Raw genomic sequence first — 72,089 nt, forward strand, 5'->3', positions numbered from 1 at the left:
TAATCCAAAACCTCAAGAAAAGGTTGACTGACGCCAAAGGGGAAATGGAGAGAGATCCTGCCCGAAGTTCTTTAGGCGTATCGCACAACTTCAAAGTCTAGTACCGGGGCCACCCCATTCTCATTGGTTTATGGCACTAAAGCTTTAATACAAGTCAAATTCTAGGAGCCGAGTATCAGATTACGATATGCAACGAAGGAATCAAATGACGAGGCCATGAATACGAGCCTGGAGCTATTGGATGAACGGTGTGAAGTTGCCCTTGTTCGATTGGCTGCCCAAAAGCAATAGATTGAAAGGTATTACAATTGAAGGGCCAACCTTCGATATTTCAATGTCGGGGAGTTAGTGCTGAGGAATGTCACATTAAATGCCCGGAATCCAAACGAAGGGAAATTGGGTTCGAATTGGGAAGGGCCATACCAAATTCTCGAAATCACAGGTAAAATGTCATATAAGCTCAGAACGATGGACGGAGAACAACTATTGAACAATTGGAACGTAACTCATCTTAAACGATATTACTGCTAAGGTATGATCCCATTTCAATTCTTTCTATTTTTTTACTAACACTTGTAGGTGATCAACAAGGAGCGACATGAAGCATTTAGGTATGAAAGCACACATTGCACTATTTTTCCCTTGAACTGTTTTTGTCCCAAGTGGGTTTTTTGGCAAGGTTTTTAATGAGGCAACAGTGGATATAGCTAACTTGGAATCGAAGGCCAATCATGAATCGGTGTCAAAGATAGAACTAATAGTATCCGAGGTTCCTCTACAATCAACCTCGAATACTGGGGGGCATTGCCCTAGGATGTCAACTTTTTGTGAGGAAATTACTTCATAATAGTAAGGTCTCGATAGGTTAGATTTGTTGTAAGGGCCAAACGGTCAAACGAACCGTGCCTAAATAGGTTGATCGAGCCCTGGCATAAAACATGTACGCGTGCGTAACCATTTTTTACAAGAATAAAGAGAAGTATTTCCCTTACAATTACCTTATGTCTTAGAAATGTTTTTTCTACTTTACAATTTCGTACTTTCGATCTCTTATGGAAATGAGCTCAAGGGCCGATTATAACTAGAGTTCGAATAATCACCCCCACACTCGGGGATTGCCGTCCGAAAAACAAACTCGAACAGATCGAACTATTGAGCATTGAGGGCATAAGACCTCTAAGGCAACCCCCAAATTTTAAAGGCCACGACCATACTCACTCGGGGACTATTATCTTAGGCAAGCCTGGATAACTCGGGAAAGCAAGCTCACTGGGTTACACCCGAATTAAAAGGCTACGACCACATTAACACGGCTCGGAGACGTCCGAGAACCGTAACAAAAAATAGGCCTTCGAAATTTTCATAACCTTTTAAAGGCTACCCTCGGCAAACTATGGTTTGAGTTACTTACTTTGGATAAGGTTCTAGATAACCCCGAACATCCAAGATGACTGAAAAACAAAAATAATGTAAAGGTAAGGTTTTTCAAACTTACACACCCCAAGCTATTTTATGCTAAGGCATCCCAACCTTTGTGAATTCAAGTAATAAAGCAAAGGAAAAATTCGAAAGCCAAAAGGGAAAAAAGCCTTGTATACTTTTACACAATGATTTTTACAAAAGCCAAAATGGTTTAATTCAAAAAAATTTACATTGGCCGAAATGTCCTAAAAAAGATGCAAAGGGAAAGCAAAAAATACAAAGGCCTAAATGGCTTGATCTTCATCGGAGGCAACATCTCTACCCTCGGGATCTTCCCCGCCTTCAGACTTACTTAAGCTATCTGAGTCTTCCTCAGGAAAGGCTACCTTTCGAGCCCTGTCTTCCTCTGCTTTGGCGTTCTCGAGCTCAGCCAATATATCAAAGCCCTGAGCATGGACTCCCTCGAGGGCTTCCCTTCAAGCTTGCCACTTTGCATGATCCACCATGATTTTGGCATGCGCTTGGATGGCCTATACGCCGACCTTGTATTGGGTAACATTAGCTTGAGCCTTGGTGTTGGCCGTAGCCACATCATATTTAGCCGCCTCGAGCTCATTGGCCAAGTTTTCTAATTGGGACTGAAGCTCCTCGACTTTCTTGGCTTGCACTGAGGCCTTTTCTCTTGTAGCTCGAAGTTGGATCTCAACCGACTCCAGTTGTGTTTGGGCAGCTTCCCTTTTTGAGGCTAAGATGTCCATATTTTTCTTGAACTCCTCAGCCTCAGCTCGAATTGTCTCTACTTGTTTATGAAGCTCCCCGATTTGTTCGAGCCTCTGCCGGACCTGTAGAATCAGATCGTTAGTTATTATCTCCAATTCATCTTCACTGAAGGACTCGGAATACCTGCTCGGCCATCTCAGCATGCTCATCCCGAGCTGTCACTAAATCTACCTGAAGCTTCTCACTTAGAAGCTTGTAAGTGCCATTTTTCTCAGTAAGTCTCGAACCTCAGCCTCGTGCTCCACCTGAATTCGAAGAAAAGCCTTGTGATGCAACACCGAAGCCACAAACAAGGAAAAGGATGTTAGAATTACCTAAAACTCTAAGTTTAAAAGAGATAATGGAATGGCCCTCGAAATTACCCGATTTAGAGCATGGTGGGCATTGTTGAACAGGCAAGCGGCTCCCCCCGCATTCATCACGGCTTGGTCTTCCTCAGTCACCAAGCATCTGAGGTAGCTAGCAATCCCCATGAGGGGAGAGAAGACCAGGGCATCCTCCGAGATAGAAAACACTATATTATGCCTGTGATCAGGGTTAACACTTGGGGCAGGGAATCGATCCACTAGTTTTAGGCTCAATGAAGACCCAGTAGCACCCGATGACGGTGCTTTCTTTGGCACCGATAAGTCACCAAGCCCGGTGACATCTCCCAAATTGGTGAACTCTACCCCATTTAAGAAGCCGTGGATATCAATCACCCCTTGAGGACCCTCGCAAGAGCGGCCTTCCAACATATTGGCCTCATGGATCATGGCGTCCAAAAATTGAGGGGATTCGAAAATGTCAATCATTTTGAGATCGTACCTCGGGATTCATCTACTCGGGAAGACTCGGCCCTAGTTTCTCCATCGACCATCTCAGCTTGGGACGGAGTGGCCTCAGCTCTTTCTGGTTCTAAAACTTTTCCCAAGGCTCCCTTATCAGCCTCCTCTGGTTCGGAGGACTTCTGTACAGTGACACCGACCCATACGCGGGCCACCAGTTTGGAACTATTATCCACTTATTCTTTTTCGGATTCATCCCTTAATAGGCGGATCGAGTCCGAAAGCATAGCACCGGTGTCCCCCTTAGGCTTGCGGGGCCTCCTCACCGATCTTTTCTTTTCCGAGCCCGTATAACTCGGAGCCCCTTTTCTCTTCTTCTCTTTGGCGCGCTTTGGAGCAGGTGGTTAGGGAAGGATTTCTTCTTCGTCATTGCTTCATCCTTCCTGAGGCCTATAAAGGAAAAAAGATGAGTAAACTCGAAAAGAATCGCCAAATGATAACCGTTCTGAGAAAGAAAATAAACATGATTACAGGCCTCCCATCGACCCTTTGATAACTCCGTCCAAGCACGCTCGGAGTATGGTCTCTGCGACACTAGACCCTCGATCCATTGCTTGAGATCGAGGACTACTTCCGCACATGGGCCACAGCTGCAACACCAAAAATATAGACGAGGAAAGAAAATAAGAAGTAAAATAACAAAGTTGGACATTCAAGGGTAATGCTTACGATTCATGTTCCATTTTTCAGGAAATGACAAGTCTTCAGCAGGGATCAGGTTCAAAGTCATTATTCGGACAAATCGGCCCATCCAACCTCGGTCTTGAGATTTGTCTATGCTCGAGAACGGGGCCTTACCTGCCTGACGAGCAAGCTTAATCAGCCCTTCTCGATAGAGTCGAGGACTGTAAAGACGCATAAGGTGATCGAGGGTGAAAGGACATCCCTCGATTTTGCTCACGAAGAATCCAAAGAGAATTACTATTCTCCAGAAGGAAGGATGGATTTGGCTGAGGGTCACGTCATACCTCTTGTAGAAGGCGACGATGATAGGGTCTAAGGGACCCAACGTGAAGGAGTAATTGTAAACACTTAGAGAAACCCTCCACGTGGGTATTGATCGACTCTTCGGGCGAAAGTACCACGACATGTTTATCAACCCAATGATAATCCTATTTAACTCTAGAAGGAGATCGTCGGTTATCGTGCATATGTACCTCGAGACCGGTTCACATCGACCAGGAACTGAGGAGGTCTTTTCAATCCTAAAATCGACGATAGTAGGACACCCTCCCGGAATGAAATCCTCAAGGGGATAATCCGCCGCCGCTCCGTTGCCAGCGGGCCGTGAAGAAGAGGCGACCTTCTTTTGTGGTACTGTTTTGGAAGTCTTTGCCATTATAGAGCAGAAGAAAAGGGAACAAGGATGGTATGTGGTTTTGTTAAAAGTTAAGAAATTTGGGTGCAAGATTTGTAAAGCGAAGATCTTAATCATTAAGATCTATTCAGACCCATCAAGTGGTTGTAAAATTAAAAAAAATAAACAATCTTAATGGTTACGATCTGAATGATTAAAATTCAGATCTAAAAAACAAATGCACTTAATGACTGATATATGAATAATTAAAATTCACACTTCCATTAAGTGCAAACAAATGAGACCTAATGCCTCATTTGTTTTTTTAAAGATTAAGACGTTTGAATCTGAATACACATCTGAATATCAAGATATGTATTAAGATTAAGACATTTGAATCTGAATACACATTTGAATATTAAGATGTGTATTAAGATCCGAATACTAAATGATTAAGATTGTTTGATTTTTAATATCTGAATGTATAAAATTTATCTTTTTGAAAATTAATAAACATAAAATTCAAATAAAATATTAATCAATCTAATATCTATCAATAAATATATAATTTTTAAAAATATGATAGCTATTAGTGGTGATGACTGGTGAATGCCGATTAAAGGCGGTGGTAGTTTTGGTTGATGATGGTGGTTTAGGGTAGTAGCTACTGGTGATTGTTAGTGGTGGCGGTTATGATTGAGGATGGTGGTGGTGAGTTGTGCTAGTTAATAATGGAAGGTGGTGGTGGTAGTTGTGATTGAGAAAGGTGGTGATGAGTGTTGGTAGGTTATAATGATGAGCAGTGCCAACTGTTGCTGTTGATGGTTATTAGATGGTTAGTTGTGGTAGTTGAGATGGATGAGTGTTGATTGTGGTTGAGAATGATAGTGCTGAGAGTGGTGGGGATGGTGGGTGGTGATAGTCAATAGTGATGGCGTCTATGATTGGGAATGATGGTAGTGTGATGATGATGATGGTTGAGTATGGTGGGGGTGGTAGCATGATGGTAGTTGATAATAGTAGGCGGTGACGACAATTAATAATGAATATGGATAATAGCATGTTAATAAAATTAAGTGTCTATTATAGATTTTAATCATACAGACCTATTCAGATTTATTAAGTGAAAAAAAAATAACACACTTAATGATTAAGATTTAAAAAATAAATGCATTTAGTGTCTGAAATCTGAATTATTAAGATTCAGACGACCTAAGTGTACATTTTTCAATATGAAAATATCAAATGACCAAGTATAAGTACACTGTTAAGCTTCAAGGACCAAATTTGCAATTCACACATTAAAAAAGTAACCCAACAAACAAATAAAACAAATAAATAATAAAAGTTGTCTGCTTAATAAAATCTCGTCATAATTATAACAGCTACCCCTACGCTGTAGTATTCTCGCGAAAAAGAAAAAGAAAATAAAAGAAGAAAAAATCACGATACTAATACAATAATAAAAGTAGTATAAATAAAAAGAAAAAAATAATACGTAGCAAGTAGGCGGAAATTCTGAGTTAACTTCGTTTCGGGCAAGAATCCAAAAGAAACAAAGAAGACGACAGAAAAGGCCGAAAGACAGATAAACCCCGCGTGCTTCGCCACCCACCCCCCACCCCCCAATCACAAGACTATCACCCCACCCTCCACCGAACCACCATCCAAGTCTTCGTCTTCTCTTCTTCTACTTTTCCTGTATCTATTTACCTATTCCCCCATTATTATCAGCTTTATTTTCCCCTACTTCGATGTATTCAATAGGGAACTGAGGTACTTTTTGTTTCCTAATATATTATTAACTTATTTTATATGGGTATTGGGGTTTTGTTTCATTTATGTTATTTTCTTGAAATTATAGGGAATAGGGTTGTAAATATACATGGGTGAAAATTGTATGGATTATGTTGTTCTTATTATACCATTTTCTGATAGAGATTTTTTGATAGTGAAGAAGATAAGTGTTGAAGGTTGAGGGAGGAGAAAGAGAGTGAGAGAGATATGGAAAATGGAGGAGACACTTTGGTGCCTAAACTTGTGGGATTGAATTTGAATGATTCAAATAATGTTCCAAAGAACAATGACGGGTTGTTTCAGGTTTTGAAAGCAGTTGAAGCTGCTGAAGCCACCATTAAGCAACAGGTTTGCTACTCCTTCCCCCACCTGAATGTGGGTTTTAATTATTCTGATGATGAGTCTGTTTGGAACGTTGTAATTTTAGTTTTTGATTTCTAGATTGTTTGATGGTTTTAAGCTGCCTGCATTTGGCTAAGTAATATTAGATATTAAATTGGCGATGGGGGAGACTCTAATATCATTTTGAGGTTTCAAGGAGTTAAAAAATTCTAGCAAGTTGGCACTTTTCTTGGAGCTTATCAAGGGTTAAATTCTAGCAAGTTGAAATTTTTGTTCTTGCATATGTGTATTCTATTCTCTCTATTGTATTCAATGCAAGTGTAAATTTCCATAGTTATGGACTTACGGTAGCAGGTGTAATCTTTAAAAAAGCTATCTTGTGTATCTCAAATAGAAGCTACATAAGCTGCAAATGAACTTCAATCATACCAGTAGGATTTTGAAAGACAATGTTGAATGTGGCATTAGATAAAGCTGTTGTCCTAGACCTATATCTTTGTCCTGTCCAAGATGGATAACTCTAGTCCTTTTTAAACAACCTATGCCATGTTTTGCAAAATGAATTGCAAAAAGGTAGTCTAGAGATAGATAAATGATACATCAGTCATTGTCCTGTCCAATTAGCATATAGTGTGAAATATTCCATGGTTCTGTTGAGTTGTATCTTGTTGTGGTTGTAATGCTACTATATCTGGGTGCTGATCCTGTTCAGGGTAGGTCTCCTAGTATAGTTTTCTTTTGCTTACAGTTTATAGTAACGGATCCTCCCCCAAAAGACATCAGAATGTATATCAATCAAAAAGTTCCATACTGAAGGGTGTCTAGTTATGTGAAAAAACGGTTGTATACTTGTCCAAAAAGGGATGAAAAGAGTTTCTGGGTTTTGAAGTTTTCGTAAAACAGTACTTGGGTTGTTATGTAATGGAGAAAGGAAGGATCTTTGTGTTGTTTCCTACCATGCGGCATCATAATTTTATTTATTTACTTATCTTTTGGTTAATGGAGCATTCAGTATTGGAATGAAATCGGTCCAAAAGGAGTGAAATGGATTGAGTGGATTTATATAGTCAACCCCAACTAGCTTGGGATTGAGACGTAATTGTTGTTGTATCTTTTGGCTCATCATGTTGTCAGCTTGAATATTTACAGAGTTTACCTTAGAGGGACATACATGTTTGGTTCTTCTGATGTATCATTAAAGAATTGACTTCAATGTAGTTCTAGCTCATTAGAATTTTTTTTTGATCAGTAGTTCTTGCTCATTAGAATTTAGAGGCTATATAGGTATACTCTCTCTTTGTAAAGGTGGTCAAGTGGTTTCAAGCCTTGAGCGAGGTCACGTGTTCTAATCCCCATTAGGTGCTGGTACTTAGTTAAATTTTGGTGCTTTGACAGGCAAGCCGATGGAATTAGTGGATACCCTAAAAAGGAGAGTTGATATTACATGCCTACAGGAAACTAAATAGACAGGAAATGCTAGAGAGATAGGTAAGGCGGGTTATTAATTATGGTATTATGAGAGAGAAGAATAGGAATGGGGTGGGAATTGTTGATCTTTGCTTGTAGATTGTAACAACAACGGCCTTTTTATAGAGCTTATAAGTTATAAGGAACTCGAAACTCTAAAGTGAAATTACATGATCACAAACAAAAAATCAGGGGTTTTTCCATACTAAAAATTGTCCATTTAAAGGCCATAAGGAATTTAAAGTTAAAATTTTAAATAAATTCAAAAGATTTTCCTTTATAACAAGTCGAAAAATCAAAGATCTTTCTTATCAAAGGTCTTCCTTGCCACAAGTGAATCCATAACAACATACTTTATCAAATAGCAATAACAACAACAAAAAACCAGTGTAATCCCACAAGTGGGGTCTGGGGAGGGTAGTGTGTACTCAGACCTTTCCCTTACCTTCAAGAAGGCAGAGAGGCTATTTCTGGTAGACCCTCGGCTAAAGAAAAGTAAAAGGAAGAGCAGGAACAAGCATACCAATTAGAAAACTGAAGCAAAAATACAAAACTAAAACTAAGTACTGCGATCAGAAAGCCGAAACGAAAGCACAACAAGTAATCATCGAAGTCAAGGAATACGTAAATACACAAATAATACTAACTCATGTACTAAAGCTACTGTTATTGACCATGCTTTACGGGGAGCACAATTCACATGGTCAAGAGGGGAGGATCAAGCCTGTATAATTGAAAGGTTTTTTATCTTTACTGAGTGGAGTGAAGTGTTTAAGGATGTGAAGCAAATTGCAATGGCCAGGGTATTCTCAGATCATAAGCCAGGGTATTCTCATATCATACTTTATCAAATAGCTTAATAATAAATTGGGATAAGGGAGTGGTTGTAATTTTTTTGATAAAGAAGAGTGGTTGTAATTACAAAGGGGAAAATTGAAAGGTTTAATAACGTTGTTGGAAAACATTGCATTCATTTTTATTTTGTATGGATCTTTTTAACTGACATCTAGCTTATTATCCGTGCTATAGCATTTAGATTAAACATCTGTCTGTACAATATTAACGAGTGAAATGTCTTTGAGCTACTATATAAATAAGTTTTTTATTTACTGAAAACACGGTTTTTTGGACATGTAGTCCCTAGAGCTGGGACTTTAAGTACTGCTTAGAGATAAATGATTTTATGACAAATCAAATTATACTCTAGGTAAAACATTTCCGGAGTTTAACTTCATAAAAGAAATAAAAAATAAAATTCTGGAGTTAATTAGGCATCCAAAGGTGTAACGTAATAGTCAATGAAGTGGGTGGAGAACCATGAGGTCTCAGGTTCAAATACCAGTGGATTACTAGGTTATTTCTTCCAATCCGTCTAGGCCTTGGTGAAGGGGAGCCTTTGTGTAACTGTCTAGGCCTTGGTAGACAAAGTCACCTCAGGGGTGTCAATGGTACAGTCCGGGCAGTTATTTTTTAAAAATTATATCATACCATTTTTTTGGTTACTCTATTATGCATAACGAAAATTAAACTTCTCAAATCCGTACCAATCATATCTGTTTCTCTTCGATATCGGTACCTTTTTTATAGTGTCATCTAAGAGTCCTACGAATATCTAATTCATTATATTAAATAATAATAAGCTTTAATATAACGCATGAAGTATATATTTCTCCACAAAATATGGAGAATTCCATATAAATTGTGCCACTAAACTCAAAGATTTTTTTTATACTAGAAGCAGTTTGCTATCATATGTTCTTGGGCAATTTATCAAAGTTTTTGCACATACAACAGTGATTCTATCCTTACAAATAGTTACACGTGAGCATATGACCAAACATGCTAGTGAAAATAGAACTTACCAAGCGTCATTCCTTTTCCCTTTCGAACTTCAATCTAATTATCATTAATAAAGCTAAGAAGTAATATAACAAGTACATTGCAAATTCAAGCATGTAAATTCTATGGGGAAAAATTCTAGCAAATCGTAATAATTGATTATGACCAAACTATTGAATGTTTGTTTTTATTAGGATGAATCATCGGAATAGTTCACAAATCAATGGAAAAGAATCTAAAAAAGGAGGAGAAACAGAAAGAAGATATCTTTGCTTTTTGCCGACAATTGCCGCTGGGAAAAGCTTAAATAATGTATAATACCTTTGTTTTAATAGTTGTAGGGTAGGTTGGGTATCTTATAGTTGTTCCATCTGAATCTACCCCAAGGCCCAAGGTTCAAGTCTAAAATATTAATGAACTTAACATATAAAGTATATTTTATACATATAAATTTATTTGGTACGGTTCAGTATTTTTTGCGCTATTCTTTATTATATTAAAAAACCTACTCTAATTTTAATAAGGTTATAAATTTATATTGGAACCTACGCTTTTACTCAAAAAACCTAATAATCAGTACAGTTAGGTTCGGTCGGTTTTTAGAATGGTTTTGACACCCCTACTGATACTTATGCTGGTGGGAGGTAGGAGGTACAACAACAACAACAACATACCCAGTATAATCCCACTAGTGGGGTCTGGGGAGGGTAGGATGTACGCGGACCTTACACCTACCCCGGAAGGGTAGAGAGACTGTCATCGGGAGACCCTCGGCTCAACAGAAGAGATAATAATTTCAGAAAAGTAACGAAAGAAGAGATCTGTAACAACAAAAGAAGCAAGAGAAGTAATAATGTCTTAAAATACACCAAATAAGTGAAAGGGAGTGCAATAATACAATCATATGCAAAACAACAAAATAGTGTGAACACAACATAGACCGCTACCAGACATAGGCAAAACTCTATCAGACTACTCGGTACAAAGAGGGAGAAACTATGAACTACCCCCTAGCCTACAACCCTAATGCTCGACCTCCACACGTTCCTATCAAGAGTCATGTCCTCGGAAATTTGGAGTTGCGTCATGTCTTGCCTGATCACCTCGCCCCAATTCTTCTTAGGCCGCCCTCTACCTCTTCTCATACCTGCCAAAGCCAACCGCTCGCACCTCCTAACCGGGGAATCTATGGTTCTCCTCCGCACGTGTCCAAACCACCTAAGCCTCGCTTCCCGCATCTTGTCGTCCACGGGAGCAACGCCCACTTTCTCTCGAATATCTTCATTCCTTATCTTATCCAGTTTAGTATGCCCGCACATCCATCTCAACATCCTCATCTCGGCTACTTTCATCTTCTGGATATGTGAATTCTTAACTAGCCAACACTCAGCCCCATATAACATAGCCGGCCTAACCACCGCTCTGTAGAACTTACCTTTGAGTTTCAGTGGTACCCTCTTGTCACACCGGACTCCAGATACTAACCGCCATTTCATCCACCCCACCCCAATACGGTGCGTGACATCCCCGTCAATCTCCCTGGATAATAAACCCTAGGTACTTGAAACTTTCTCTCTTGGGGATGACTTGTGAGCCGAGCCTCACCACCCCGTCCGCTTCCCCCGACACGCCGCTGAACTTACACTCCAGATATTCCGTCTTGGTCCTACTCAACTTGAAACCTTTGGACTCCAGAACCTGCCTCCACACCTCCAGTCTCTCATTAATACCGCTACGCGACTCATCGATCAGAACTATATCATCAGCGAACAACATACATGAGAGGTAGGAGGTACTTTATGGAATTAGTCGAGGTGCACACAAACTGGCCCAAACACCATTATAAAAATAAAATCTTGAGTTAATTAGCCATTTGTTTATTGAAAGTTCTAAAGATTATTTCGAAAAATCTTTTGACCAGACCCCATTGGGAAAGAGCTTTTCAATTATTGCAAAAACTTAAAAAACACCTCTGGAGTAGTTTCTCACTTTTAGCAAAACTAAAAAAAATTTCTCTAGCCGTGCTTGGTTAGAAAAAACTTCTGAAAAGTTTTTCCAATTTTTAAAAACTGGAAAAATTCCAGAAATCTTTCATCAAGAGGAGGAGAAGAGGACGAATAGGGAGTGGTATAAGAAGGCCACGAAGGAGGCAAAATTAGAGATTACGGCGGCTAAGATTGCAGTGTTTGGACGTTTGTATAAAGAACTTAGAGACAAAGGTCAGGACAAGAAGCTGTACAAGTTAGCCATGGTGAGAGAAAGGAAGGCCCGTGACCTAGACCAAGTGAAGTGCATCAAAAACGCTGAAGGCAGAGTATTGATGGAAGACACACATATTATACGTAGATGGCAGACATGCTTCCATAAACTCCTTAATGAAGGGGGGGACAAGGATATTATGTTGGGTGATTTGGAGCACTCTGAGAGTTGTCGAGATTTTGGTTATTGTCAGCGTATTAAAATTGAGGACATTGAGAGGGTTATGACATATGCATAAGATGAGCAAGGGAAGAACGACCTGGCCAGACGAAATTCCGGTGGAATTTTGGAAGAGCGCGAGCAGGGCAGATTTGGAATGACTCACTGGGTTGTTTATGCCTGAAAAATTAGGTGGAGTATGATGATTCCATTGTACAAGAACAAAGATGATGTCCAAAATTGCAACAACTATAGGAGTATTAAGCTGCCAAGCCACACTTTGAAAGTTTGGGAGAGGGTGGTGGAAGCGAGAGTGAGGAGGAGTGTGCTTATCTACGAAAACCAGTTTGGATTCATGTCAGGGCGTTCAACTATGGAAACCATTCATCTTGTAAGGAGGTTGGTGTAGTAGCATAGGGAGAGAAAGACAAACTTGCATATGGTGTTCATTAATCTAGAGAAAGCATACGATGAAGTCCTAGGGAAATTTCATGGAGTTGTTTGGAGACTATAGGTGTTCATGTTGCTTACACTAGGGTGATTAAGGACATGTATGATGAAGCAAAAACACAGGTGAAGATAGCGGGGATAGGACTTAAACCACTTTCCAGTTGTGATGGGGTTCCACCAGGGGTCAACTCTTAGCCCTTTTTTATTTGCCTTGGCGATGGACACACTGATGCGCCACATTCAATGCGAGGTGCCATGGTGTATGTTATTTGTGGATGATATTGTACTGATTGACGAGAAACGAGACGGTGTTAATGCGAGACTGGAGTTTTGGAGCAGTCCCTGGAGTCTAAAGGTTTCAAGTTGAGTAGGACCAAGACAGAATATTTGGGTGCAAATTCAGTGATGTGACCAATGAAGCGAACGTGGACGCGAGACTTGATACACAATTCATTTCTAAGAGAGATAGTTTCTAGTATCTTGGGTCTATTATCCAAGGAAATGAGTAGATTGACGAGGATGTTACACATCGTATTGGAGCGAAGTGGGTGAAATGGAGGCTCGCATCCGGTGTTTTATGTGATAAGAATGTGCCACCTAACCTTGAAGGTAATTTCTATAGTGTGGTTGTTAGACTGACTATGTTATATGGGGTAAAGTGTTGGCCTAGTCAAGAACTCCCATGTTTAGAAGATGAAAGTAGCAGAAATGAGGATGTTGAGATATTCAGGCCAGAGTGGAAGTGGCTCTGGTGGGGAACAAGATGCGGGAAACGAGACTTTAGAGGGTTTGGGCATGTGAAGAGCAGCAACATAGATGCCCAGTAAGGAGGTGTGAGAGGTTGACCTTGGTGGGTCTGCAAAGAGGTAGAGGTAGGCGAAAGAAGTATTGAGGAGAGGTGATTAGGCAGGATATGGCGTTGCTTCAACTTACTGAGGACATGATACTTGATATGAAGGTGTGAAGGTCGGGATTAAGGTAGAAAGCTAGTAGGTAGTCGAGAGTATTTATTTCCCATACCATTAGTATTAGTGTTAGTCTTGTATTCTATTATTGTTAGATTTCTATTTTACATGCTGTTCCTTTTGCTTCGGTTTCTTATTATCTTGTTGTTGTTACTGCTTGTTGCTATTGCTGTTTTATTCATCTTTCCTTGAGCCGAGGGTTTATCGGAAACCGCATCTCTACCTTCGAGGTAGGGGTAATGTCTGCGTACTCACTACCTTCCTCGAACCCTATTTGTGGTAGTATACTGGGTTTGTTGTTATTACTGTTTTCCTCATGCTTTAAGAGGACTTTCTGGATTTTCCAGTATCATTTACCTGCCTTCTGTCATCTCAAAAGAAGCTAGTGTGCGCAATAAAGTAGTAGTCAAGGATGATTGCTGAACTATTACCAATTATTACTGCTATTATTACATACACATATATCACTTCAGGATGTTAGGACGGAACTGGAGGTGGCCATGGGAATCAAGAAGAACAGTGCTTTAAAATTTTGGAAATTCGTCTGCGGATGTTTAATTCCTCTTTTCTTTCTTTCTTCTTTTGGACAATTAGCTGAATATCAAAAACTTGCAGTGTGAAGGAGATGGAATGGTTCGTTCTTGTGTTCATAACTGGTCACGTATGAATCCTTTTTGCTTTGTGGCTGCTTCAATAATGGGATGTGGGCTCTTGATGATATCTAAGGCTGTTAATTGATTTTACTATTAAAAAAATGAAAAAATGCACACACACACACACACAAAGAGAAGAGGACTGTCTGCTGATCCTATCTGTATTCTTCTTTTACAGGTTGACGAGAACAATCGATTAAGAGCAGAACTTCAAAAGAAGATTCTGGAAGTTGAAAAATTTGTAAGTAATAATCAGATCAGTGGTTACTCTGTGGACCAAAGTTGTCTTATGCTTTACGTTATTTGGTTCCAGAATATGAAAAATTCTGAATATCATTATGCTGGCTATCTATTATCTTCTATTGCCCTTCCACTTGTAGCCTTCACTGCAATCCAATTTTTTGTTTGTTACCTGCAAATGCAGAGCATCACTTTTTGTGGCACTTCAACATTATGTATGTAGTGCCCTTTGCTAGACTTACACATGTTTAGTGACATTACCTATATTCCCACTATATTTGATCGTACGGATCTAACAGCTGATAAAAAGGTGGCAGCTATTGCTAGCTGCTCCATACTTCTACTTAAAGGTAGCAATTCATAAAGCAGACCATCTAGCTTCACTTTTAAGTTGAATAATTCAACTCTGAAATTGCAGAAGGTAGTATCATTATACAGTCAGGGTATACATGGTTGTGCAACATTTTGTAGACTATAAATTTGAGCTTGTGGCCTCAACTTGCTTGAGATTGAGGATTGGTAATAGTTGTTGCACATGTCAATAGCAGTTAGCACGTCATCTATGCCGATTAGGTTCTCTCTGCCGCTTATATATGATCATTTTACCCCTTAAGGAATTGTTAAATGTAACTTCCATAGACAGAGAACATACTGCTAGATCATTAATCTATTTGTTTAAGGTTGTAACTAGCATTGCACCCAAGGGTGTGCCTAATGGCCAATAAAATGGGTTGAGAACCATAAGGTCTCAGGTTAAAATCCCAACAGAGGCAAAAAAAATAAAAATAATAGGTGTCCTAAACCTTGATGGACTGAGTTATACCTGTGTTGGTGGGTGGTAGCAGTTAGTCGAGGTGTGCACAAGCTAACCCATACACCACGATTTAATTAAAAAGTAGCATTCATTAAAATAATTTGGTTAACTTGGATAAATTATCACACAAAATTTTTTTGGTGATGGAAGAAAAGGATCCACTGAAGCGAAAAAAAGAAAAAAGAAAAGAAAAGAACTGTAGTATGATTCCAAAAAACTGAAGCAGATAGTGATTAAGACTAAATTTATGTATTGTTTTTGTATTTTGGTGGATGGATCATCGAAGTGCTTTGATTTACAAATGAGGAGATTGGGGGAGGAAGACAATACAACATGCAAATATAGTTGCAATACATAGCCTGGATTAAGTTAAAGAGGATAAGTTAACAGAAATCTTAGCTATAGCCACTGAAGCGAAAAAAAAAGAAAAAAGAAAAAAGAAAGAAAAAGAAGAACTGTTAGTATGATTCCAAAGAACTGAAGCAGATAGTGGTTAAGACTAAAGTTATGTATTGTTTTTGTATTTTGGTGGATGGATCGTCGAAGTGCTTTGATTTACAGATGAGGAGATTGGGGGAGGAAGACAATACACAATGCAAATATAGTTGCAATACATAGCCTGGATTAAGTTAAAGAGGATAAGTTAACAGAAATCTTAGCTATAGCTCTTGACTAGTGTTTGCCGAAGATTGCTTCTGTCAATGATTATCCCATGTGATAACAAATTTATAACTAGGAGATCAGACAACTTTTTACTTGCAAAGGATACTCGATTTTCTGATTCTGGTTCTTGTGACGATCACATCTATACAGAAGATGGAAGTCAGCAGTAGTTTCGATCTGCCAGTTTGGAAAAGTGTGGGAAAGTTAATGTCTCAATAATGGTTTACCATTACCAAAAAGGGGCAGCCCGGTGCAGTAAGATCTCACTATGCACGTGGTCCGTGGAAGGGCCAAACCACATTGGGCCTATTGATAGAAGTGGACCCCTAATTTTCAGTGCAGTCACGACAAGTAGTACAGGCACTACAGACCCTCCCTTTTTTTCAATTACAAGGATTACGCATTTGACCGTGAGGTCACGGGTTCAAGCCATAGAAACAACCTCTTGCAGGAATACAGGGTAAGGTTATGTACAATAGACCCTTGTAGTCCGGTCATTCCCAGGACCCGCGCATAATAGGAGCTTAGTGCATCGGGCTGCCCTTTACAAGGATTACGTATTTGATTTTTTTTATACAAGTACCATAATCTCTTTTAAACATATGAGCACAAAAGTCATTTTGTATTTCCGACATTATTGGTAATAAGTTTTGTTGTTATTGCTTGGTACTACTGCTTTATCTTCATCTTTCCTTGAGCCGAGGGTCTATCAAAAACAACTTTTCTACCTTCAAGGTAGGGGTAAGGTCTGGGTACACACTACCCTCCCCATACCCCACTTGTGGCACTATACAATTTTTTTTTTTTTTTTTTTTTTGTTGTTGTTGTAGTGGTAATAAGTTTGTCTCATTCTCATTGAGTAAGTCTGCACATAGGCTTCAGATAGTGGGTGTTACAAGAACATGGCTATTGCAAATGACGTAGATGCCATGATTGACTTCTTGAGCTCATTATTCAATTCGTAATGTAGCCTCTTCTTGTACTTATTTTGCAGCGCTCTCTTGTTGCTGAAGTTAATATACTTTAACTTCAACAGTTAGAAAAAAGGAAAAGAAAATGAAATAAAAGGCAGCAAACAGGAAAGAGAAATTAACTGTAAAAGAAAAGGAGGATGGCTGAATAGCTTTTAGCTTCATTTTCAATGAATAAAAATGTGTAATTACTGTTTGTTATAATTGCAACAGTGTTTAAATCGATATTGTTGCACTTTCTGAGATTGTAGGTTTAGGTGTACTCTAACCCTAGAAGAAAATGAATACAGTGAAATAGCATATGCTTGTATTTAACTAGCTTTGGAGTTCTCTGTCAGACAACCTTTTTTTTAAAAGCATTGCTCCAAATAGTAATGAAAGAGAACTTTCCTTTTCTTTTGGGTAAAAAAAGTCCCGTCATTACTGTTTAGAGCAATGTTTCAACTCGGTACGTCTTATGTACTGTCAACATATAGTAATTATGTGTACAATATTATCCCTTGGACTGACATGATCATCAAGGAGTTAAATGGATTAATTTTATGTGCCAGTTCTAGTTTTTTGTCAAAGTTTTCTATTTTCACTCACAGTTTTGTTTGGTAGATATTTAACCAAATCCGTTGTCGTGCTGATGTTCTACTTTTAAGACTCTGCTTCGGATAAGATTCTGTGACTCCTTGCCTCTTCTTATCAAATTATACAATATGTGCACCCGGCACCTCTTTGAAAGAGTGTAATGTGAACATAGTCAATAGTCTTATGATAAGAAATTTTAATTCCTCTCATGTATCCAAGGTTCTTATAATATTTGGGGTCTCCACATTTTGCAGAGATCAGGAGAACTGAAAGGTCAAACTCCTTGTTCTGTTGGTCAGTTGGATCATCTTAATGAGGCTGATGGAGCTCATCCATCAACTTTGGGTTTTGGAAGTCAAATTCCTGAACTTACATACATGGACAGTATAGGACATAATTTGTCTAGTAATATGATTCTTGCAAAAGATCCCAGGCAAAATGATTTGAACTTGACTCTTAAAAATCAGGGAGAAAGCCACACCGAATACAGCAAGGTGAATGGTACATTGAGAGCACTACCTGGTGGTCAGACAACAACTGATAATTCTGGCGTCTCTCATTTCTCATCACCTTCGGCATCATTTTCACCAAACAGGTATTAGCATAAGTACAATTCATCATCTAAACATCAGTTTACCAGGCGCAGACATTACAAGTTACGTGTTACTGCTGCTGTATTAATAATGTTTGAGAAAAGAGATAAAGGCAGCGGTTTTCTTCATAGATACAAACAGAAATAGTGACATTAGACTGGCTTAGGTAGGTATCAAATAGAAGCAGAATATGACAGACGGCTCAATTTATCTGGACAAGGTCTGATACCAGTGGCCGAAGTTAGCAGCAGTATGAAGCAGGTCCCTCTCTGTCACTATGATGAAATTTCGTCTTCTAACAATTCATACTGAGTCCCCCCCTATTTATAAGTAATGTATCATTCTAGGATCTTGTTTTGAAGATCCAGGAGCATGAACAGGAGATTATACAATTGAGGAAACATCTTTCTGAATATTCCATCAAGGTAAATAAGAGCCTGTGTTTTTAGTATACCATTTTCGTTTTGTTATTTCATTGTCAAAGTGAATGGTTTATGTTTTTGGTAGGAAGCACAAATTCGCAACGAGAAATATGTTCTGGAAAAGCGAATTGCTTATATGCGCATGGTGGGCCAGAGTGACTGTCATACTTACCGATTCCACTCATTTTCTGTTTATTAATCCATCTTCTTACTAGTCCTTGAACTTACCGAGGTTATTTGCTCTTAATATTTGTATAGGCCTTCGATCAGCAGCAACAAGATCTTGTTGATGCTGCATCTAAAGCGATATCGTACAGACAAGACATAATTGAGGAAAATATACGTCTTACATATGCACTGCAGGTATGCCTGTGCATTCACAGGGACTCATATTTTGCTTTGTTCTGTTTATCAATTAGTGTGTTAATGATTTTATAATCCTTATGGAGAAGAATATGATCAGTTATTTTCATTAGTGCCCGTAATCCAAATTTTTGGTTTTGCTTGTTGCTGCTTGGTGAGTAGGGGTTGAAGATGTTGCTTTTAAGAATTATTTGTGATCTCATATTTTGTTGAATGTTCCTTCCTTGTTCTTCTATTTGGATCTGTCCCAGATAGGTACCCATGTAGCTATCTACCTCTCTCTAGTTTTTGTTTTAGTCATACTATGTTATCTGTTTGCGATCAACTTATGTTCTATGGCTTTGATACTTTATACTGAAGAGTTTGGACATAGATTTGATTGAAAGTTGAAAAAAAAGTTTTTGAAGTTGTGTTAAAAAATAATTTTTGAAAGTTGAAGCTGCATTTGGACATGCATTTTATTTGAAGAAAAATTGAAGTTTTGTGAGTGGAAGACAAATTTTCACCCAAAAACTGCCCTAAACCAGTTTTTGGGAACTTGAAAATTTTTGAATTTTTTTTTCCCCGAAACATGATCGTATTTCATAATGAAATAATGTTTTCAATTTTTTTTTGAAAAATTGAAGGCAAAATCTATGGCCAAACGGGAGCTTAATTTCTGAAGATTAGCCCAATTGTTTCTTGGGAAGGTGCCCGATTTGATGTAGTGATAGGATTCGAACCCTGCCGCAAACAAAAGCCTGGTATTTAGGTGGATAAGGGTAAAGAGACATGCCCATTATCCACCAAATTTTGATCCGTGCGCCACTTTCCTCGGGGATTTCTCAATTACAAAAAAAAATTTCTTGCAAAGGTGCATGCACAGTTTTTTGAATATTCAGCAACTTTGTTGAATCACGACTAGAATTTTTCTTATTTTGTGTTTGATAATCAGGGCCAGCCTGCTGTACCAAGTTACATGTCAGTAAAGCTGTTGAGCTGCTATCTGATTCTTTTTATTGCAAATATTTTCCCATTCCATGATTCTATTTTGAGGTTCATGTATTTCTTCAGGCTGCACAGCAAGAAAGATCAACATTTGTATCATCTTTGCTGCCGCTTCTTGCAGAGTATTCTCTTCAGCCACCCGTAACTGATGCCCAATCAATTGTCAGTAATGTCAAGGTAAACATAACTCTCTCTCTCTCTCTCTCTCTCTATATATATATATATATATATATATATATGCGTGTTTTTTTTTTTTGTTTGTGTGTGTGTGTGTCTGTGTATACATGTCTTTCTGTCTCTGTGTGTGCGCGCGCCTGTGGATTGGATGAGAAAGACACTTATAAAGGAACCAATGCTATGCCACTCCCTGTACAGATGCACAAGGAAAGGAAATTAATATATGCAAGGCACCAAGGGGTTGCATCATACAGATGCTATATGTGAAAGCAAATACTACATTAGCAGTGTAAACTGATTAACTCTTCCACAGATCAGCAAAAGTTGTATGATTAGTTGGAATCACTGCTTAGTGTCACGTTACAACAAGAAGTACGCCTCAATCCGAAGTTAGTTGGGAGCAGCTATATATGAATTTCTATATCTGTTCCACTCTAGTTGGTTCTATTTCATTCCAATACCCAATGATTTATCTTTATGGACAAATTAAGAGTTCTCTGAAAGTAGAGGGTGTAATATTTTATAGTTTTAATCCTCTAGGACTCATCTTTGTGACTCCTACGGCAGCATACATGCGCTATAAGTTGTCAGCTTTCTTACTCCTTACATAAGACAGGGACCACCAAATAGTCTCATTTCATGGGTCAAACATGTTATCCTATCTGCTATGTCAAGTTTTATCTTTGTTCGTCTTCTTTTTCAGTAAGTCTTGTCATCATATTATCTTCATTTCCATTAACTGGCCTGAAGTTAAGAAAAGTGAAAGTTCAAGATGTAATTTGTTGACAAAGTAAGAGGGGAGAACAAGTATAATGTTCAAAATTGATTCTGATGATTGTATCAATTGTAATTAAAAAAAGACCATGGTTTCCAAACTTGTAACAGTGTTGATGGAATGTATGGTAGAGTTTATTTAACTCAACCATTCTAAATACCAATATAATTTTTCTAGCTCAATAAGCAAAATATTGCAGGTTCTGTTTAGACATTTACAAGAGAAGCTCTTTGTTACTGAGGTATGTTTGCTGGAAGTACCCATTCTGTTCGTTCTGACCACTGGTCCCATGGATATAAACTTCCCTTCCCTAATTGAACATTTTAAAGATATATAGGTACTCTTTTTGTAGGCAAAGTTAAAGGAGTCTCGGTACCAAATGACACCTTGGCGATCAGATATAAACCTGTCAAATTTTGCTCAATCACCTCCTCGTTCTGCTGAGGCAAGTCTAATATTCCGTGACATAACGTGTTGAAGGAATTCTTTTTCCAATGTACGATGGATTTCTTACTTCCCATGTTCTTTTACAGATTAAAGAAGGCCTTGAACTAGTACCACAACAAGCATATTCCAGTGAAAAGGCTCCTCTTTCTTCAGATCCCCAGACTACAACAGCATGGGATCCCTTGAGGAATTCTCAGAGTGGTTTAAACTGTGATACTGCAATAAATCTGGAGACTGATGACTTGGGGAGGTATTCACCTCTTACAAGCAGGTGAGCCTGGTCAAATGGAGACTGCTACTGTGAACTGCATGTACAATTCCAACCATCTGCTTTTGGCGGTGGGTTCTGTTATCGTTGACTTCTCCAAATGCTTGGTCATTTTTGGATGAAATTGATGGCAAAATCATGTTCCCATCTTTCCACAAATAAATTGTATTTCCCAACCACTTTTTCTGGCTCTTTGGAAAATGATGAAAATAATGATTCATAGTATGTGCCATTAAATAGATTACATAAAAGTAAATTTGATACCCAGGAAAAGATTAGGAAAGCTCAAATTCTTCAAAATTTTGTTTCGGATAAACAATAGTTGTATGTTTCCTTATCAAGCGAATGATTCTTCTTCTTCTTCTTCTCTTTTATTTATTTATTTATTTATTTTTTGGTGTGAAGGCATGGTGCTTGTATAGGTTGATTCTGTCTTTATTTCCTTTTGTTGGTTAATTGAGATTGCTGGTTCTAGTAGACTCCCTTTATCCCAATTTAGATGAAATTGTTTGACTTTCTTGACGATTAAAAGAGCGTTTGAGCGGATAAGTTGTATTCAGTGTTATTAAAATTTAAAAGCATCGATTCGTCGCTTAAAACGCTGAAGCGATTTGAAGTGAGGGGTTATCATTTCATGGGTCTTCGTAATGAGCTTCAGAGAAGTCTGTGTGCGCTTCAAACAAGGACGCGCAAAATGATTCCAACTGGAAGTCATCAGTTCTTTTTGCTTTTAAGGAGTTGGATTAATATCAGCATTGTTATGTATTGGATATTGAATTCATTCCCGTTTTAGCTTATGATTTACAAGGCATTTGCTTGGAAAGATATATTTAAATATCTGTTTTTCCTCTCTCTTGGGGTATGACATTAGCTTTGCTTTTAACTCTTTCACTTGTTACAATGTATGACTGTCTGGAAAAATTTGTTAACATCATTTAACCATATGACAGTCTTGCCAATCAAGCTATATGGAATCGTCTCAGCCTTTGTCTGCAGTTGCATGACCAATATAAAGATTGTCAACATAGTTGTGAACTGGAAAGCTGCAGGCAAATCACAACTGTTAAGAGCATCATGCAACACTTGATCACCTGTGGACTAATTTTTGGGCACTAGCAGTTGTAAACATAAATTCACAGTTTAGATTAGGACTCCATCTACTCCTCTTTTCTCCCTCATATGTGGTATTCTGGTTTGTGTTGATTTGCTGATCTCTCTGGTTAAGCATTTGTTTCCATGAGTATAAACTTTGTTTTTTTGCAAGCGGATGTTCATGCTTTCTACAGTTTGTTCTTGTATCATGGTTCACCTTTTGATTGTTTTTCTGATATTTGCTTATTTTCGTACGATTTTCTTGATTTCACTTTGTTTAATGATTTTGTTCCATTGTGGGTAACTTTGTTCTTTCGGTCTTTAATATGCCTGATTCTACAGGAATACTACGACCGAAGTCATACCATCACAACTTGCAGGTAATATGCATTTGAAGCCTAAAAGTGAAGAAACACCCAGTAAGCAAGTCACTTTTAGCGATCTCATCAGCAGCAATGAGATGGATGATTCTGAGATGGGGAGACATCAAAACGATATAGAGCCTAATTGGGCCCATAAAAGCTCAACATATACATCACAGCTAGATGATCCAAGCTCATCGTATCCTTACCTGCCACCAGTTCTCGAGGAACCTTCATCCTCCTATTCGGAAGGTGAAATTTTAGTGCCTTTGATTGCTGTTATTCTTATTTTTTTTAAAACCTGGAGAGAGACCTGAGAAATGTAATTTAAACAGAAGCCCATTGAACTGAACCAAAATGGAACCTTCTAGATAAGAAGGTTAAAGCGAAATGTTTTTTTTTTGATGGGTAAGAAGGTTAAAGTGAAATGTGAAATCAAATAAGCTTCACTGCAGGGTTTATTATACTGTCCACGTCTTACCAGATTAGGAAAACAGTTGGAGAACTGTGTTGTTCCCCAATTTAGGTTTTTGTTAAAATAGGTCAGACCTTATGCTGGCTACTGTGCCCTAAACTTGAGCATTGTTCAGCCGCAGATGAAGAGGCACTGCCTGCAATAGAGGGTCTCCAAATTTCTGGTGAAGCTTATCCTGGACAGGCACTCCAAGCTTGTGGCTACTCTATTAATGGAACAACCAGTTGCAATTTTGAGGTGTTTCGTGCTTCAGCCTTTCTAGCTTCCTTCCTCAATCATTTCCTTTCCTGCTGTTTCTGATTTTTGATTCCACTTTTATCACTTGATCTTTCATGCTGTATATTATTAGCCTTCTGTTTAAACTTACTTTTTCTTTTTGGTTATTCTTGAACTTGCAGTGGGTTCGTCATTTGGAGGATGGATCTTTCAACTATATAGAGGGTATGTCACTAAACAATTCACATATCTGTTTTGTTTTATTTCTCCTTTGAGGCCACGTGGCACTGTTGTGACAGGGGCAAAGCAACCGACATACCTTGTCACCGCTGATGACGTTGATACGTACCTTGCCATTGAAGTCCAGCCATTGGACAACCGGAAACGGAAGGTACTGCTGCTACCCTTTGCTATCTCTTTGTATCAAACCTCCATGCTTCCCTCCTAAGTTGCTCGGACTCTTTACTTTCGATGCTGCACCCATTTCGAACACGATGTGGGTGTATGATTTGTACCTGATCTAGTCAACCAATTTTGGTTACTTTGACTAAATTCGACGGAGAAATCCGGGACAAGAAATCAAAACAAAAGCCAGGTGAAATTGAAGAAAATGGAATACGTTGTATCTAGAAATTTCTATTTCAATCCTTTTCCTTTTATCTCCTTCTCAGATCTCCTCTTGATCATTATTTTCTCCTTCTTGGAACACATTGTAAGTTTCCACGTGATGTCTCATAATCTATACATTTTTATAACTCTATTTTTAGATATTTGAATTGTTTTTAGCCGAATTTTCGCACCCGTATCCGTACCTCCGAATCTTTAGAGATAGATCTTGAAGGATCCAACCTCTAGATACGCACCCATATCGGACACCCGCACCAAAGCCCGAGCAACTTAGCTCTCTTCTTGTTACAGTAAGTGCTGCAATTGAATCAGCCTCGCGCGCGCCCGCGCTCTGAAGAAAAGACTTCATCCATCCTAATTTGTTTGCACAATTACTATTTGTGAAATCAGATAACTTTTTCTTTGAGTAAAAATTTTCAAACATTTTAATTCTTTTAATAGAATTGTGATTTTAGTAAGTTTTACGTAGTTTCTGAGTATCAATTTTATTTTTTAAGAAATTAAGAAATCAGTGTCTGAATTCTTGCTGAAAATTAGATACCCTTTGTAGTCGAAGCTCTGCCATTCTTTTGGGATGGAAGGAATAGAAAAAGGCAGAAAGGTGGAAAAGGGCGAGGTTTGAGTAAAGGAAAAAGGGAAGAAAACAGTGGAAAATTTTGATTTGACTTCATCTTTTTTGTTTCTTATGATTTGTTTCCAGATGCTTGGTCTACCCTTCTCGTTTTCTATTGGATCATACATAAATAAACCTTGGTACTTGACCTGAATTTCCAGTTGTGCACCTGAACTTCGCGGGCCCTATATTTGTTCGAAGTGGTAAAAGTACCACCATTTGAGCCCATGTGGCACGTGCAATGTTTTGCATGCACTCCTTGCATGTGAGAATGAAAAAATCTGCCCCAAATCTATTCTCGTTTTCCATTGGGATAATAAATAAATAAACCCTGGTACTTGACCTGAATTTCCAGTTGTGCACCTGAACTTCGCGGGGGTCCTATGACCCTCATATATTTGTTCGAAGTGGTAGAAGTACCACCTTACCACCTTTTGAGCCCATGTGGCACCTACAATGTTTTGCATGCACTCCTAGCACGTGAGAATAAAAAAATCTGCCCCAAATCTATTTTCATTTTCCATTTGTACTTTTTTTATTTATCTTTTACTTTTCCTTTTCTTTCTTTTTTCTTTTCATTTTTCTCTTTCTTCTTCTTCATAAAAACACACTGTCACCTGCTGCGCCCCAGTTCTACCCCAAACTAGAAAACAAAACAATCTAGCAAAATGAACGGACAATTCTAAGAATAATTAAACTAAAAATTATTCTACTAGGCTCCTCATTCCATACAGAATTGTTAGACTCGAAAGTTCACCGAAAGTCATTCATGATCGCGAAAGTTCAAAGATCACAAGAAATGTCATCGCTGGAGCCCAACTTTCCAGTTCTTGTTTCTTAAGGTCGCTTCCATATTTCCTTTCTTAAAGTGGAGTATTGTTTTGGCCATGGACGTTGAACTTGAACAACATATATTCACCATTAAACCACAAAAAATTGCAGAAAAAGGAGGGTTGGGGGGTGGTGATGAACTTCGAACTTTCCACAAGAATTTTGGCTTCTACTAGCTGTTCCAGGATCTCCCCGATCATTTCTATTTTGTATTTCTTCTCTTCTTTATCTTCTCTGTTTATGTGGTTTTGTCACCGGAAATAGACAACTTCAACTTGGCCAACAAAGTTTTCGACCGTCTGAACCTCTTCTGGGTCAAATCTTGGCAAATTGGTGCAACTGGTATCAATTAGTTTTTTGGTGGGTCTTTGTGTGATTGTTTTTGAGGGAGAGAAGAGGAAGGTGGTGTGACGACTTAAAAAAATGTGAGCGTTGGATATGAAGCAGCAGAGCTAACATGGATAAACGGGAAGCTCCTGTTGATCTAAGCTTGATACCGCCAGAATTGCTCAGATCAACTACACACACCAGCACACCTTTTTTTTGGATAAGCTAAATTTTTTTAAAGGAAATGGCAGAAATGTGTCCGTATACAAGAAGTATAGCATAAAATAGAAAACCTTACAAAAGAACTTGGTTTTTTAACCAATGGCACCAATCATCTATACAAATAGAAATCTCATGGGTGCACCAAAAGGAAGCAAGGAAAAAATGGCTATTCCTCAAGTGTACAAAGTCTTTCTCTACTCCTTCAAAAGCTCTCTATTCCTCTCTCTCCATGTAAGTGCTAGAGGAGCGACATCCCATGCCTCTGCATCTTCTCTTCCGTGACTTCGTCTTCTAAACGCCCAGCTAAACATAGTTTCTTTCACAGTGCCCGTCATCACCCATTCAGATTGAACCATCTCAGAATTTCTCCGCCATAAACAAGACGCTATTCACAATGTAAAAGGTGGTGATCCACATCTTCTCCCGAGTCTTTACGCATGAAGCACCAATTAATGCATGTAATCTTCCTCTTCCTCAAATTATCTGCCATCAGTATCACCCCTTTGCAGCTAGCCAAGTGAAAAAAATACACCTTTCTCGGTACCCTTAGGATCATATTGAAATATGTGGAAAACCAGACTCCTCTCTAATCAGAAGCTTCTCATAATAGGACTTAATGGATAAAACACCATTTACCTCCGTTCCCCATCTCCATGCATCATGACTACAACAACAACAACAACAACAACAACAACAACAACATACCCAGTAAAATCCCACTAGTGGAGTCTGGGGAGAGTGGAGTGTACGCAGACCTTACCCTTACCCTGAAAAGGGTAAAGAGGCTGTTTCCAGGAGACTCTCGGCTCAGCAGGAGAGACAATAATATCAGAAAATAAACAAGAGAAAAGGCATAACAACAAAAGATGCCAGAAAAAAATAACAATAACGAATAAGTGAAAGGACAATACACACAACTATGCAAAACAACAATGTGAACACAACATAGACCGCTAACAAACCTAAACAAAACTCTATCAGACTATTCGGTACAAAGAGGGAGGAACTTTCGACTACCCCCTAGCCTACTACCCTAATGCTCGACCTCCACATGTTCCTATCAAGAGCCATTTCCTCGAAAATTTGAAGCCGCACCATGTCCTGCCTGATCACCTCGCCCCAATACTTCTTAGGCCATCCTTTGCCTCTTCTCGTACCTGCCAAAGTCAACCACTCACACCTCCTAACCGGTGCATCCTAGGTTTCTCCTTTGCACGTGTCCGAACCATCTAAGTCGCGCTTCCCGCATCTTGTCGTCCACGGGAGCCACACCCACCCTCTCCCGAATATCTTCATTCCGAATCTTATCCAGCCTAGTGTGCCTACACATCCACCTCAACATCCTCATTTCTGCATCATCCATGCATCATGACTATCCGCTGTAGTTGTTTGTCGGTGAAACAATTCGACCTGCATGCTTCTGGCATAGATAAGCAAAAAAGAAGAAAGGAAAAAGAAAAGAGGAAAATATAAAGAGGTAAATTTTTGCTGGTGGTTTTAAAAATAATGTTTCCTTAATATTGGTGCTGGTCAGAAAAGGTGGTATTTTATACTACTTCGGTCAAAGAGGGGTTGTGGGTGGGGGAGTAGTCGTAGGACCTCCACAAAGTTCAGGTGTACAATTTGAAATTCGGGACAATTACAAGTTTTTTTTTAAAATGTGTTATCCCTTTTTCATTATTGATCTTCTGCTTCAATCTATGTTTCCTGGGTAGCAAAACAATGAACCTTTACCTATAATTTTGAGAAAAGGTCGTATTCCATCTCATCTTAATTTCATTGGCATAATATAATTTTTATGTTGATGGAATAAGGTACTCCCTCCGTTTTAATTTATGTGATGTAGTTTGACTCAGCACAAAGTTTAAGGAAAAAATAAAGAAAACTTTTGAAACTTGTGGTCTTAAAAACTTAAAGGTTAAAAACTTTATGGGGTCGTAATATTTGTGTGGCTGTAAGAGCTTCTCATTAAGGGTAAAATGAGAATTTTAAAGTTAAATTTTTTCTAAATGAGAAATGCGTCATTCTTTTTGGAACGGACTAATAAAGAAAGTGTTTCACATAAATTGAAACGGAGGGAGTATCAATTTACAGTTGGATGTTGAAGTGTTAAGTTGTTGCTAAAGGAAAAGGAATTTTCTTGTGCTAATTTGAAATGCTCAGGGATATTAGCATACCGAGAGTTGCCAAAGCTCAAAATTTCGTTATTCATTGAAGTCTTCTATGTTATTCAACATTCCAAAATGGAAGTGTCTGTCACCTGAAATAGCAAGGAGGGCATATGGTTTCTAGTGCTTTTCATTGAGATGGCATACTTGCTACTGTTTTTCTTTTATCAGAAAAAAAAAAATTCCAAGCCTTTTGTCAACATAATATATTTCGTGTATGGCCGTTTTGTATTTTTTTTTAATTTTTCCTTGTTGGGGAGGGGGGGAAGAAGAAGGCCATGCACCTTGTGGTGTAGGGTGAAACTGCAACCATTCACATCCAACTTTGCAGCTTCTAAACATCCTTTGGTGCTTATTTTAGTATAAATAATAAAAAAAGGAAGACTGCAAAAATAATGTGGTTTTATTTATTTATAAAAACTGTTTTTTTCTAATGAAAAAAGCTGTTCTTTTTATTAGGTTTATCTTGAAGGGAAATACTGCAATGACTTTTCTTCTTTTGATTATCAGGGTGAACTCGTGAAGGTCTTTGCAAATGAGCATAGGAAGATCACTTGTGGTACTTTAAGTCGATTCTCATCCAATATTTGAAACTTTTGACTGTTTTGCAAATTACAGAAGTCGATATTCTTTCCATCAATACTAGGAGACAAATATGCGAACCCCTTAGAATTGTTGCTATCATTCTCCATGTTGAGCAAACATGTTACTTCATGAAAGGTGGATTTTCGAGTTTGAAAGCTCACGATATTGAATAAATGTTTAAGGATGCAAGCTTGAATTAATGCTTAATCTGTCAGTAGTTTCTTATTCTTTTTCTTTTTTTATTCTTTGGTGATGTTTCATCATTCATCTCAGAAGGAGAAAGATAGGCTTTCTGTTTATTGAAATGTGTGGCCATTTCATCTAAAAGGTTAAGTTGTTGGAGAGCATATTTTTATTGACGTAATTACATCTTCAACACGCCCCCTCATGTGTGGGTTTGCTTCTTTTTCATGAGCCAAGCACGCTAAAACTCCTTTTGATAATGGACGGCAGTTAGACTTGACCTCTGCTTGCTTTGGTACCACATTGAAGTGTATGTCCTTCTCGTATAAAAGTTTAAACTGTTAGAGAGTGCACATTTTATTTACTTAATATTGTCTCCAACACTATTTAACAAGATGGTGGGAGGATTGTTTTTGAAATTTATTATGTGGTTAACATGGGTTCAGTCAGTTTCATAGCTGCTTTGTCAGGGTTCTGAAGTGATCAATATTCTATTTGCTTGATCTGTTTTTTCATACCGATTATAGAGAAACGTGAAAAGAACCCTATTTAGAGTTTGCTTGATCTTGTTTTTCGCAAGTGATGCTACAACCTTGGGGTAATACTGGGAGATTTGTCTAGATCTATCCATCATTCTGCGAGCTGTCTCTTTCTCTTTCCCTTTATTTTATTATCTGGGAATAGTTGTGGTTTCTAAGGACTAAGCTCTGTGGAGGGAAAATCCACTGACCTTCTGCCAGTCTCTAACTTATCTCTATTCATATAGTCAGATAGCAATATATGACACTTCTTTGGGGTGACTAAAATCTTTTCCTTGGACTTTTACCTACATGTTTAGTGATGCCTGTGTGGACTGTCACGATTTCATGAGCCAAATAAATTTCCTGTCTTATATTTGCATGAATCACAATATACAGGAAAGCTAAAATCCGGGGATGCTTGGTCTTAATTTTTGTTTGGTTGCTCCACATACTTTGAAGTCATTTTGTATGAACTCTCTGTTTTCCATGTTTGCAGATCCTGTAATGCATAGTTGCATAGAGAAAACCCTTTATAGTGGTCATGCTTCGTATAAAGTTTCATTGTCGGTAAGGAAATTTGTGATTTTCTAGGTGTGGATAATATCATGATGGCCTTATTCAGTTTCTTATGATCACAAATAATTATTGTGGTTGATCTATCACTTTCCCTTGCTCTATCTTTTTTGGTTGTACAGACACGATATCTTGATATATGGGAGCCTGCTACCTTGGCCATCAAGAGAGATGGTTACAGCATCAAGGGTAATGGGCCTGGTGGTGTTCTAGTCAGTGAGAAGTTTTCTCAATCTACAATTGTATGTCTTCTTGTCTTTTGCCTTTTTATATTCATGAACAGTTTGTGACGTATCTGTATACCTTAAATTATGTATACATGAACAGTTTGTGACGTATCTGTACACCTCTCCAACTCCATGTTTGTGAGCCCTCTGGTGAGTGGTGTTGAAGATGCTCATGAGTCTTTTGAATGCTGAGGATATTCATTGAAGTATCCATTCTAATTGTGCCTGCTATCGTTCACTAGTTTAATCTTCAAGCAAAAGGTAGCCTTCCACGATTTGATGCTTGTCACCCTCAGGAGATGGAATATTCCCTACTCTTTGACCCAGGACTTACTTTTTCCTCACAGCTTAAGGAGTATTATCCGCTACATAAATAAATTTAGGGAACTTGTCCCTAAATCATGAGAGCCACTCTTCCGGAGGATATCTCCCTTATTTATTTACTGAGGTAGACCATGGCTTGATCAAACATTTGCGTGGTTGAAACTTTTACCTTATCAAACAAAAAAAACTTTTTCTTGGTTGAGCATAGATTAATTCTGTTGAACTTTGGTTGTCTAGAGCTGTAAAGGAGGCCCACTAGTAACCGAAATGGATATGGGTCATAAATACTTCCAGTTCTTCTCTTAGTTGCATTGAACAACTTCCATCTGTTGGGACCCACAGAATTTAGCAACAATATCTCATCCAACTTGGACAGGAATTTAAGTATAGCTTCAAGGATGAAAGTTTGTCATTTCCACAGACCATACTCGGAAAGCATATTCCTCAGTGAGTTGTACCTTTGGCATCAGTCAGGAAAAGTCATTTAAAATGATTTTTGTGTGTGCGCGTCTGCGCGCGCGCGTGTGTGTGTATAGAGCATTGTACCCAATTCTATTTCCATTAATTGCCCATTAAATTGCTTTTGTCACTCTACCACTCCATGGTTATTTTCGTACTTTTGGCCTAAAGAATCTCTTTCTCTCCTTTAGTTTCTCCCCTTTTCGTTTCCATCTTGATCTGTCGTGAACAAAAAATTCTGGCGAAATTAACTTTAAGAATAGCAATCACACCAGTTTCAGGCTTGGGGTCCCATTACTGGTTGAAAACTTAAACTGATGGTGGCTCGAATGGAGATCTGACAAACGATAATGGTTGTTGGAATTGCTATTACGATAGAAAAAAGGGAGAGTATACCCAGAAAAAGAAGTGGCACAGTGAAACAAAGAAAGGACAATGAGTTCACCAGAGAAAGTTATTTGACAAGAAAGGAATTCCGGAGTCTGAAACTGAACTGACAGAATTGCAAATCTGATATGCGTATCTTTCAATTTGTTTTTGAAGCACTTGGCTATACTCATGACTACTACAACAACAACCCAGTATAATCCCACTTAGTGGGGTCTGGGAAGGGTAGTGTGTACGCAGACCTTACCCCTACCCTGAGGTAGAGAGGCTGTTTCCAAATAGACCCCCGACATCCTTCCCTCCAAGAACTTCCCACCTTGCTCTTGGGGAGACTCGAACTCACAACCTCTTGGTTGGAAGTGAAGGTTGCTTACCATCAGAGCAACCCCTATTGTCTTTACTCATGACTGAAGGAAAATAAAAAAATGGAAGCACAACAAAAGATGATGGAGGAAAGAAACGGAGAAAGAGAGATATCGGAGGAGAAAAAATGGACGGCGCAATTCGATATACGAAATTGACTGGAGAAATTTGCCGGGAAATGGGGAAAAAAAAGGAGAGGATAGAGACCAAATGATTATTTGGTATTAAAATTTTCTGGTGGAAAGACAAAAATATCCTCACTAATAAAGAATAGCAATGTGCTTTAAAGGGCAATTAATGGAAACAAAATTTGGGTACAATGCTAACATACTACCTTCATGTAGTATGTAGTATGCTAACATACTATTCTTTATGCTAACATACAATGCTAACAGGAGACGACCGTCGTAAATGTCCTTCAGCTGGTGTGGGTGGCGGTGGTAATCCAGCTCCTGGTGCAAGTTCGTCGAATGTACCCAACTATCAAGGATACACCTAGTCTTTTGTTTTCGTATTGTTTTTTGTAATAAGTGTCTGTACTTGTGTATGTTGCAATATCTATCAAATAAAATTATGTTCAACAAAATATATTGTTAGAGATAGCTATGTAATTGTCCCACATTGGAATAGGGGTAGTATCCCCTTTGTATAGAGTAGTTATAAATAGCACCTCTTGTATTGCATCACAAACAATATCAATATATCATATTTTCTCCCGTGCCTTCTCACATGGTATCAGAGCTATCGTGAGAGATTTATCGCTGTGCATAAATTCCAGCGATTCCGGGAAGTAAAATCAGTCACCGGAACCCTTTTTTCCGGCGACTTTCAAAGTTGTTTTGCGTCTGCTTTGTCTCGGTCAGTGTTGTGCACAAAATCCAACACTACCACAAGAGTAGTCACTGTCCGGCGACCAAATCCCAGTGAAAATCTCCGGCGGTACTGTAGCTGTCCAAAGAAAATTTTCCGGCAAAGTTCCAACGTTGCGTGGGCCACCTTCCGGCCATTTTTTGGCGACGACTCTTCAGGACAAATTGTTTCCCTTGCAATTCCGAGCCTACCCATCCAGGTTACACCAAATTTCGACCACTTTTTTATTTTTCCGACGTGAATAGTGATTTCAAAAAGTTGACTTCCGGCCTTTTTTTGAAAAAGTTCCTTCAGAACAGTTGGGTCTTCTAGTAATTCCGATCCTACCCCTACTGTTTTTATTTCATGCCGACCACTTTGAATATTTTCCGACTGCAACAGTAACTTTCCAACTGCTACAGTAGTTTACTATTCTGGTTCAGTGTTCCTTACTCTATTTTCAGTGGATTACAGTTGATTATTTCTCTTATTTGGTAATAATTTACAAGATGTCTTTGGGAATTGATGTTTTTGGGTCTAAAAGCATGAGTTCTGGAAACTCTAATGTTATGATTACCTCGGAACCTTTAATGGGAGGTTCAAACTACTTAGCTTGGGCTTCATCTGTCGAGTTGTGGTGTAAAGGTCAAGGTGTGCAAGATCATCTGATTAAACAGTCTAGCGAAGGAGATGAAAAGGCGATAGCGCTTTGGGCAAAAATTGATGCTCAATTATGTAGCATCTTGTGGCGTTCTATTGATTCTAAGTTGATGCCTTTGTTTCGGCCATTCCAGACATGTTATTTGGTTTGGGCAAAGGCTCGTACGTTATACACTAATGATATATCTCGCTTCTATGATGTGATATCACGGATGACAAACTTAAAGAAGCAAGAATTAGATATGTCTACTTACTTGGGTCAGGTACAGGCAGTCATGGAGGAATTTGAGACATTGATGCCAGTTTCTGCTAGTGTGTCAAAACAACAAGAGCAGCGACAGAAAATGTTTCTAGTTCTTACACTCGCTGGACTTCCTCATGATCTTGATTCAGTACGAGACCAGATTTTGGCGAATCCGACTGTCCCTACAGTTGATGAATTATTTTCTCGATTACTTCGCCTTGCTGCAGCACCAAGTCACCCAGTGATTTCATCCCAGATACTTGATTCCTCTGTTCTTGCATCCCAGACAGTGGATATTCGGGCATCTCAAGCTATGGAGAATAGACGAGGAGGCGGTCGTTTTGGGAAATCTAGACCCAAGTGTTCTTATTGTCACAAACTTGGACACACTCGCGAAATGTGTTATTCCTTAAATGGCCGTCCACCCAAAAATGCCTACGTTGCTCAGAGCGAGACTACAGGTAACTAGGGCTTTTCTGTATCTAAAGAAGAATATAATGAGCTCCTTCAGTATCGAGCAAGTAAGCAAACATCTCCACAAGTAGCCTCAGTTGCCCAGACTGACACTCCTATTGTTGGTAATTCTTTTGCTTGTGTTTCCCAGTCTAGTACTCTTGGACCATGGGTCATGGACTTAGGCGCTTCTGATCATATCTCTGGTAATAAATCACTTTTGTCGAATATTGTATATTCACAGTCTCTTCCTACTGTTACTTTAGCCAATGGATGTCAAACTAAGGCACAAGGAGTTGGACAAGCCAACCCATTGTCTTCTATCACCCTAGATTCCGTTCTTTAAGTTCAGCACGATTATCCAGGAGTTTGGCATGACTCGTAGTGAAGCTGATCACTCTGTGTTTTATTGCCACTCTGCTTCAAGTCTATGTATTTATCTGGTAGTCTATGTTGATGATATTGTTATTACGGGCAATGATCAGGATGGTATTACTAATCTGAAGCAGCATCTCTTCCAGCACTTTCAAACTAAGGATCTAGGCAGATTGAAGTACTTTCTAGGTATTGAGGTTGCTCAATCTAGCTCAGGTATTGTTATTTCTCAAAGGAAATATGTGTTAGACATTCTTGAGGAAACAGGGATGACAGGTTGCAGACCTGTTGACACGCCGATGGATCCGAATTCTAAACTTCTGCCTGGACAGGGGAGCCGCTTAGCGATCCTGCAAGCTATAGGCGGTTGGTTGGTAAATTAAATTATCTCACAGTGACTAGGCCCGACATTTCTTATCCTGTGAGTGTTGTAAGTCAGTTTATGAATTCTCCCTGTGATAGTCATTGGGATGCAGTTGTCCGCATTATCCGGTATATAAAATCGGCTCCAGGTAAAGGATTACTGTTTGAGGATCGAGGTCATGAGCAGATCGTTGGGTACTCGGATGCTGATTGGGCAGGATCACCTTCTGATAGACGTTCTACGTCTGGATATTGTGTTTTAGTAGGAGGAAATTTGGTGTCCTGGAAAAGTAAGAAACAGAATGTAGTTGCTCGGTCTAGTGCAGAAGTAGAATACCGAGCAATGACTATGGCAACATGTGAACTAGTCTGGACCAAACAATTGCTCAAGGAGTTGAAATTTGGTGAAATCAGTCGGATGGAACTTGTGTGCGATAATCAAGCTGCACTTCATGTTGCATCAAATCCGGTGTTTCATGAGAGAACTAAACACATTGAGATTGATTGTCACTTCGTCAGAGAAAAGATACTCTCAGGAGATATTACTACGAAGTTTGTGAGATCGAATGATCAACTTGCAGATATTTTCACCAAGTCCCTCACTAGTCCTCGCATTGATTATATATGTAACAAGCTCGGTACATATGATTTATATGCTCCGGCTTGAGGGGAGTGTTAGAGATAGCTATGTAATTGTCCCACATTGGAATAGGAGTAGTATCCCCTTTGTATAGAGTAGCTATAAATAACACCTTTTGTATTGCATCACAAACAATATCAATATATCATATTTTCTCCCGTGCCTTCTCACATATATATATATATATATATATATATATATATATATATATATACACACACACACACACACACACTTATTTATTTCTGTCGGTAGTTAAAGTTGGCTGGAATGTGCTGAAAGCCAGTAACTTCAGCATGTTTAAGTCACATTTGACTGAACTTTACAGGGAACAACTTTGACAAAATAATTTGTTTCTTCAACCTTCTCAACTTCTTAGTGACTGCATACATTTTTTCTGTTGATTAGTCTTAGTAAAGTTGTACATTTTGTGGAGGATAAAAAGCTAAATTTTTTGGGGTCTTCATAAAGGTAAAGGATGATAAACTGCTTTCCTACGGAAGTGCTAAGCTGGCAACTCCAACTCTATCAAAAGCTTAAGAAGCATTGCTAATAGATGATAGCTCTTTTTTCCGATGTAAAGACACTAGAAAGAGACACATAAGCTTCTTGAAATCGATGGGTACTTAGTTGTATAATGTTTCTCTCAGGACTTCTAGTTTACAAATAATAGTTTTAGTTCATATTGCTATAACTTCAAATAATAGTATTAGTTCATATTGTTTCCTAAATCTCCACTCCATTCTCACCATTTTATGCTGTTGGCTTCTAGGTTTCTATTCCATATGGAAATCCTACAGAATTTTCAATCTTCGATAGTCGGGGAGTTGAGCATCTTTTGAAGGCTGAGAACGATCAAGGAGACATTAGCTGGTAAATCACAACCCACCCCCACCCCACCCCACAAAAAAAAAAAAAAGGGAAAAGAAGAAGAAAGACTGAAATAAAGAAGAAAAAGGAAAAAAACAATTGGTATGTTCCTTTTTCATAGTTATGGACAAACCAGCTTTTAAAAAGAGTTGTTCAAGTGGTTCTAACATCTGCTTCTCAAAATCTTTCAACCCAGATGAAGCAACACATAGCAGATTCTTGACTTCCTTACCTGTTATCATTTTTATGTTCTGCTTCTGTTAGGAAGCATTCATGTCACATCAATATGTCATCGACATTTTACCTTTTTTATATTTCACTTTCTTCTTCTGCATGTGTCCATTTTACTTTTCCCAACAAATTATCATAAAATTCATTTTCTCTATTTAAGTGACATGTGGCTCTATTTTGCAGTTCAAGGGATACAATTGTCCTAACCATGAGACTGTTTATTATAAGGGTATGACTTCTACAATCTGAAAGTTATTTCTATAATATGATGTGAATGATACATGTATTCTATTGGGTTCCAAAGAAATTTACGGGCTATTTTGAGTGTTACAACATAATGCATTTGTGGTCTAGATCTGTCATGTGCTCCTTTTCTTTTACTCCTATTCTGAGTCATGGTTCAGATCATGTAATTTTTATTTCTTTGCTTTAGCAAGAAACTCGGGTAGCATCTGATAGGTGCATTACCACATGTGAATTTGTATGTCTTGGTAAAACTGTGAATTTCTCTGCACGAAGAGCTCTGTCAGCTAGCACCAAAAGCTCTTCCGGCGAGATCTGTACTGTACCTGTTTCTTTTATTTCTTTGCTTTAGCATGAAACTCAGCTAGCATCTAATATAAGATTCCCACACATGAATTTGTACGTTCTGGTTGACAATTATTCACTTTTATGTTACTTTGGTAGTGATTATGATATGACTTGAGCTTAAAGAAAGAAGTGAGGATCCATATAGCCGATCTCAACTTGTTTGGGACTGAGGCATAGTTGTTGTTGATTGGCAAAAGCCGCAAAACTGTTTTTGCACAAAAGGCTCTCTCTTTTCATTAATCAAATTCCGACACAGGTTTTTTCTTTTTGATGATGAAGTAAAAAGATATCATTAAAGAGCATCAGGCAGATGCTAGGCAAAAGAGTTGCAGAATAGAGTTAACTCCAGTACATGAGACCGACACAGGATCTTTAATCAACCATCAGCGTATCTGGTGTTATATCTTTCATGTGTTAGATGCTTCTTTATAATCTAGTGTTATTTTTTGTGGAGTGGCACTTCTATATTCTTCACATATTTGACATTGGAACCTGTTGCTGCATCTTTTAGTACCTACTAGTTAAGTTACTGCAGCATCATTATGATTTCTTCCTAGGCAAAAAACACTGGGTGTTTTTTTCCTATTTGTCTAAGCCTTGGTGGGCAAAATTACCTGGTAGTTGTGCTTGTGGGAGATAGTAGGTAGCCGGTGGAATAGTTGGGGTGTGCGAAAGCTGACCCTAACACCACCATCATAAAAAGAATTATGTGATCTTTGTACATTACTGAAGAGTATTGATACGCCAGTCTTTGAGGATGACCACATGCTTACTGATGTCAATTAATACCATGTGGATACTAAATCATGGTTTTGGGAATTCAGCGATGAAATTTCTAGAGCATTTTGTCTTCTTGTTGTGGCTAAATCAGTGAAGTTCTTAGATGGCTAGTTAATTGTGAAGGTGATGAGTGGCAAGGATTGGTGCTAAAATCTTGATGTAAAGGTGTTTTTTTTCTTCATTAGTTGTTAGCTTGTTTCTAACATCAGTTTTGAAGCTCCAATTATTTGTGACATTCTCCTTTGGATCTCATTGTTGAACTTGTTGCAGGCTGGTGAGAAGAAAAAAGGAAGGAGGAGAGGGTTGTTCTTCAACAAGTGAAAAGGCCATTGTCAGCCTACCAAAAACCATATTTATTAGTGATACTTGTATTCTTTTGTGAGTAGTTAAGCTTCTAGATTTGAATTTCTTTTGTTATTTTTGGGTTAATCGTCCTCTTATATTTTGTAAGTTCAGGTTATCATTGGCCCCATCCCCGACCTATTATTTTTCTTTTTATTTATATCTTACAAGAAAAGAAAGAGAAAAGACTTATCCGAATAAGATAAAAAGAGATGAAATATGCATCATTACAGAGGAAGAAAAAATTGGAGGAAAAACATTTTCTTGAAGTAATTTGAATATTCATGTAAATCTCGAAAACTTTACAAAATTTTAATGATGTCAGAAGTGATTGTGGTTAATAACTTTTGGTGGCCTTTAAACTAAATGAGAAATTAAGTCTAGGCGTTTGAATTGTTTTTCCATTCCGCAAGTAAAATGGTTCGTATGTCAAGTTAGATGCCATCATTTGGCCATTAAAAATGAGATGCTATGTACTTCTATTTCTGTCCCAGATCATTTATGGAGACTATCTTCTTTATATGCCTAGCTCCTGTGGACGCAATCTTATTTTCCTTTTAGATCTATATAATTAATTGACCCTTTTTTTTCTTTTTCTTAAGCTAGTCAATTAAGCCATACAGAAATTAAAAGAAATCTTGAGATGAATATTGTTGGAACGTTAAATTAAAGTGGAGGAAATGGAGTCCACAGGGTTGATGCCTGTTTAGTTAAGCTTTTAAGATCAGGTATGTTCTCCATCTCAGTTATGTTCCATTTTGGCACTTCAACCCCATTCCTTTCGTGTCATTTTAACACAAAAAGCTAACTTGTTACATTAGTTGAGTTTCCTCACTTGATAGGCGCGTAAGATTTTATTTTAATAATAATAAAAGGCCATAAAATTACAATTAAAGTCCATTTAAATGCCCACCCTCCTCTCCCATTATCTTCCATCTCCTCTTCAAAATAATCCTTATTTCCTGTCTGTTTCGCTCTTCATCTCCGTGATAACTTCAAAGTCTGGCTTTTTGCAATTTCTTTCTTTATTCTTTGTTTCGTTTCTTCATTTAATAATATCCCAAAGCCAAACCCAGATCTTCATCCGAAGCTTGAATTTTTCATGTGAACCCATGTCTCCAATTCTCAAACCACCAGAAAAACAAAAAGAAAAAACTTTAATGCATGGCTAAAGGGACACTGTCAGCAGGGGCGGAGCTAGCCCTCCGCTTACGAGTTCGGCTGAACCAGTAGCTTTTGTGCGTTTGTCTTGTGAAATTCATGTTATATGTACAAATTAATAGTTTTGAACCCAGTAACTTAAAAGAACTAGAATCCCGAACCCATAAACTTTAAATTCTGGCTCCGCCTCTAACTATCAGTACAAGAACCACGACAATAAACAATGGTTACTCCCGAAAAGAGCCTTAACTATCAACTGTACAATGAAATATGAAGAATTAATTTATAAAAATATGATTCTTGTCCTTATATTATAAAGAATCCTTCAATAATCGTTGGTTTCATCTCCTAAGGCTAGGGACTTGTGGAGTGGGTTTAGGACAGACGACTTTGGGAATTAGAGAAAATAAGGGATTTTTATTTTAGGGTAACCGATCTGGGTAAATAATTTACATAACCGAGTTTTTGGGTTAAATCCAGTTGACAAGGATAAAAAAACAAGTGTCTAAATCTAATTGGATGGTTGTTACACATTAGAAGCAAGTATAAATACGTGTTGCATTTTTACATCGGATAAAAGTTTTTGTGTTAAAATGACACATAGAAATAGGGTTATAATGCTAAAATGGAACATAGCTGAGATGAAGTGCCAAAAAAAAAATTGATGCCAAGTTATTTGAGGCCTTTTTACAATAGCAACTTTGCATTTAACTAAATCATTTATGGTGCTCCCTCTGTTTTAATTTAGATGACACACTTTCCCTATTAGTCTGTTAAAAAAAGAATGACCTATTTCTACAATTGAAAATAATTTAAATTTAAATTCTTCATTTTACCCTTAATGAGAAACTTTTATAACTGTATACGGTAGAAACCGACGGTTCGATTTTACGATCATCAAGGCATCTCGAGGATTTTCAGTGATCGACTTCGAGGTGGTGTAAATAACGACCGGCCTCGAGGCAATGTAAATCAGTGGTCTCGATGGATCAGGGCGAAGTTCCCAAGGTGCGTACATATGGCTGACAAAGCCTAGCGGACTAGTCCAAAAAGCGAATCAAGACATTAAATGGCTGTACCGGCTCCATATCTTTGTAATCAATGCATCTGTACTATGTTGGGATTCCCCTCATATATAAAGGGGATTCTTGTCATTTTGTAAACACCTGTTGCTCAATACTAAATACACACGAACATTCTCTCTGCTCTCTAACATATTCTCTTGATCTCATCACTTCATTTATTGCTTATACTTATTGTGTTCTATTTATTGTTCTTCATTTATTGCTTATTATTGGTCATAAAGAGCCGTCATTGATTTATTTATAACTGTTAGTCTCCATCGACTACCCTCGGCGGGGCATTAGACTCGACCCCGAAGCCCCGAATAAGTAAGCTCGAGGCCCCGATCGACAGCCATTCGGTTTGGTTAACATCTTGCTTTAAGCTCATTTCTTGATTCCAAGTACCTCACTTAGCATCTATTGCCCTAACAACTAGCATAGAAATAAATCACGTATTTTTAGAATCACAAAATTAAATTTAATTGTTATTACCATTTTCACGGTAAACAGTTTGGTGCCCACTGTGGGGCTAAACATAATAGTGATTATTTTCTTGCTAGTTTTACTACACAACGCAAGTTACCTTTGACACTTTTTCTTGTCCAAGATCTTTGATTTCAGGTTAAAATGTCTAACTCGGTAAATGGAGGCAGAAACAATAATCTTGAGGACCATGGATAGAATGGTGTGGACGTTCCAGGTGTCAGTGTACCACCACGAAACCCTGAGAATGCACCAGAACCAATTACCGTGGACGTGGTCTCACGCGATGCCCAACACGTCGATATAAGCTCCCACACTAACAGGAGCGTGCACCATGGAGACCAACAAGAAGCTCAGAAAACCCCGGTTAGGGAAGAACGGGAGGTTAGCCTTCACGTTATTTTTGAAATGTTGCAGGCATAACAACTGGCGATTGCTCAGCTGCAAAGTCACCAGAAAACTCCCGGTACGGTAACACCAGGGACGGCTCCCCCAGCCGAGCAGGTACCGGAGAGATCAAGCAACAACGGGTCGGCAGCCGACCCCACCATCGTAAAGATGCTCGAGGACCTCACAAAGAGGATTGAGTTGGGCAAGAAGAAGATAGAAGCCAACGATAAGAAGGTAGAGACCTACAATTCCAGGGTCGATCAAATTTCGGGCGCACCCCTTATTCTAAAAGGGTTAGATTCGAAGAAGTTCGTGAAAAAGCCGTTCCCATAGGAAGAGGCCCCAAAACCCATCCCAAAGAACTTCAGAATGCCCGAGCTTCCGAAGTACAACAGAACCTCGGACCCCAATGAGCATGTCACTGCATACACTTGCGCAGTGAAGGGCAACGACATAAAGGACAACGAGATCGAGTCCGTCTTACTAACGAAGTTCAAGGAAACACTCTCGAAATGGGCCATGATGTGGTATCACAACCTAGCTCCTAACTCTATAAACTCGTTTGCCATGCTGGTAGATTCTTTCATAAAGGCACATGCCGGTGCCATCAAAGTAGCAACAAGGAAATCCGACGTCTTCAAGATCAAGCAGAGGGAGAATGAGATGCTGCGAGAGTTCATATCTTGCTTTCAAATAGAACGAATGGAACTACCACCAGTCTCCAACGACTGGGCAGTGTAGGACTTCACCCAAGGTATGGATGAACGAAGCTCGGTGGCTTCGAAGTAGCTGAAATAGAACCTAGTCGAGTATCCCGCTGTGACCTGGTCGGACCTCCACAACCGATACTAGTCAAAGATCAGGGTCAAAGACGACCAACTAGGAGCCCCTCGGGCTCAGTATATCCCAGCAGGCTTCCAGCAAAAGAGCCAAAGCCAAACAAGGAAAGATACCAACTATATACTGAAGATAAAAGAAATGCCCCGAGGTGCAACATACCCCGCAATGATCGAAGGATGGACCGAGGCCAGAATCCACGGGGACTTGTCGGCAGAACTGGGTTCGGCAGGTACACAGGGCCAACGGAGGCACCTCGCTTGTCGGAATACAACTTCAATGTCGACATATCGGACATCATGTTCGCCATAAGTAAAATTAGAGACACCAGGTGGCCAAGGCCTGTACAATCAGACCCTTCACAAAGGAACCATAATTTATTATGTGAATTTCACAATATGCATGGGCACAGGATTGAAAATTGCTACAACTCCGGGAAGAAGTGGCCCGATTACTCAGCAAAGGTCACCTCCGGGAATTCCTCAGCGACCTGGCCAAAAATCAGTTCCGGGAAAGAGAGACGACCAAAAAGAGCGAAGCAGATAAGCCGCAACATGTCATCCATACGATCTTTTGAGGTGTCGGCGCCCTGCAGGAACCCACGGCCAGGAGAACAAAAACATCCATCGACAGGGAAACGCGAACTCGAGGCTCTATCCCAACCCCATAATGGCACACTAGTAACTTCTTTTCTTGTGAACACATTTTAAATTAAACATGTACTTGTGGGTCCAGGTAGCTCGGCCAATATTATCAGATCGAAGGTGATAGAGCAACTCTGATTGCTTGACCAAATTATGACTGCCTTTCTAAGTCCTCAACGGACTCAACACGGCGAACAAAACAACGAAAGGGAAAACCGCCATACCAGTCAGTGTGGTCGGCACAACCCAAAACACCAATATCTCCACCATCGAAGGGGCTGAAGGATAAACAAATAGTGAACTAGCGACCACAAGGCATGTTCTCGGTTGTACCCGAATGAACAAAGTAGAGGACCGTACCACGTCCTCATCACAAGCGACTGAAACATACCAGGACTCAAAACACCGCCGGCATATTCTACACTAAGGTTTGACCGTCTCCTTTTTTTCTTTCAATTAAATTCTACACTAACCTGAGTGCAGGTATTCGGTCGAAACGGCCAAAGCACCGTCCAACTCGAAGGCCTTAGGTTTCAAAAGCATGCGTTGCATTCTTTTCCTTCGACTGGATTTTTATCCCAAAAAGGGTTTTACCGGCAAGGTTTTTAACGAGGCAACATCCATATGCTACCTAAGGAATACTCAACAAGTATTCAAGGCTTCTTTTTCAATCAACCTCGAATATTGGGGGGGCATCCCCCCGGAAGGTCACCTACTCGGAGAAGCCAAGATACGCCAAATGAAGTCTCGATAGGAAAATGATGTACCTGGCCAAATGGTCGAACGAACCATGTCCGTATAGAATAGCCAGGCCCCTGACAGCGAAAACATGTATACTTGTACCAAGTAATCGAAGAATACTTTCCATCAAAGCATTTCACGCTTCAAAGGAAACTCGATATTTTTGCAAAAAACGGCTCCTCTGTCAAAAACGTCCCGAATACTCGGGGACTGGCATCAACAACTCAAAATAGTACGACCCTCGGGTCGGAGCTTCAAACTCATAAGCCCTCAATGAGGCAACAACAAGATCACAAAACAGCTCCAAAGCCAAAAACGTCCCGAACACTCGTGGACTGGCGTCGAAAACTTAAGGCCACATGACCTTCGGGTCGGAAACTCTGAAATCGTAACCCCTCAATGAGGCAATACCAAGTTTACAAGTAATGGATCCCGAGCCGAGAAATCCTTGACGACTTGGGGACTACCATCAATCACCATCTCCATCGAGTTATCAAAATCCGAGGCCGTAAGACCACATGCGGGCAGCCTCGGTCTCGTATGACCTATATAAGGCAACAACAATATCTGTAAGACCTCAAGCAAGTCATGAACCACACTTGTACCAAGTGAAAATATTTGTAAGACCTCAAGCAAGGCATGAACCATACTTGTACCAAGTATCCAAAACTGTAAGACCTTAAAGGTATGTAAAACTTGTAAGACCTTACTAAATGCATAAACTCGATCTCAAAGTTAAGGCTATATATGCCTAAAAGGCATACCCTCGATATAGATGCCGAAACTACTTCACTCAAGACTAAAAAGCTCCGGCCAAATACAAATGACTACGGTCACAAGACTGTACCAGCCAAACTAACGCGACTTAGGGATGCCAGACCGTCGCTATAAAATCACAGGCCTTCAATTACTTTGAATATACTTCGAAAAGAACCGGTTAAATAGGCTACCCTCGATATAGGAAAAAGAGCTTCGACCATGTCAGCTCCTAAATACAGGATTCGAGATACTCAGCCACCGAGCCAAACCTCCCGAGGTGCTCGATCATCGCCATAAAAACCGTCGAAGAGTCAGGCAAACATTATTTCAAAAAATCCTTATCGAGGGAAAAATAAAGCCTATATTAGAGGTCACATCAACCCAAGGCGTATAAGCCACTATTGCCAGCCCACATAAAAGGTCTCATTGACCCAAGGCGTAAGAGCCACTGTCACCAGCCCACATAAAAGGTCGCATCGACACAAGGCATAAGAGCCACTATCACCCGCCATATAAAAGGTCGCATCGACCCCAGGCGTAAGAGCCACTATCGCCAACCCACATAAGAGGTTGCATCGACCCAAAGCGTAAGAGCTATTGTCGCCAGCCCACACAAAAGGCCGTACTGACCCAACGCGTAAGAGCCTAAGGGCCAGCTTGAAATTCAAAAACTTGAGGGTTCGAATAAGCTCGAGTCGATACCCGACTCAGAGACTGAACCCAAAACAGTTGACCATACATGCCTAAGAGCACAAGCATAAGAGCTCGAACGCCGGCTTATAATAAAAGGTCATATCGACCAAACGCGTAAAAGCCTACGGGCCAGCCTATTGAGCCCCAGGGCCATACCATGAATCTAAGGATTCCTTTTAACTCAAAGACCAGTTCATCTGGCTAAAATCAAGGCAAAAAGAAATGCAGGAGAAACAAAACCTCGAGGTTTCCTCTTTATACATACATGCGAGAAATACAAGCTCCATTTACAACGTACTTTGAAAGTACTATATACAAAAATAGAAAAGGAAATGACTATGGACCGTCAGCCCCATCCTCGATATCCTCGGTATCAGATAGAAGGAATTTAGCATCGTATTCTTCCACCTTCGCCTACTTTATCTCTTCCGAGAGGTCGAAGCCCCTGGCATGAAGGAATTTAGCATCGTATTCTTCCACCTTCGCCTACTTTATCTCTTCCGAGAGGTCGAAGCCCCTGGCATGAATTTCCTCGAGGGTTCCCTTCGAGATTTACACCTCACATACTTTTTATTACTGCTCTCACAGTCGAGAGCCTTCCTCAGCTCAGATCTAGCATCAACAATGCCCTTCAAATAGACCGCCACTTTCTGGTCAGCCTTAGCGCGACTCATTACAGCCTCAGCCCGGGCATCCACACCTCAGCCTTCGCCTTCAAAAGCTCAGACTCGAGCCTTGTGATCATATTTGCACAAACATAATCGCTTGAATGAGCGTTCCGGATTTGCACCTCGAGGAAAGAAGCCTTAGCCAAAGCACCCTCCTTGGTCGCAACTTGGGCATCTACCTGAGCCTTTAACTCATTAAACTCACGTTTGACCCGGCCAACTTCGCCCCAAAGTCGTTCCAGCTCCTCTATTTTGCTCTCCAACTAAAATATCAAAATATTAATCTCCGAAAGTAGAAGGGGGAGCATACATCGACATAAAATGCAAGTTACCTATTTTTCGAGACGGCTTTCGTAGTTTTGACTTCGATTTGCCTCGCACTATAGGTATACCAGCTCACCTTCCTTTTTCGTACAAAGGAGCCTAAGGTATTTCTTCCTATTTAAAGCTTTCCGCATCCTGGCCTCACGGCAAAGCAGCTCGGACTTAAGTTTGTCAAAGGCCTGCAAAATAAAACTCAATAAGAAAAGGAGGGCGCAAAACCGAAGGAAGCCTATACCGGCTACCAAAGCTTACCATAAAGCTAAGCCACTGAGCCTCGCCAAAGGTCGAGCCTACGTCCGATGTCTTAGCTTCCCCCGAAGTGCCTTCGGCAGGAGAGGAGGAAGGTGTCACATGACCCTTGTCCCTCGAAGTACCTTTGATGGGAATGGGAAATGTTCTTTCAAAAACAGAGGCCTCCGAAGTCAGAAGATCGGTCGACTCATCTCTTTTGAACCTAAGAGAAGGGTTCGCCCCGCCGTGAGCGTCCTCATACCTCGGAGACTCTTTCCGCTTATTATCGATCCTCGACCCCTAGGTCGGCAATCTCTCCTCCTCCTCCAAGGGGCACGGCTTCATCTCGGAAAAACCTCCAACACCTGCAGCGTCAGAGTTAGTGCGCTGAAAAGAAAGTACCTTTCTGAAGAAACAAGCCACTAAAACACTTACCGTGATGCTTTGACTCCCATCTCCCCTTGGACAGGTCTTGCTATTTGCGCTTATCATAGGTTGAGCAAGTTGCTAGCGTACGAGACCATTTAACCAGATCAGGGACCTGATTTGGCAACCAAGGAATCGCTAAAAAGGAATAAAAAGATGCCTTTACGGAGCCCGCCTCCACTATGGACAAAGCAATAAAAATACAAGCATACCACTTACGTGTGAAATTCCATTTCTCAGGAAATGGCAAAAACTCTCTAGGGATAATATCGGTTGTCCGTGCTCGAACATACCAGCTCATCCACCCTCGATGCTCATCCTCTTCATTGTTAACAACAGGAGATCGGGTGAATCGATGCCGCATAGTAATCAAGCCCCGGTAGTGAAGAGGCCGATATAACCTAATGATGATAGGCTATAATTACGTATTTTAGTCGCTTATTACACTCAAATTTACTGCATTTTAGTTGAGTTTGCGCTTTAATTGCTAGTGTTTTGCACTAACGGTGTGTTTTATGCCTTGTAGGAGTGATTCCGAGCTATATAGATGTTATGAAATAAATTCAAGTGATTTAGAGCTTTGAAGTCTGAGTAAAAGCCCAAGGAATTAAGCCGGGATCGTATTCGGGGATCAACGGATGATAGAGCAACAAAACAAAGAATTGAGTAAGCATATTGCGCACCGTCTAGTAAAATACACATAACTTTTCACTCAGAAATGCATTTGAGTTCCACAATATATGGTTGGAAAGTTAACTCAAAGGGCTACAACTTTAATATTTCATATTTTTCCAAATTCCAAACAGAACAGGGTGAAACACGTGGTCGAAACCACGATCGCGGACCTAACGTGGACAGAAACAGTAGCCTTGCAATGTACCGCGCCCGTACCGCAGTTGACCGCGACCGCGACTGTCCAGATGTAAAAAACTGTCCTTTTTTGTGTAGGAGAAGGTATAATTGTTTGGGCCCGACCCTACTTGGTATATAAACATGGGAAAATGGTATTTTAAGGGTTTGGACACACTTTTGACATAATTTAGACCTACGGAGGAGGAAGAGACCAATATTTGACACAGATTCGACCTAAGGAGGCAGAGGCACAATAGGAGCAAGGCGGAGAATTCTTCTACGAGTTTTTCCTTCCTCTTCCTATTTTTTTATTGTTGGTTATGATTTTTAGTATTGTAGTTTTACATACTATTATGAATAGCTAATTTGTTATCTAGGATTTTGATAGAACCTTTTGTAGGATAAATTCTTGTTATGTTTTTAAATAATTGAGTCGTTGGATTTCTCTACTTGTTCAACTACGTGTTTGTTGTTGTTGATTGAATGGCCATCAATTGACTGTGCCTATTTAGTGTGTAGTGCTCGAGATAGAGTACAAATTTAGGTAGTTGTTGAACAACGTCACTCCTAACATATGTGAGAAATCAATAATGGGTTTAAAGCAGGTTTAGCAATAACAAAGCCTTGACGTGGTCATAATGAGCGGTTAGATAAAGCCAACTAGCGTAGTTTGAGAGAATATGTCTAGTAAATTGTTGTAGTTGCTCGAGAGAGAATTACGACATCTAAAGTGCTCACGATCAGTAGAGAATACATTGGAAAAATTGTAGGGAACATAGCTAGAAGGATTCCGACAATTGGGGAAATCATAACTCTAGACCTCCTTAATTTAGTCTCCAACCCTTTGTCTCGTTAGTTGATAATTTTACCGTTTTCTAGTATTTGCTAGTTAATTAGTTAGAAATATAAATCTCAATCTTTATAATTTAGAAAATTATTCAAACTTGTCTTTTTTGTGATATTAAACAGATATAGCTAAGCCTTAGTTCTCTGTGGGATTCGACTCCGGACTTTAAGACTGGATTACATTTGCAGCGACCGCTTATCCTTTTTAGGACTAGAGTTGGGCGTGATCACCTAACGAGATGGCTAAGGGTGAATTCGAGCCCGGCCTTATCCGCAAAGTACCTTATCATCAGCACTATCTTCCAAAGGGATGGGTGAGCCCGCGCCAGGGTAACCTGATACCTCTTACAAAATTCAAGCACGACCCTGTCAGGGGGATCCAATGTAAAAGGATACATATACATGCTCAAAACCCCCTAGACATGGGTCATGATGCTCTCCTCCAGGGAAGGTACATGCAGTACCACTCTTTCTCCCCATCCGCAGTCTTTCCTAATCGTCTCGGGTGTTCCTCCCTTATTGAGGAGATGAACCTCGATGCATGCTCCCAATGCCCTTGAACATTAGGAGGTCTCTCCAACGTAAAGTATCTCCTCGAGACAAAGCACCTTGAGGCCCGCTTACCGGATACCGGCGGTATACCACCGATCGAACACAGAACAGAGGTAAAACTCCCCTCTCCTTGATGGGCGGATGTCGATGTAGCAGCCATGGCTATGGTAAAATAGGAAGAGGAGGATGAAGACTTGGGTGAAGGCTTTGAGTTTAAACGACGAGAAAACTAGCGCAAAGAACAAAAGTTCTATGAGAGGGATGATTACCCAGAATAGTAGAATCTCCAGTTGAGAAATGAGTGAATGTATATATAGAAGCAAGTGGCAAATTTTTGCCTATCCAGAAAACCAATTAGGTCTGACCATAACAGCACCACTTTTTGGAAGTGTACTGGTGGGACTACCCCTGAGGGCCCACTACCATGTCGCATGAATAATACTGTCATGCTGTGCTCGAAAAATATCGAGACCCCGAGGATTTCTGCCATTACAAGCATCGGCTCTAAAAAAGCTATCAACCTAATCTCGAGGGGCCCGATTACTCCAAGTATGGACTCCGAAGAGCCAAGGTCAAAATTCAAAGGCTAACTCCGCATGAACGCTGGAATATAAAGAATTCAATGATTTGAAGCAGAAAAATTTTCTTGCATTGCCAAAAAATATATTTACAAGGGGTGTCTTTACAAGACCTGTTTCCCCGAAAATATGTACACAAAAAGAAAAAAAAGAGAAGCAAAGGCGACGCAGACCTATTCTTCATCGCCACTACCCTCCGAACCATCTCCGGGACCTTCGTCAAAAGCGACTAAGAGCGCCAGTTCTTCCTCCCACTCTCGGGCCTCCTCGATCTCAGCTAAGAGATCAGCACCCTTAGCACTGGCTTCCTCTAAGGCTTGCATCCTCGCATTTGCACTAGCGTGAGCGATAGTTTGAATCAGGTTTTGCTCGGCCTCCATCGATATATTTTGGGCTATTTGATTCGCAGTAGCGGCGTCTTTCAGATAGGTAGCGACTTTTTCTTCGACCTCGGACTTGGCCGTAGATAGCGCAATAATTTCTTTTCGAGCATTTTGGAGAAGACCCTGGGTCGATGCCAATTCCGAGGTCACTACCTCGTTTTGCTTTCTTAGCTCGAGCATTTCCACATTCCTTTGCCCGATCTACAAAGGAAAAGGTAAGTCAGTAAACATCGAATTATGAGAACGACTAATGGACTTATGAATAACAAGTTACCTGCTCAGCAAGATCAGCCTTTTCTCGGAGCACTCCCTCCAAGGTCGCTCGAAGCTCGCTTAACTCCTTCTCCTTTCAGGCAGAGGAGGCCTCCGACTCCTGCAGTCCCAAGGTGAGCTTCTCGATCTCCTTTCCACGTCATGAAAGCTCATCTTGAAGCCTAGAGAAGGCGTGATTATACATCTCCTTAGACTACAATGCAACAGAAGAGTCAAAAAAATGAGGAAAAATGCTTGGGACTAAAAAAGCATATATGAACAACTATCACCTGCCGCTGGAACTTCTCCACTGCCTCGATAGCGTTGGGAGCATCGAGTTCGATGTCCTCGCTGACATCGTCAACGTCATCAAGGAACTTACCAAGCACACCTCCCCCTTTGAGAGGACCCCCCGCGTTGGCAGCATTCGGGTACTGAGCGTCTTTTAACTCCCTGGACGAGAATTGAGGACCCAAATTAAGGCCATCCAGGGCATTAATGTCACCAAGGGGCAAATCCTGCCCCCGAAAAGCTTCGGGCCCGGACCCTTTGGAACCAGCAGTAACGGTCTTCCTAGCAGGAACTGCGCCACATCCGATCAGGGGCTCAGGGACCGCATTCTCACCCTCCTCGAGGGTCTCCACCACACGGGATCAATCTAAATTGACTGTTTCCAGTTCAGCGGCCTCCAGTTGGGACACTTGCGGGACATCTATGCCCGACCTCATTCTTTTTACCAAATGGTACTTGTCCTCATCATCGTCTTCATCCCCAGTACTGGGACTTGCTCCGGAAGCTGAAGCTGAGGTCCTGGCCGCAGCTCAAGGTCTGCGTGATTTAGGTTTCTTTGCCGCAGGAGGATCATCAACTGCCTTATTCTTCCTCTTCTTTCCCTTATCAGGCCTCAAAGACTCTACCTCGCCGTCGGGAGGCGGTCTCATCTGCACTCCATCACCAAGGCCTTCACAAACATAGTGGCCAAAATTTATCAGCACAAATGATACAGGGGAGAAGCATAAAAATAAGATATAGGTGGCAAGAAGGACTTTACCATGATTCTTGGCCACCCACCGCGTTTTAGCCAGGTTGGGCCAAGACCGCATGAGAATCAAAAACGAGGCATCCAATCACCTAGTCCATCCCGGCAGATCCTGAACCGCTTCAGGATACCAAACTGTAGCTGCAAAAACCAAGAGGAGATCATTTTTTGGGAGAAAAGTAAGAAGACCATAAAGCATGTTCGAAGGAGAGGTACTTACGCTGCGTGTTCCACTCCTCCGGGAAGGGCATCCTTTCGGCAGGGATAATGTCCGAGGTCCTCACTCAGACAAACCTGCTCATCCACCCTTGATCTTTGTCCTTATCGATGCTCGAGAAAAACGGTTTTTTGGACCAATGGTGAAGCTTAATCAAACCTTGATAAAATCGAGGGCTATACAATCTAATCAAATGGTCGAGGGTAAAGTTCACACCCTCGACCTTGTTGGAATAGTGGCGGAACATGTAGACTATTCTCCAGAAAGATGGATAGATTTGGCCAAGCATCACTTGGTACTTGTCTCAAAAGTCGAGAATGACTGGATCTATCACCGGGGAAGGAGGGTTCGAAGAATCGACCAGACCCAAAGTGAATGGGTATGTATATACATAAAGAAAGCCAACGTTGTGGTCCGTTATGCTCTCATTAGAACGTGGGATCTCAACCAGTACTGCCTCCCTCCATTGGCAGTCTTCCTTCACCTTCCCTATGTCGGTCACATCGCTAATATACCGGGACACGTGTTCGCATCAGCTCGGTGTAGACGAGGGTCTATTGATGGAAAAATCTTTCGCCGTGTTGAATTCGGTAGAAGTGCATTGTTCAACGGTGGGTATCACTTTGGGCTTTCCTTTGGATGTTCGAGATGAAGAGGTAACTTCATCTTTCCGAGGAACTATCTTGGAAGTTCTAGCCATGATGGTAAAAAGGCTTTTCTGAGAAAGTAGGCAGAGAATCAAGAACGAAAGAGAAAGAATGTGAAAGGGGATGGATTTGGCTTTGAAAACTTGAAGATGTTGTAAAAGTGTGAATTATCAAATGGCTGATGTATTTATAGAAGCCATATGGGCAGCGAAAAAGACGAACCAATAGCGGTTCGTGGGCTTCTCGATAGTTGTGTTTGACGGCGATCCTTGCGCGGCTTTTGAGTCATGGCATTTAATGCTCTGATAGGCTAACGTCATGATGATGATGGTGCTTAAGGAGTAGGAGTTCAAAATCGTTTCCTATCACTTTGCTCGAGGAAATGCGAGGACTATCTGTATATGGTAGAAATTGATGGTTCGATTTTACGATCATCAAGGCATCTCGAGGATTTTCAGTGATCGACTTCGAGGTGGTGTAAATAACGACCGACCTCTAGGCAATGTAAATCAGTGGTCTCGGTGGAACATGGCAAAGTTCCCAAGGCGCATACATATAGCTGACAAAGCCTAGTGGACTAGTCCAAAAAGCGAATCAAGACATTAAATGGTTGTACCTGCCCCATATCTTTGTAATCAATGCATCTGTACTATGTTGGGATTCCCTCATATATAAAGGGGATCATTGTCATTTTGTAAACACCTGTTGCTCAATACTAAATACACAAGAACATTCTCTCTACTCTCTAACATATTCTCTTGATGTCATCACTTTATTTATTGCTTATACTTATTGTGTTCTATTTATTGTTCTTCATTTATTGCTTATTATTGACCATAAAGAGCCGTCATTGATTTATTTATAAATGTAGTCTCCATCGATGTCACGACCCCAACCCCGGTCGTGATGGCGCCCAACACACTGCTAGGAAAACCCGACCATATAATGACCTTAACCCATTTCTCACACAGTTCGTGATTAATTACCACAGATAATTTACCAAGTCATAATACTTGAAGTCTGAAATAAGAGCTAAAACATGCGGAATCTCAATAATAATCCTACAACATAGCCCAAAAGGATCCGGTGTCACAAGTCTGAGCCTCTAATACAGGTTTATAAACCTAATACATGTCCATCTAGGGAATACTAATTAAAAACAAGGATAAAAGGGAGAGATCAGGGCTGCGGATGCCATACAGCTACCTCGATGCTCTCGGATATACGCTGCTCAACTGAAATAATCCTCACTCAGCCTCAGATGCACCTGGATCTGCACGCAAGGTGCAGGGAGTAATGTGAGTACTCCGACCCAGTGAGTAATAAACATAAATAATGGCTGAGAATAAGAAATCATAGAAAAGCACAGGGTAATCTATAATTATGCAATTTAAGACAATTAGAATGAAAGCGATAAACCAATGAAATCGAAGTATAGAATTACTCCCACGGATAAGCAGATAAATGGCAGATAAATAAGGAAATGCAACACATAAACCGGTACTCTCTAGTACCCGCTGCGGCGTACAGCCCAATCCATTTATTTATCGTCGACGGCGCTCACTAGGGGTGTGCAGACTCTGGGAGGGGCGCCTTACGGCCCAAGCGCAATAACAAGTCATCTCGTGGCATCAACTAGGCCCTCGGCCTCAATATCGATATAATACCGCTGCGGCACGCAGCCCGATCCCATACTCAGTCCAGAAATCACAGCCCCTCGGGCAATAATAAAATAGTAGTCCTCAGTCCAAAACGTCAGTAGAAATATTATTTAAGTTTCAAATCTGAGTAAAAGTGGTTGAGTTTGTAAAACAATATTAAACAATAGGACTGAGATCAAGTAATATGTCAAATAGTGAAGAAACAGTGATAACAATCCCCGAAGGGTCCAAATAGTTGGCACAAAGCCCAAATATGGCAATCAGTCCAAATAATGATGATAACAATTATGCTTCAATCAAATATGCAGTTAAAGCATCACTCGGGACGGACCAAGTCACAATCCCAATAGTAAACGACCCCATGCTCACCATCAAGCGCGTGTCTCACCTCAATATAGCACTATGATGTGCAAATCCGGGGTTTCAAACCCTCAGGACATCATTTACATTCATTACTCACTTCGAACCGGCTAAAGCTCTAGCTCGCTATGCCCTTTCCTCTCAAATCGACCTCCTCGCGCGTCGAATCTGACCAGAACCACAACAGATATGTTACAATAGGCTAAGGGAACAAAACCCAAGCGAAAATAATCGAAAAGCATAAAAAATCCCGAAATTAGCAAAACCCGAGCCCCGAGCCCACTTCTTGAAACTCAGAAATTTTTACATCTACAGATTCCTTATCACGCCACGAGTTCATACATATCAAAATCACAAGAATCGAAGTTCAATTGACCCCTCAAATCCCTAATCTTAGCTCTATTAAGTTCAAGCCCTAACCTCCACTTTTACTGCTTGTTTTTCTTAATTTTTCAGTCTTACTTCATGTAATAACACCATAGGATTGTGTTTGAGGTCCAAGAATCCTTACCTTATCGAAGCTCCTTGAAACCCTTCTTCAAAATCGCCCATAATTCTCCAAGCCCGAAGTGAAATATGACAAACTCTATAAAATTCGTGAAGGAGAACTTAACTACCTTCTACCCAGTCATAACCGCTTCTGCGGTCAAAAACCGCTTCTGCAGTGCCGCTTCTGCGGTCCTACCTCCGCCTCTGCGGAATTCCTTATGTCCAGCCTGACCGCATCTGCGGTCCTATAGCTGCATCTACGGTTCCGCAGTTGCGGTCCCCTATCCGCATCTGCGATCCCAGCCTTTGCCTTGCCTTTCCGCTTCTGCGACCTCCAGCCCTCATATGCGACACCACACCTGCGGCTTCCAAACCGCAAGTGCGAAAATACCAGAACAGCAGCAATCTGCAACATCACAAGTCCAAATTCTTCCCGCTTAGCCATCCGAAATGACCTCGAGGCCCCCGGGACCTCAACCAAAAGCACCAACACCTGCTAAAACACCATCCAAACTTGTTCCAATCATCAAAACACCTCAAATAACACCAAAACCATAAAATTACATCGAATTCAATCCTAAGTTCTTCTAAAACTTCCGAAACACGTATTCGATCAAAAATCCAATCAAATCACCTCCGAATGACCTGAAATTTTACACACACATCCCAAATCACATAACGAAGCTACAACAACTCTCGGAATTCCATTTTGACCCTCGGATCAAAATCTCATCTACCAACCGGAAATCGCCAAAATACTAACTTCGCCAATTCAAGCCTAATTCTACACCGGACCTCCAAAACCACTTCTGATCACACTCCTAAGTCATAAATCACCTTCCGAAGCTAATCGAACCATCGGAACTCATATCCGAGCCCTCTAACTCATAAGTCAACATCCGGTTGACTTTTCCAACTTAAGCCTTCTTAAAAGAGACTAAGTGTCTCATTTCTTACCAAAATCACACCAAACACAATCCAATCAACTCGACCACATAAAACACGGATAACGAAGTATAAAGAAGCAGAAATGGGGAAAATGGAGCGGTAACTCATGAGACGACAGGTCAGGTCGTCACATCCTCCCCAACTTAAACAAACGCTCGTCCTCGAGCGAGCCAAGAAACATACCTGAAGCCTCAAACAGATGAGGATATCTACTCCGCATCTCCGCTCGGTCTCCTAGGTAGCCTCCTCCACGGGACGACCTCACCACTGCACCCTCACTGAAGTTATATCCTTCGACCTCAACTTTCGAACCTGACGAACCAAAATAGCCACCGGCTCCACATCAAAGGTCAAATCATCATCCAACTGAACCATGATGAAGTTCAAAACATGAGACGGGTCCCCAACTTACTTTTGGAGCATAGAAACATGAAATACCGGATGCACACTCGACAAGCTGGGTGGTAAAGCAGGCATATAAACCACCTCCCCAATCCTCCTAAGTACCTCAAAAGGCCTAATGAACTGCGGACTCAACTTCCCTTTCTTTCCAAATCTTATAACACCCTTCATGGGTGAAACCTTCAGCAAGACCTTCTCACCAAACATGTAGGATACATCTCGAACCTTCCGGTCCGCATAAATCTTCTGACACGACTGCGCTGTACGAAGCCTCTCCTGAATCACCTTCACCTTCTCTAAGGCATCCTGAACCAAATCCGTCCACAATATTCTAGCCTCGCTGGGCTTGAACCAACCAACTAGAGATTTACACCGCCTCCATACAAAGCCTCATACGGAGCCATCCGAATACTCGACCGGTAGCTGTTGTTGTAGGCAAACTCTGCAAGCGGTAGAAACTTATCCCATGAACCTCCGAAATCAATAACACAAGCACGCAACATGTCCTCCAATATCTAAACAGACTTTCAAAACTGGGAAGTAAACTGAGTACCCCTATCTGAGATGATGGAAACCGGAACACCATGCAATCGAACCATCTCCCGGATATATATCTCTACTAACCGCTCTGAAGAATAAGTAGTACACACAGGAATGAAGTGCAGAGACTTGGTCAGATCCACAATCACCCAAATAACATCAAACTTCTTCAAAGTCCGAGGAAGTCCAACCACAAAGTCCATAGTGATCCTCTCCCACTTCCACTTGGGAATAACCATCTGCTAAAGCAAACCACCCGGTCTCTGATGCTCATATTTCACCTGCTGACAATTGAGACACCGAGCTACAAATCCCACAATATCTTTCTTCATTCTTCTCCACCAATAGTGCTGTCTCAATTCCTGATACATCTTCGCGGCACCCGGATGAATGGAATACCGCGAGCTATGGGCCTTCTCTAGAATCAACTCTCTAAGCCCATCCACATTGGGCACACAGATCCAGACCTGCATCCTCAACACACCATTATCACCGATGGCCACATCTCTGGCATCATCATGCTGAACTTTGTCCTTAAGGACAAGAAAATGCGGGTCATCATACTGGCGCTCTCTGATGCGATCATATAAGGAAGACCGAGAAACCACACAAGCCAACACCCGACTGGGCTCAGAAATATCTAGTCTCACAAACCGATTGGCCAAGGCCTGAACATCAACTGCAAGGGGTCTCTCCCCAACTGGAATATATGCCAAACTGCCCATACTCACTGTCTTTCGGCTCAAAGCATCGGCCACCACATTGGCCTTTCCCGGGTGATACAATATAGTGATATCATAATCTTTAAGCAACTCCAACCACCTCCGCTGCCTCAAATTAAGATCCTTTTGCTTGAACAAATGCTGAAGACTGCGATGATCGGTGAATACCTCACAAGATACGCCATACAAGTAGTGCCTCCAAATCTTTAATGCATGAACTATGGCAGCCATTCCAAATCATGAACATGGTAGTTCTTCTCATGGGGCTTCAACTGACGAGAAGCATAAGTAATAACTCTACCTTCCTGCATCAATACATAACCAATCCCAACTCTCGAAGCATCACAATATACTGTATATGAACCTGAATCTGATGGTAAAACCAACACTGGAGCTGTGGTCAAAGTTTTCTTGAGCTTATGAAAGCTCTCCTCACACTCGTCCGACCATACCAATGGAGAACCTTTCTGAGTTAACTTGGTCAAGGGCGATGCAATGGATGAGAATCCCTGAACAAACCGGCGATAATAGCCTGCCAACCCAAGAAAGCTACGAATCTCTGTGGCTGAGGACAGTTTAGGCCAACTCTGAACCACCTTTATCTTCTTCAGATCAACCTGAATACCCTCGCTGGACACCACGTGCCCCAAGAAAGTCACTAAACTGAGCCAAAACTCACACTTGGAGAATTTTGCATAAAGCTTCTCCTCCCTCAATCTCTGCAATACAAATCGCAAATGCTCCGCGTGCTCCTCCTGACTACACCAGTATACCAGAATATCATCAATGAATACAATAACGAACGAATCCAGATAAGGTCAAAATACACTATTCATCAAATGTATGAACGCTGCTGGGGCATTGGTCAGCCCGAAAGACATGACAAGAAACTCATAGTGACAATATCTAGTCTTGAAAGCAGTCTTAAGAATATCTGAATCCCTGATCTTCAACTGGTGATAGCCCGAACGGAGATCAATCTTAGAGAACACCCTCGCTCCCTGAAGCTGGTCAAATAAATCGTCAATGCAAGGCAAAGGATACTTGTTCTTAATTGTTACCTTGTTCAATTGCCTGTAATCAATGCACATTCTCATCGTGCCATCCTTCTTCTTCACAAACAGAACCGATGCACCCCACGGTGACACACTAGGCCGAATGAACCCCTTATCTAGGAGTTCCTGAAGCTGTTCTTTCAATTCTTTCAACTCTGCTGGTGCCATACGATACGGCGGAATAGAAATGGGCTGAGTGCCCGGCACCAGGTCAATACCAAAATCAATATCCTTGTCCGGTGGCATGCCCGATAGGTCTGCAGGAAACACAACGGGAAAATCCCTCACAACTGGGACAGAATCAATATTGGGAGTCTCAGCTCCAACATCCCTCACAAACGCTAAATATGACAGACAACCCTTCCCAACCATACGTTGGGCCTTCAAGAAAGAGATCACTCCACTAGGAACATAATCAGTCACGCCACGCCACTCGATCTGCGGTACCGCCGGCATAGCCAAAGTGACTGTCTTAGCATGACAATCTAGAATAGCATGACACAGAGATAACCAATCCATGCCCAAAATAACATCAAAGTCCACCATGCTCAATAGCAATAGATCAACTCGGGTCTTCAGACCCCCAATAGTCACAACACATGACCGGTACACACGGTCCACAACAACAGTATCGCCCACCGGGGTAGACACATGAGCAGGTAAAGCAAGAAACTCTCGGGGCGTACCCAAATAATGAGTAAAATATGAGGACACATAAAAATAGGTAGAACAAGGATAAAATAATATAGAGGCATCTCTGTGGCAGACTGAAATAATACCTGTAATGGAAGCATCTGAAGCGATAACATCTGTCCTGCCTGGAATGGCATAGAAATGAGCCTGGCCACCGCCTAATCGACCTCCCCTCTAAGGCGACCCCTGGCTGCCTGACCTCCACCCCTAGCTGGCTGGGCAGGTGGTGAAGTAACTGGAGCAGAAGTCGAGGGCTGACCCCTCTGCTGAAGCTGACCATCACGAAGTTGAAGGCACTGCCTCCTCATATGTCCAAACTCTCCACACTCATAACAACTACCTGGTGCTGGAGATGGGGACTGAAGGGAACTCCTAGCACCAGAATGACCAGTAGAAGGACCTGGCATGGAAGAACCCTAAGCTGACGGGGCATGAGATGAACCCTGAGCTGGGAGGGCACTAAGTGATGACTGGCCCTGCTGAGACCCCTGATGACCACAGCCTAAAGATGCCCCAATATACTCTGGACAGTCCGACTGAGCAGGCCTGAAAGAATGACCTCTACCACGCTGGAATTGGCCCCTAGACGGTGGACCACCAAAACTGCTAGAACCTCGAGGCCTCTTGGCCTCCCTCTCCTCTCGCTCTCTACGGTGGACCGTCTCAATCTCACTAGCTATATCAACCACCTCCTCGAACGTGGCACCCAGTACTCTCTCTAGTCATCAGAATACGGAGATGATAGTTAAGGCCATCCACAAACCTCTTAATCCTCCCACGATCTGTCTGAATCATCCAAATAGCATGACGGGCCAACTATAAAAACCTCACCTCATACTAGGTCACTGTCATATCCCCCTGAGTCAACCACTCAAACTGTCTACGCAGCTCCTCTCTACGGGACTACGGTACATACTTCTCTAAGAAGAGAGCGGAGAACTGCTGCCAAGAAAGGGGCGCTGCACCGACAGGCCTACGCCTCTCAAAATCCTCCCACCAAGTAAAAGCAGCTCCCGAGAATTGAAAGGTGGTAAATGCCACACCACTAGACTCAAGAATCCCTGTTGTACGGAGCATCCACTGACACTTGTCAAGAAAACCCTGGGCATCTTCACCCTCAGCACCACTGAACGACGGAGGCTGTAGCCTACCAAACCTCTTAAGACAACGCTGCTCCTCATCCGGCATAACTGGTACTACGAACTCCTGAACTAGTGCAATCGGCTGGGCTGGAGGTTCCCCCGGCGTCTGTAGTCCCTGCACTGCCAGCTCAGGTGTGCGAGCAGCGGGGGTCTAATTGCCTCCCTCGGCCTGTGAAGTAGCTGCTGCGGTAGTGGCTGAAACTGCCTGAGCCAGGCTAGTGCAAACCGATAAGATATATGCCAAGGCCTCCTGAAGACCCGGAATCACGATAGGCACAGCTGGTGACTGAACTGGTGCTGCTGGAGCATCCGTAACTGGAGCCTAATCCGGAGCTAGGGCAGTTGGTGGATCTGCAGGTGCTTCCCTCGCTACTCTGCCTCTGCCACGTCCATGACCGCGTCCATGGCCTCTGGTGGCCTCAGTGGGTGGCACTGGTGGTCGTCCACCTCGTCAGGTAGCTCGCGTCCTCACCATCTGTGAGAGAATAGAATGACAGAAGTTTAGCTCTCGAATCAACAAAGTCGTACGACAGAATTTCAAGGATGTGAAGTTTTTCCTAAAGGTCCTGCAGCCTCTCGAGGATAAATACAGACGTCTCCATACCGATCCGCAAGACTCTACTAAACCGGCTCATGACTTGCGAGACCTATGTAACCTAGGCTCTAATACCAACTTGTCACGACCCCAACCCCGATCGTGATGGCGCCCAACACACTGCTAGGCAAACCCAACCATATAATGACCTTAACCCATTTTCCGCACAGTTCGTGATTAAGTACCACAAATAATTTACCAAGTCATAATACTTGAAGTCTGAAATAAGAGCTAAAACATGCGGAATCTCAATAATAATACTACAACATAGCCCAAAAGGATCCGGTGTCACAAGTCTGAGCCTCTAATACAGGTTTATCAACATAATACATGTCCATCTAGGGAATACTAATTAAAAACAAGGATAGAAGGGAGAAATCAGGGCTGCGGACGCCATTCAGCTACCTCGATGCTCCCGGATATGCGCTGCTCAACTGAAATTATCCTCACTCAGCCTCAGATGCACCTGGATCTGCACGCAAGGTGCAGGGAGTAATGTGAGTACTCCGACCTAGTGAGTAATAAACATAAATAATGGCTGAGAATAAGAAATCATAGAAAAGCACAGGGTAATCTATAATCAGGCAATTTAAGACAAGTAGAATGAAAGCGATAAACCAATGAAATCGAAGTATAGAATTACTACCACGGATAAGCAGATAAATGATAGATAAATAAGGAAATGCAACACATAAAACAATACTCTCTAGTACCCGCTACGGCGTGCAGCCCGATCCATTTATTTATCGTCGACGGCACTCACTGGGGATTTGCAGACTCCGGGAGGGTCCCCTTACGACCCAAGCGCAATAACAAGCCATCTCATGGCATCAACTAGGCTCTTGGCCTCAATATCGATATAATACTGCTGTGGCGCGTAGCCCGATCCCATACTCAGTCTAGAAATCACATAAGCCCCTCGGGCAATAATAAAATAGTAGTCCTCAGCCCAAAACGTCATTAGAAATATTATTTAAGTTTCAAATCTGAGTAAAAGTGGCTGAGTTTGTAAAACAGTATTAAACAATAAGACTAAGATCAAGTAATATGTAAAATAGTAAAGAAACAGTGATAACAATCCCCGAAAGGTCCAAATAGTTGGCACAAAGCCCAAATATGGCAATCAGTCCAAATAATGATGATAACAATTATGCTTCAATCAAATACGCAGTAAAAGCATCACTCGGGACGGACCAAGTCACAATCCCAATAGTAAACGACCCCACGCTCACCATCAAGTGCGTGTCTCACCTCAATATAGCACTACGATGTGCAAATCCGGGGTTTCAAACATTCAGGACATCATTTACATTCATTACTCACTTCGAACCGGCTAAAGCTCTAGCTCGCTATGCCCTGCCTCTCAAATCGACCTCCTCGCGCATCGAATCTGACTAGAACCACAACGGATACGTTACAATAGGCTAAGGGAACAAAACCCAAGCGAAAATAATCGAAAAGCATCAAGAATCCCGAAATTAGCAAAACCCGAGCCCTGGGCCCACTTCTCGAAACTCAGAAATTTTCACATCAACGGATTCCTTATCTCGCCACGAGCTCATACATATCAAAATCACAAGAATCGGAGTTCAATTGACCCATCAAATCCCTAATCTTAGCTTTCTTAAGTTCAAGCCCTAACCTCCATTTTTAGTCCTTGTTTTTCTTAATTTTTCAGTCTTACTTCATGTAATAACACCATAGGATTGTGTTTGAGGTCCAAGAATCCTTACCTTATCGAAGCTCCTTGAAACCCCTCTTCAAAATTGCCCACAATTCTCCAAGCCCAAAGTAAAAAATGACAAACTCTATAAAATTCGCGAAGGAGAACTTAACTACCTTCTGCCCAGTCATAACCGCTTCTGCGGACAAAAACTGCTTCTGCGGTGCCGCTTCTGCGGTCCTACCTCCGCTTCTGCGGAATGCCTTAAGTCCAGCCTGACTGCATCTACGGTCCTATAGCCGCATCTGCGGTTCCGCAGTTGTGGTCCCCTATCCGCATCTGCGATCCCAGCCTTTGCCTTGCCTTTCCGCTTCTGCGACCTCCAGCCCTCATATGCGATACCGCACCTGCGGCTTCCAAACCGCAAGTGCGAAAATACCAGAACAGCAGCAATCTGCAACATCACAAGTCCAAATTCTTCCCACTTAACCATCCGAAATGGCCTCGAGGCCCCCGGGACCTCAACCAAAAGCACCAACACCTGCTAAAACACCATCCAAACTTGTTCCAATCATCAAAACACCTCAAACAACACCAAAACCATCAAATTACATCGAATTCAAGCCTAAGTTCTTCTAAAACTTCCGAAACACGCATTCGATCAAAAATCCAATTAAATCACCTCCGAATGACCTGAAATTTTACACACATCCCAAATCACATAACGAAGCTACAACAACTCTCGGAATTCCATTCCGACCCTCGGATCAAAATCTTACCTACCAACCGGAAATTGCCAAAATACTAACTTCGCCAATTCAAGCCTAATTCTACACCGGACCTCCAAAACCACTTCCGATCACAGTCCTACGTCATAAATCACCTTCCGAATCTAATCGAACCATCGGAATTCACATCCGAGCCCTCTAACTCATAAGTCAATGTCCGGTTGAGTTTTCCAACTTAAGCCTTCTTAAAAGAGACTAAGTGTCTCATTTCTTACCAAAATCACACCAAACGCAACCCAATTAACTCGACCACGTAAAACACGGATAACGAAGCATAAAGAAGTAGAAATGGGAAAAACAGAGTGGTAACTCATGAGACGACAGGTCGGGTCATCACAATCGACTAACCTCGATGGGGCATTAGACTCAACCTCGAGGCCCCAATCGACAGCTATTCGGTTTGGTTAACATCTTGCTTTAAACTCATATCTTGATTCCAAGTACCTCACTTAGCATCTATTGCCCTAACAACTAGCATAGAAATAGATCACGTATTTTTAGAACCACAAAATCAAATTTAATTGTTATTACCATTTCCACGGTAAACAATAACCACACAAATATCATGGTCCCACAAAACTTTTAAGACCACAAGTTTCAAAAGTTTTTTTTTCTTCTTAAACTCCATACTGTGTCAAGCTACCTCATTTAAATTGAAACAAAAAGTATATTTTAATAGTGTCTTTCTTAATATTATTGAAATAATATTTGTTTAGTCAATCTTTCTAAAAAGGTTATTTAAGTGTCAAATTATGAAAAAAGACATGTAAAGATTTATTGTACAAGTGATATTATCAATTGGATAAATATGTTGATATGCGTATTCTGTTCAAGTTATTAACATTCAATTTGAATGTAACAATTGAAATATAGAGAAAGCGGGTTTATGAGATTTCAATGGCCCTCATAATTGTCATTTAATAGGGCTTGATTCTAGGACCTTGTACCCCCGATGCAGTTATAACTAGAGAGCTTCCCAACCATTGTAAGGGGGATGAATTTTCTGACAAGCATATACTATATTCAATCAAAACCTCAATAACATTTTACTTTCTTTCTTATTCATATTGTTATTACTGCCTCTGGAAGCTCTACTCCCCGAACCAAGTTTTCTGCTGGTTAATCCCAACTTCAAGGCTAAGTCTTACATTTGTGTCTAATTTATTTATCATTTTAAGATCAAATCAATTAACTTGTCTATAAACCACGTATAAAATCAACTGTACCATTTTCAAAGTAAACTATTTGTCACCCATCGTGGGGCTTAGCCAGTTGTGTAATTGGATTGATACTTGTATCTATTACTAACTTGTTTGATTCTTTGTTCTTAGCAAAAATTATTAAAAAATAGCAAATAACGATGTCAACATCACACACAATGTTGAGGCCCAAGGAAATCAGCCTTAGCACGAAGATTCCATCAGTGATACCCACAACGAGGGGGTTGAGGCCATGCCGATTCACGACGGTCAATATTCATGACATGTTTGAGAGGCAACTCCTAATGATGCTGAAGATGGGCACGTCGTTGAAACAGTACGGATCTTGAGGAAGCAACAAAAGGCCATTATAGATAATCTCTCGCGGTAGGATCGGATCATGACGGAATCAAGGCAAGTATTGTCGGGTGCTTCCAATAACGTGAATGGACGAGGTTCAGTTCCTCTTGGTGCTCCCACAAATCAAATAGCACAGAGGGTCGATAACAACACCCCGAGGGGCGAAGTTGGCTTTGACATGGCTGGGGAGAACGGTAGTGGATCTGGTAACAATAATGAGAATAATCCCTTTAAACCCAAACTTATGCGGTTTATAAGAGAAATAAATGCTCGAATGGATCAAATTCTGGGCGCACTACCAATATTGAAAGGACCATATTCAAAGAAGTACACCCAATTGTCGTTCAAACCAAGAGAGACACCAGAATTGATATTGAAGCGGTTCAAAATGCTGGACGTACTGAAGTATGATGGGACTTCAAACCCTCAGGAGCATTTCACTACCTATACAACGGCGGTGAAGGGAAATGATTTGGCTCCACAAGAGATTGATTTTGTCTTGTTGATGAAATTCGGAGAGGCCCTCACGAAGGGGGTCCTGACATGGTATTCACTCTTGCCCGAGCATTCTATAGATTCCTTCGAGTTGCTCGCAGATTCTTTCATTAAGGCTCGTGCCGGTTCCAGAAAGGTACAGGCTCAAAAGGCCAACATATTCAAGATTACACAAAGAGAGTCCAAATTGTTGCGGGAGTTCGTGATCCGATTCCAGAAAGAAAGGATGATACTCCCGGCCATACCAGACGAATGGGCAGCAGAAGCATTTACTAAAGGGTTGAATTTGAGAAGTTCCGATGCTTCCCAAAAATTGAAAGAAAGTCTGCTTGAGTTCCAGGAAACAACATGGGCGGATGTTCACAACCGGTACGAGTCGAAGATAAGAATTGAAGATGATCAGCTTGGCTTTCCGGTGTTGACCAAAGGCCGATACCAAGAAAAGAATAAGGAGAAATTGAAGATGATTTTGACACAGATCAACGATCTTCAAGGGTTCGGTTTTTGCCCTATGAGCGGGTCAAAGAATGCGACAGAGGTTTTCGATCGAGGTATAGATTCACTACCAATAGGAGAGCTGATCACGGCCGGAATAACAACAGGTCATTGCAGGACAAGGAGACATCAAGTTCTCGAGATTCTTCCTACCCCAGACTTTCCGAATACAAATTTAACGTCAGCGTAGTGGAGCTGGTATCGGCTATGAGGAACATTAAAAAAGCATCGTTCCCAAAGCTAATGAGATTCAATCCTAAACAAAGAGATCCTAATTTGTGGTGCGAATAACATAGAACCAATGGTCACCAGACATGGGACTATCGGCATCTGCGCAAGGAGGTGGCGACATTGCTAAAAATGGCCATCTTAGAGAATTTTTAAATGACTAAACTAAAAATAACTACGGCGGCAATCGTGATAATACAGAACCTTCGAAAGCAGGAGAAGATTCCCCACACTTGACGATCAACATGATTTTTGGGGGGGAGGGGGAGAACGAGATTAATGGTATGATGTTTTCGGTGTAGTGACCCACAGTAAGAGACTCCGGGAAGTCACTTAGGGCAAAATTACTTTCACAGAGGAAGACGCAAATAGATTGTTGCTGCTGCACAATGATGAATTGGTAATCTCTTTAAATGTCTTAGATTTTAAAATTAAATGTGTTTTGGTGGACCCAGGAATTTCAGCCAATATCATCTAGTGGAGAGTGTTGAAGCAAGCCAAGCTCACCGGAAGCATCATTCTGGCAGAAAAACTCCCCGCCGAGTTCAACCTAGCGAGCGTATTGGAATACTTAGTTCCATTTTGGAAAGCTTAAGTTGCGAGAGTTGACCAAGATTTGACTTTTGAGTAGACGACCTTGGATTGATGATTTGATATTCCAATAGTTTCATATGGTAATTTTGGACATAGGCGTAAGTTCAAATTTGGATTTGGAGTTTCGTAGAAGGTTTTGGCTCTATTGGTTGAAAGTTGGCAATTTGAAAGTTTAAAGAGTTCATAGGTTTGATCGAGAGTTGACTTTGTTTTTATTAGATTTCAATTGGTGTTTCGGGACTTTAATTAGGTTCATTTAGTTTTTGAAACTTGTGTGGAAAGTTAGGTTGTATTCCGGAATGTCGAAGTATGATACACACGCATTATGCGAAGTTGGAAAGTTTGGAAGATAAGAGATGGACTTTGATCTTCAATTCTTAGTTTTGATGTTAGTTGTGGTGTTTTGAGAATTTGGATAAGTTTAGATAAGGTATTAGGACCTTCTAGTTTGGTTGTATGGGGGCACGGGTATGTTTCTGAATAATTTCGAACCATTTTGGAGTTAGTAGTTGCTGTTGGTGCTAGTGTGTCGCACATGCGGGGTTTGTTGCGTAGGTGCAATGGCGCACATGAGGTTGAAGGGGCGTAGGTGAGAAGGGCTAGCCTGGACCTATGTAACGAGCCGATCGGTCATTTCGAGCATTTGCGTTCCATTCAGCCATTTGAAGTGTTGAGTAGCTTCATATAATGTATTATGACTTATGTGAATCGGGTTCAGATTGTGGTTCCGGAAATTTTAGTAGCTTCATTATGTCATTTATGACTTGTGTGCCAAATTTCAGAACAATCCGAGGTGTTTAGGCTTGTTTGCCGTTAGTTTTGTTTTGAAAGTTCATTAACTTCATTAAGTCGATTTGAGGTGAGACTTGTGATTTTGATGTTGTTAAGTGAGATTTGAAACATCGAGTAGGTGTGCGTTATGATTTGGAACTTTCCTGCAAAATTTGGGGTCGTTCAGAGTAGGTATGATAGCATTCAGACACTTGGTTGCAATTCTAGAAGTTCTTGAGTTCTTCCTTCAAATTTCATGTGTGTTGATGTCCGATTCATTGTTTCGAGTGTTATTTTGGTGATTTGATTGTGCGATCAAGTTCACATGATGTTTCTAGACTTGTGTGGATGTTTGACGTGGAGCCTCAAGGGCTCGGGTGAGTTTCGGGTGGTTTCACACCATTTTTAGGCCATTTTCAGTTGCTGGTTTTTGGCTAAAGGGGTGTGCATCGCAATCGTGAACATTTGGTCGCGCTCGCGAATAGGAAATTGCAGTTTTGGGCCTTGTGAATTGCGATCAGGTAAGCCTTTTTGCAATCACGTAGGAGGAATTTCTGCTACACAAGGATGACTTTGGAAACTTATATCTTGCACTCTATAAGGAGTTTGGAGATGATCCAAAAATGAAAGTTGTAGCCCTTGATGTCTAGTTTTCATAAATCAAACCATTTGTCATTCGGAGTTTTGTACAAAAAGTTATGACTATTATACTAGAGGTTGTCTTGGAAGAGTTTGGAAATCGCTGTTGAAGAATTTATTCATCGCGATCACGAAGGGATGTCCGCGATCGTGAAGAAAGAAGCCTGGCCAGTGGATTTAATGTCCAATTTTGAACCTTTGATCCATTTATCCATATTTTGAATTGGGGACCTCGAGATTTAGCGATTTTTGAGGCGTTTTCACTATATGGATTGGGGTAAGTGTTCTCTACTCGAATTGATTATATTTCATGAATTAATCTTTGTTTTTGGCGTATGATTATTGATTTTTAAAGAGAAATCGAAGGAATTGATATAATTTCATAAAATGAATTTTCGAGTTTTGAACATCGATACAGAGTTAGAATTTGGTAAATTTGATATGGTTGGACTCGTGGTTGAATGAGTGTTCGTATTTTGTAACTTTTGTCGGATTCCAAGACATGGGCCTTACATTGACTTTTGGTTGACTTCGATGTTGAAATTATAAATTCTACCTTTATTATTTGGAATTGTTTCCTTAGGCGTTAATTGATGTAATTGAGTTGTTTTTGGCTAGTTTTGTGCCGTTCGGAGGTTGATACATGCGAAATGGAATTTCTGGAGTATTGTTTGGCTTGCTCGGTATTGAATTCTGCTTGTTTGAGGTGAGTAACACTTCTAAACTTGGTGCTGGGGGTATGAACCCCTGATTATACGTATTATGTAATTGGTTTGGAGATGACGCACATGCTAGGTAATGGGCGTGTGGGCGTGCACCGTAGAAATTGTGACTCAATCGATTTCGTGGAAATGTGGAGTCAAATAACTTGTTATTTTCCATATATTCTCCATGTGTTAAAGAATTGAGTTGTGACTCATGTTAGAAATCATGCTTAGGCTATATGCTTGTATTATTGGGACCCATAGAGGTCGTGTTGCTGTTGAATTAGTTAATTAATTAGCAATTATGTACTCAATCACATTCATCATTTGCATATCATATCTCAGTCTCTGTTGCTATTTATTGATAAATCATATCATCATGTTGGTCTAATATTTATGACATTGTGAGCCCAAGAGATTGGAAAGGTTGATGACTAAGTGAGGCCGAGGGCCTGATTGTGAGGATACTTATGGAATAGTGCTGCACGCCGCAACATGTTTTTACTGATTTGTGCTATGATTGGCTTATTATAGCGCTTGGGCTGGATCTGTCCCTCCGAAGTCTGCACACCTAGTGAGCGCATACCTTCTGAGTGCGAGTGCGAGCTCCAAGAGCGGGTGCCGAGTGATCGTGAGGAATGAGTGATCGTGAAGAATGAGTGGTTGTGACTGAGTGATTGGGAGGACTGAGTGATTGAGCGTGATGAGTAAGATTTCTACTCAAAGAGCATGTATATGATTTTATCAACATAGGCATGCACGTTGACATGTAGGCATAGAGATATACTTTCCGCATGCCATCTGATAATAAAATTTCTTATCCGTTGTTGAAAGTTTTGGAAAAAATTACAGTTTTTAGACTTACTCATATTTTTGGTGAAATTAAAGAATTGAGTTGTACTGTCATCTTTTAAAAACATGTCTATTTTTCCGGAGTTGTGAACGAGTAGAGCATCATATCTTAAGTTATTACTTGTATTTTTTTTATTTATGTTGTTATGAGTTGTTTCCTAACTGTTGGTGTTGGACCCTAACTGTTTTCCAAGCTCATCACTACTTTCAACCTAAGGTTAAGTTTGTTACTTATTGAGTATATGGGGTCGGTTGTACTCATACTATACTTCTGCACCTTGCGTGCAGATTTTGGATGTTGATGTTGTTGTGTATGGTGGGTGTTAGCATTGAAGATGTACCTACGATTTGGTCACAACTACCTTTTGTTCTTGGTAGCTTTAGAATTATTAGTCTATTCATATATATTTCAAACAGATGTTGTATTTATTTCATACTAGCTTTGTAAACTCTAAATCTTAAAAGCTAATGATCTGTACTATTAATCCTTGGGGAGTGTATAAAAGTTGAATTATTTCATCATTCATTTTCTCAGTAAATCTCATTAAATTGGATTGTTGTTAATTGGCTTACCTAGCGGGTTGGGTTAGGTGCCATCACGACTGGTTGGATTTTGGGTCGTGACAAGTTGGTATCAGAGATCTAGGTTCATAGGTTCTACAAGTCATGAGCAAGTGTCTAGTATAGTCTTGTGGATCGGTATGATGATGTCCATACCTATCTTCGAGAGGCTACATGGCATTTAGGATAAATTTCCCATCTTTCTTTCCTTATTGTGCGACATTGGTTCAGCTTGAAGCATATCTCTTGAAATTTCTTCCACTCACTTTTATGCACATATGAACGCTCAGTATCAGCTATGCATCGATGGCTTGCAATTATGTGAACGAGGTACGAGATGTGCTTTTTGTGTTTTGGTGATAAGCCAGTCTGGAGGACTTGAGGCCAGGTTTAGACCGCAGCTTAGGCTCGGTAGTTTCAGTTGTGAGAACTTGTGCTTTTGGACTTATGTCCGGTTGTGTCCCTATGAGTGAAATTTTGGCTCGATGAGTGGTTGTATGGCTATGTGTTCAGATGATTTGAATGTGACAGAAAGAGATTGCTTGAGATGGCTATGTGTTCAAGCACTATTAGGTTCTTGATTTCCATTTCGATTGATGTATAGTCTCGAGTTATGAGTATGTTGAAGGATCTTTTATGTTGTTAAAATTGTGGGACAAATTGAATTCTCATGTCTTGTTGATGAGTTCGAATCTAGGGAGATTAAGCGATTGCGTAGTAATTGTGGCTGCGAAAAGGGTATAGAACGATGCCAGTTTGAGGCTAAGTAGGCGGGTTATCACCCGCGGGGTAATTTACGAATGTGTGATCCTTATAATGTTGTATGGAGAATTTATTTTCTACCAGCGGGTTATATGTGTTGAGATTTGAATTTGAATTGGTTGAGAAAGTTGACCTGACCGTCACGAGAATGAAGGCAAGCTTAGCAGATGATTGAGGTGCTATATGGTTTGTGTTGCATGAGCTTGTGAAGAATTTAGTTGAATCTCACTATAGTATTATGGAAGTAATAGAGTATGGGTATTATGGGTTACCGAGTATTTTGATCTATGGCTTTGAGCTAAGTGGGAGTGTCTGCTATCTATGATTTAATTGCATGGTTACGTGTTGTATTGGTTTCGGTCTGAGGCATACTTGCGGATCGATTATGACTTGTAAAGGCTGGTTCTGAGGATGACTTAAGAAAGGAAATTCCTAGATACGGGGTATATTGCACTTTATGTGTATTTGAAAAGTCACAAAATGATTGAGTTGTTATTTATGAAGGGTGTAGTGCGCTTGGAGTATGAATTTGATCGGTTGTGTTAAGGTAGGGTTACTTCTTTGGGTGTCATCGTGCTAATGGGCTACATGTCATTCAGCCCATTTGGGTGGTGCAATTGAGAATTGAGCAGAGTGGATGACTCTTGAGAAGGGTCTAATGGATTCAGGAGTTATATGTAGCAATTGGGAATTTTCAGGATTTGTATATGGCTAGAATCTGATATTCACATTGGATGGTGTCGAGACTCGCGGTATTTCTATATCATTATAGATTATACATTTCAGTATCAAAAAGGTGAAGAAAACGCCTTTAAATTCATAGAAGGTCTCTTCAGAGTGGGTGCATCGATTGTGGTACTTTTGGGGTGCTTACGTGGGAATACAATGACTTATGGGCCTTAGGGCAATGTGGTTTTATGCTAAGATCTCGTGGGGTGAGTTTTGGTCAAGGATCGTGGTGTTCTAGCAAGGAGAAGTATCAACTTGAAGGAAATTTAGAAGAAACTCGGAGAAATAGAATAGCTTGATAGTAGGTTAGATCAGCATAATAATGGATATGATCGAATCTTTGGGTACT

General features: G+C 40.6%; 1 protein-coding gene across 8 annotated transcripts; it reads left to right on the top strand.

Moving 5' to 3' along the window:
- Positions 1-5,827: 5,827 nt before the first annotated feature.
- Positions 5,828-38,715, top strand: LOC107797653 (uncharacterized). 8 transcript variants are annotated; one of them, XM_075219709.1, is made up of 22 exons: positions 5,828-6,102; positions 6,279-6,471; positions 14,436-14,498; positions 17,776-18,116; positions 18,285-18,375; positions 18,477-18,539; positions 18,622-18,681; positions 18,795-18,899; positions 19,953-20,063; positions 21,038-21,079; positions 21,191-21,283; positions 21,372-21,556; positions 22,988-23,259; positions 23,598-23,719; positions 23,881-23,923; positions 23,998-24,089; positions 28,997-29,045; positions 30,272-30,342; positions 30,471-30,590; positions 36,465-36,565; positions 36,977-37,022; positions 38,435-38,715. In XM_075219709.1, exons 2-22 carry the CDS (start codon positions 6,331-6,333, stop codon positions 38,483-38,485), a joined length of 2,262 nt encoding a protein of 753 aa, XP_075075810.1. In that variant the 5' UTR covers positions 5,828-6,102; positions 6,279-6,330; the 3' UTR covers positions 38,486-38,715. The 8 variants fall into 8 exon arrangements, 7 of the variants coding, with proteins under 7 accessions (XP_075075810.1, XP_075075812.1, XP_075075806.1 ...); XM_075219711.1 differs by having other exon boundaries at positions 5,830-6,102; positions 23,604-23,719; XM_075219705.1 differs by having other exon boundaries at positions 5,831-6,102; positions 18,462-18,539.
- Positions 38,716-72,089: the final 33,374 nt, after the last annotated feature.

This window comes from Nicotiana tabacum, chromosome 8 (genome assembly GCF_000715075.1).
Source record: "Nicotiana tabacum cultivar K326 chromosome 8, ASM71507v2, whole genome shotgun sequence".
NCBI lineage: Eukaryota > Viridiplantae > Streptophyta > Magnoliopsida > Solanales > Solanaceae > Nicotiana > Nicotiana tabacum.

Bases quoted from the DNA above. Each gene is read 5' to 3' on its own strand.
- LOC107797653 (XM_075219705.1), top strand. From the start codon at position 6,331: ATGGAAAATGGAGGAGACACTTTGGTGCCTAAACTTGTGGGATTGAAT. The intron at 6,472-14,435 runs GTTTGCTACTCC...CTTCTTTTACAG, and splicing joins AAGCCACCATTAAGCAACAG to GTTGACGAGAACAATCGATT. The intron at 21,080-21,190 runs GTATGTTTGCTG...CTCTTTTTGTAG, and splicing joins AGAAGCTCTTTGTTACTGAG to GCAAAGTTAAAGGAGTCTCG.